At 28.9% G+C, this 72089-nt stretch overlaps 1 protein-coding gene and 1 long non-coding RNA gene across 2 annotated transcripts; one reads left to right on the forward strand and one right to left on the reverse strand.

Annotated features, from left to right (window-relative positions):
- Nucleotides 1–20056: 20056 nt before the first annotated feature.
- On the reverse strand, nucleotides 20057–26012 carry LOC129960547 (uncharacterized). The gene is made up of 2 exons (XR_008783621.1): nucleotides 25942–26012; nucleotides 20057–24927 (listed from the first exon to the last, which is right to left on the reverse strand). It is a non-coding gene; the product is annotated as an uncharacterized LOC129960547 (long non-coding RNA).
- Nucleotides 26013–26368: 356 nt separating this feature from the next.
- On the forward strand, nucleotides 26369–56752 carry LOC129960376 (protein neuralized-like). The gene is made up of 7 exons (XM_056073786.1): nucleotides 26369–26823; nucleotides 37969–38478; nucleotides 40214–40364; nucleotides 41352–41638; nucleotides 44734–44853; nucleotides 49600–49701; nucleotides 55007–56752. The coding sequence occupies exons 1-7, from the start codon at nucleotides 26781–26783 to the stop codon at nucleotides 55186–55188; spliced, it is 1395 nt and encodes a 464-aa protein (XP_055929761.1). The 5' UTR covers nucleotides 26369–26780; the 3' UTR covers nucleotides 55189–56752.
- Nucleotides 56753–72089: the final 15337 nt, after the last annotated feature.

Here is a 72089-nt window from a genome sequence, read left to right on the forward strand (position 1 = left end):
GGATTATTTTTGTTGTTTTTTGCCAATGTTTTTCGCTGACATCTATTGTCATTGGTTCTGCTATTGCGTTTATTGATCACCCAATCAAAAAATGACCAGAAGTCAACACTTCATAATCGTAGAAATTAGGTGAAATTGAAGTTGTTTCGAGTTAAGTATCCATTAAGTATCCCTTGTAATATTATTATTTCAAACTCTTCATATGTGTAGCGTATAACTTCTATCGTTCTTTTTAAAGGATGCTTTATAGACTTAACTCCCCCTCGCACAATATACCAAAGTGAGAGGTCTTGGAATGGATGAAATTAGAATGTATTCTCTCAGAAGTTAAATATGAGGCTAAATTTTTGTCAGGGAAATTAACTAGTTTATACAATTTCTGTTGAGAATTAGCTGTCGCAAAATTAGTTGCATTATCTGTTCATATTTTTGAGCATTTACCATTCAAGCCATGGAACATTTTAAAGCGACAGTCAAAACATTCGAAGTTAAATCTGACAAAATCTCAAGATGAATGACTTTGGTAACAAAATATACACACACTCATACATAAATTTTATTAAACACCCCGTTCCTTTGGTTTTAATAAGTAATCAAAATTGTGAAACGAATCTAATTTGTCTACACTAAATGGAGGCGATTTATTTACTCGTTCATTCGGCAAATTTCTCATTATTTGTGACGGCAAGATGGATTTACATTTGAAGCATGTTCCACGATGATGTGGTACTGCTACGTTCAGTGGTGGCGGGGTGGTCGGCTGTACGCAAGAAGAAGAAGGTGTTTTTCGTGCCAAATCTCTACCATCTAATGGCTAAAAGTTGTTTTTTTTCCTGAATAGTCCCTACATAAAATATTAGTTAAGTAAGGATTGCAACAACGAGCAGGAATTCAGATGCGTTTCGAATCCGAAGAGAATAAGTGTGCATACTCAACAAAAATTTACGATAGTTCGGACATGTACAATATAGAATGCGGAAAAGATACAATGATGTTGTTTCGTAAAAAGGCCGGAGAAAATATTTTGCAAATATATGTACTAACTTACTATTTTATGTAAGATATGAAAAATATTCTTTCGAAAAATGGACGTTAAACGTTTAAAGGCTTAAACGTTAGACCCCTCATGTATTTATTTTTTAATATATAGGCTTAAAAAACCAATGCATTTTATTAAAATCAATTATATCTTAAATATGAATTCTCCTATCTTTGTTTTTAGGCATGCGTTAAGTATTTTTATAATTCGAAGTTATTGCAAGCTAATTTTCTTCCCAAAGTGAATTTTATCCCCTCACTTGCATGCATTGGTTTTTTTTAACCGCTTTGTATACAATGATGAGTCTGACTCGCATATAGAATTATTAAATTTCTTATTTTAAATCTGCAATTAAGTGAAAGCAATAAATAATTTAAAACTCAAAAATCGCTTCAAAACGCATCATTACCTCAAATGCCCTTATATTATTCTAGGGATTATAATAACAATAATTGTCCCAAATAAGATCTGCCATCTAATTAGGAAGTTAAGTAAATTCGTATACAAGGGCTTAATGTGTTATTTATGAATATTCTATGAATGACTATTTTAATCATCTTTTTATCCAGGCATCTTTATTTAAAGTCTATTAAATTTTAAAAGCATCTGAAATTGTATAGTTTTTGCTGCGAATAGTAATTGAATATATATATATATATATATATATATATATATATATATATATATATATATATATATATATATATATATATATATGGAGAGAGAGAAAAAAAAATATATATTTCTAACTTTCCTGTGTGTTTGTCTTTCTTTGTAAAATTTGCGCACGTCGTGAAAAAAATCTTTTTAGCAATGCTCAAAATCATTGGCAGTAAACGAAGCTGTGGCAACATGAGCGATTTCTTCTTTCTACACCATAGAGCTGATTTCAACTCTATGTTCTACACTGCGACACATTTACTAGCTGGACGAATCTTGTAATTTGATAATGCCTCCACATCTGTGAAAAAGGGGGTTAAAGTAGGCTGACCCTCATAAATTTATGCCCGAGAAAAATGCAGTTGTTTTTATATCACTTCTATCCTTTCAACACCCATTGGTCAAAAAGTGGTAAAGAACGAAGACGATTTTTTTCAAAGTAGTTGCGAGACGTTGAAAAATACTGCACAGTTAGAATACTTGTACAGTTAGAACTGCTTTAAAAAAGGAGAGCAAAATTCTTATTTTATTATATTACCATTTGTTATATTAAATGTCTATTTAAAATCTATTATTTTTTTAACTACTTCTAAGAAAGTTCAGCAAATATAAACTATTAATGAATGCTCATGATAAAGTAAAAAGAACATTCGTTCGATTTGATTATCGTGAAATTTATAATAAGAAATAAAATTCAGTTTGAGTTAGATTTCAAAGAAGTTTTCTATTTGTGGCGAGATATGTTATAATAGTTTTGATTGCCAGAAGTAATAGAATATTACTCTTCCCCAAATGACCATTAAAACAATGAATATGGGGTTGGAATAAATCAGCGAAATATTTATTCCTTAATCATATATTTGATACGCATTAACTCTTTCCCTTTCTAATAAAATTCCAGTGAGTCTTTTAAAAATGATTATTTTAGAAAAAAATGTTATTAGTTTAATATCCATAGTATAATAGATTGTCAATAAGGCAGTAATAATCTTAAATTGGCATGAAATGTTACGCTTTTCAATTATATTATTTAAAATTTTGCAAGTGAAAGCTTTGTTAACTTATCTAAAATTTCGAAGTCTGGGAATATTTGCAATTTGCTATAGATATAAATATATCTGAATTATGCGGTATTAAAGCTATAGTCCAAATAACATGTTGATGCTAGTTTTCCTCTGTTAACTATTAGGGTAATCTGTTTTAAATGTTCTATCTAAATTGACGCTGTAGAGTTTGGCATAACCATGTAAGCAGATTAATCAAATTTTTAAATAATAATTTCAGTATTTCTATATTGCTGCAATCATGGATTTTTATAAAAATGCGCACAGTTTTTTTTAATTTGGTTTCATGATTCAGTCTTGATCAGTCTTTAAAAGTGGTCGATATACAGGTAAAGAATAGATTTCTTTTCTATTTCTCATGGGAAAATTCATGATGTAATGAAAAGTGGCAAAACTTGTACCGGTGTATTTATATTACTAGAAAGGCTTGATAATTATGAGATAAAGGCAAATAGGAGGGGGGGGACCATTACGGAGACTGTGGTACGGAAGATCTTGTACGTAGATAAAAGGGAAAACTAAGTGTCATAACCAAACTGTCAGATATGCTCGTGGCGTTTTGAAGCATACAGGGGTGTTTGTGGGACCCCAAAAAATCCCCTGAAACTTTTACGGACTTACTACCGGCATTTTGGAGTTCGAGAAGGGGGGAGGGGAGAAATGAAAAATTACAATTATGAAGTATTGAATGACCTAATTATAAAAGTTCAATGAATTACTTTTTTTGAAAAATTAATAACCATAAACTTTCAAACATATAAACTACTACATTTTATGCAAATATTTTAAATTACATGAATTAATTCTTTTTAAAAAAATTATCTAATTTCTGCTGCTTTTTTTTATTTTCTGATGTTTGTGGGCTTGTCTTTCTTTTGTGGTGAACTTCATAATTGCAGGAAGGTTGACTTTTATTTTCCTCATTTACAGTTGAAGAAATTTCCTCGAGAACTGCACATGCAGAGGTAGAAGCAGTTTGCTTTTCTGCTAATGTAGAAGGTTTTTCGGAGACTTTTATAGGTGACTCATCTGAAATACATGTTTTTAAGTCCTCTTGATATGTTTTCTAACTTCTGTTCATATTCAGTAAGAGATCTTTGCGAATTGGATCAGTCATTGGATTTTTTGAGCCATATTTTTCACATGAGGTTTCTTTAGAAGCCATTAAATCATATTTAATAGTCTGCACTGCATCTAGGGAATCAATCTTAAGAGAGGTTCTATAGTCAGTGACAAGTGTATCCATTAAGTTGAATGCACTTTCCACTAATGGGCCATGGAAGCAGCTAAGGCAGGCTTTGACCAATTTAGCCAATGTAGGATACTTATAATCATTTGTGAAATCATCTTTTAAATTAAAAACTTAAGACCAATATTTATCAATTGTACACTTGACTTGATTTCCACTTTCATCAGATGTGTAGAGCATTTCTTTGGTGATATCAATATCACTCTGGTGTAACCTTATTTCAGCTTCTACTTTTGACTTTTCATTATCACTAAAAATATGGGACATAAAAGATGATAATTTTTCAAAAGCTAATATTGTACTGGTTTTACCTCTTAACTCTGGATCTAATGCTGTAAAACTAATTAGATATGAATTTTTAATTCATATGCTGAATTAAAAATTTTCTGTAATTTCTGTTTCATATGCTGAAATTTCAAAGTGAAATTCTCTTGCGTACATAAATAAAAAAATATTTCAATAAGCGAAACGAAAAATTTACACGTGCATCAATAAATGAAACGAAAATTTTACACAGCGGAGAAAAAAAAGTTGCGAAGCGATCAATGACAAATAGCAAATACGGCGAAAAATCCCCCTTCTCTATTTATTGGCGCCATGCCAGGAGAGATAAGACCTTTGAACCCAGAGTCACGTTATCGCACATCTAGTCGAACGAAGTCTCTCCCTTTTTTTTCTGCCGCGCCTACTTGCCGAAAAGAATCCAGAAGAGAATGTCCGAGAACCGGGGGAATGAGTCATAACGCGCAATAAGGAAAGAACAAAAAAGAAGTTTTTTTCCCCCTTTTCACGCATTATCACTGCCTTTGGAGAAAGAAAGGAAAAGTTTTCACTACACACACTGACCTTGCGTTTTTCTGCTTTCAAAGCAAACAAAATTACCCAGATCAAAATAAATAATTCATTATTATTCCTACTTCCTTTTGAAAGACGATCCCCGGAATTTCCGGGTATCGAAGTTCAAAATCCCCGGAATTCCGGGGTTTCCCCGGAGCACAAACACCCCTGAGCATATGTAAAGTTTATTCAATATTTGGATATTTGGTTAATTTTCCAAAGAGAACGAACATCGAAAAGAAAGAAGCTACTTAAAAATTTAAAGAACATTGTTCATAGAATATCGAATCTGAATTTAGTAATGAAATGGTGTATTTTAAATTCTACATGTCACAACTTCTAGAAATAAACGAAGAAAAATATTACCTGCAAAGAATTCTTATGAACCGATTTATGATAATATGGTACAACCAACTTCCACGAATTTAATGGCTGTGTTGAAAATTTACAAATGCTTAAAGGTCAGAAATGCAAGCAGTTTTAAGAAACTAAAGCTGCTGAAAAACTGTTATAGTTTTTCGATAATTCAAGAATGGCTGAACTTTCTAGCTATCATGGCCAATGAATATGATATGCGACAAAATTTGATTTCCAAGATAGTTTAAAAGAATTTGTATAAAACAAATTGAGGTAAGTTACAACATGAGACTGCACACAGTATAATAATAAAAGATATAAATATAAAATATGATTTGTTTTATAATTCTATCATATAATATTGTTTTTAATTTCAAAAATATCCAATCTTATAAGTAAAGAGTGTTTAATCAAGGGATTCAACACTAACTCTCGGAACATTTTTTAAAATTCCATAATAATTAGTCTTTAATAAATTTATGCTCACTCTTATTTAAATTATAAAAAGTGTTATAAACCATTTCTGAAGTTAAATATTTTTGCTACCTTGAAATCAAATTACATTTCTTTAATTAATCTTAAAGCATTCCATATTCAAAACCATACCAACACTCAAATGAAATTATCAAAAAATGTTATATAACTTTATTAAACAAACATTGCAATTAACAAAAGAATGGAAAAAAATAACATTTTTATCTATAATATAAATTCTATAATGCAAAATTCTATATGAAGTTCTTTCAATCAAGTAAAGAATCTTCTTAAATATAAATAAAAACTTCACATATAAAAGTTGAGATGAAAAAGCTTAATGTTCCCAACTATTAGCAGACGCAAATTCAAGGCAGCTGCAACTGAGTGATTCAGTACCTAAAAAATAAGCATGTTTCGATTAGGTTCAAATTATGCAACGTCGGTTTCTTCTTTATAAAGAGTTCATTCAAAATACCATTGTTTAACTATTCAGAATAAATAGGTCTTTTAAATTATTGTTATTCCGTAACTAATAATTTATAAAAAGTCACTGATAAGCAATTTGCCTTCCTAGTTTAAGATTTGTATTAAAAAAAAAAGAAGCTCAGTTCACCCAGGTTTCTTTAAACGGGCAATGGGTTATAAAAAATTTAATCCCATATTATTTAAGATTTAATCACTTAAATTTTGACATGGTGACAATATTTTGATTAGATGTGTTTGAATTATATCTTTCTAAATACACAAAAGTGAAAAATAAAAAGAATCAATTAAAAAATAAGCTATCAGTATAAATTTGAAATGTTAATGTGGAATAATTGACAAATTTTGATTCTTACGCCCGAAACCTAGTGGCAAATTACTCAGAATTACTTCAGAAGTCTATAATAATTATAAAAAAAATTATGAATAAAAAAATAAATGCATTTATATGAACTTAAAACTCAGCTGGAAGATTTATAAAAATAAAATGCGCATTATCCGAAGACAATAAATTGTAACAAGCAGAAAATAAAAAACTAAAATATGCATTTTTTTTTTCTATTTCCCGTCTTATTGTCGGGAAAAAATATTTGAATATAAATATTTTATCAGAATCATTGAAAATATCAATAGTAAAAATATTTATCCAAATGGTGAAAGTTAAAAATCCCCACAGAAATAAACCTGCGGCCACGATCTGCTACAACTGTTCCAGATGTCAGCACTCAGCCAGAAACTGTCATGTCAAGCCCAGATGCATGAAGTGTGAAGGAAGCCACCCAACAAGAGAATGCCCCATCCAAGAGAAAATCAATAACCCCACCTGTATCAACTGCAACTCTCCTGGACACCTAGCCGAATGGAAAGAATACTAAGCAATTAACCCAACAATTATACCCAACAATTAAATCTCTCCAAGCTCACCAGGATCTCCTACGTGCAAGTTGCAGCACCTCTAAACCCAGTCCAAATTTAAGAGATTCATTTCCGCTCCCTCCAGACCAGCACCTACACCTAATCCATACAAAAAGGAAGTTATACATTTTTTATGTACAAACAAAACACATATTCTAAATTAACTTATTCGAAATTTTTTCCAATTCAAAATATAAATGAATAAAAATTTAATTTTTAAATATATTTGCTTTCATCTTAAAGGAATCCTGATTAAGTATTTTACATTCTTCTTTCGAATAGAAGCAAAATAGCAAATCAAAGGGAAAAGATAATAAGTACACATGAAATAAATTATATTAAAATGCCAAATAGTAAAAAATAAATAATATTATTCTCATCAAATTTTATTTCAAAAGCACAGAGCACAGCAAGAATAATATGTCGAGATGATTTCACTTTATAGTTCTGAAAGCTGCAATTGGAGACACTGCGATCGCTTATCTATTTCTCTGAGGTTTGTCATCGATCTGTAATTGTACTCGACCTCACAAATTTGCATGCTCGGGGACAAAATTTTCAGCTCGATTGTTTAAGTATTGGCTTGAGTAGTGGTTTTCAGCGTAATGCAAGCAACTAACATGTATTGCAGCCCGAAGTGCGATTTGCGTATTTCTTGCTCGAAAAAAGTATGCAACTACTTTTGTCATGTATTTTGTAATACGCAATCACGCTAAAATTTACTTTAAAAAAATATTTTTTCAAAAAACGATCTAAAATATTTATATTTATGAATTTTTGAATAATAATAATAAAAAACTGAAAAAAATCTTTGAAACTAAAGTATCAGTTGAACAATAAAAAATATTGAAAAATTGGAAAAAAGACTTTTTTTATTTAACTTTAGCTTTTAGTTCAGAGATTTATAACTGAAGAAATATATTATCTAGTTCATGAACTAAAAAAATAAGTTGCATTTCTATCCATTCTTTAAATATTTGTATTCGACTGATAAATTGTCTGAAACTTTTAATTCTTCTCGCAGTTTGAAATATTAAAACAACAATAAATCTGTGGATATAGAGGAATACTGAAATATTCAAGGACAAATGAATATTCTGTCAGAATATAATATAAATAGTTGAAAATTCAACAGCAACTGAAGGATAAGAAAAGTATTATATATATTGATGTTAGAATAATTTTTTGAAATTAAAAAAAAAAAAAATTATTCATTTAAATCATCTATGGTAAAAGTTTTGAAATAATTTCAACCCAACATTCTCATGAAGATTCGAATAGCAGGAGCAGAGGATTTCGAAAGTAAAGATTTCCTCCCCATCTTTCATAAAATTTCTATAGTATCAAAAGACAATACATGCAATAGACATGCTGATGTCTACAATTTTCAATCAAAATAAGAACTTGGGAATGTGGTGCAGGAAATCATAAAAATTAAATAACGGACACTGACTACCAACATGTCATCATTAATATTAATTTTCTTTTGGACGGCGGGATGTCCGTACCAAATTCAATTCATCTAGCTCAAAATTTTTTCGAAATATCGTGTTCGCAGATAGACAGACATGATACCAAAAATGCGTTTATCAAATTCGAAAGCTTAGAAACAGGGACGTCATCGAAATCTCAAATTCGCTTAATTTACTTAATTATTTAGTTTTGACGATTATTGTATTTCTTCGTAACATACTTCGTATATGAGAAAGTAATAAGAAGTAATTTTCAAGAAAACAGATAAAATATTATCGAACAGATTACTTTCAGTTTTTAAGTAATTATTTTTCAGTGATTCTTTCATTTGCTAATTCGGAGAACATATTTAGAGAAACGAAAACGAATCATAATTAATATTAAATGAATATTTTTTATAACGGTTTTATAGAGATTTTAATGAAAAATTTAATTGTATAATAGGTTTTTCAAAACAAAATTATATGTGTAAAGTTTTTGATTTCTAATGTCAAACTTGTAATACGCAATTTGAATTTTAAATATAGTAGTCAGTAATTTTTAAGAATAATTTAAAAATTTTCTTTTTTGTAGCAAAAGGCTGGTCAGCTGCGGTTATTGATTCTACGGTTTGTAGGGTGTTTTCTTTTTTTTTGTCATTTTATTTGTTATTTTCCTGTATGCTGTGATAAATCTTAATAATTGAGTTCCGATTGAATATGAGATAAACAACCAGAACTTTTTGTCATGTTGAAATAACGAAGGTTATCTACATGACGCGGAGAGTTGCTACACGAGGCAGCAGAGTATTGCCGTTTTAAAGCGGACTAAGAATTGCCGTGGTTAAGCGGACAAGGACCACCGTCTGAATCAGCCACTGCTAACCAACCTGAAGAAACGATATCAATGCTTTGTATAAATATTAACAAATAGACACTAAATTTTAATAGTGGTATGTAACTCGGGTACAAAATTTTCAGCTCCAATGTTTATGTATTGGCCTGAGTCGTGACTTTCAGCGCAATGCACGCAATGAACATGTATTGCAGCTCGAAGTATGATCTGCAAAGTTCTTGCTGGAAAAAAAGTATGCAACTACTTTTCTCATGCATTTTCTGGCTTTCCCAATCATGAAGTTTATTATTTCTAAATTGTAGATGTTTTTTTCTATTTTAATTAAATGGACTCGAAAAAGTAGTATTAATTTTTTTAGTGTTAAATTGTTTCAGTTTATTAACAGCTGCTACTATGATACCCTTTTTCTTTATTTATTTGGGAACTAAAAATTTTTTCCAATTCAAAATATAAATGAATAAAAATTTAATTTTTAAACATATTTGCTTTTATTTTAAAGGAATCCTGATTTACATAAGTCCAGGTTCTTACAAACCGAGTATTTTACATTCTTCTTTCGACTTAACGGCTCTTCCTTTTTCGTACCAGTTTCACCGTTTGCATCCATGTCGTTGTTTCTGAAAAACTAAACTCAGAAGAGAATAGAAGCAAAATAGCAAATCTAAGGGAAAAGATAATAAGTACATACAAAATAAATTATATTAAAATGCCAAATAGTAAAAAATAAATAATATTATTCTCATCAAATTTTATTTCAAAAGCACGGAGCACAACAAGAATAATATGTCTGAATGATTTCACTTTATAGTTCTGAAAGCTGCAATTGGAGACACTGCGATCGCTTATCTATTTCTCTGAGGTTTGTCATCGATCTGTAATTGTACTCGACCTCACAAATTTGCATGCTCGGGGACAAAATTTTCAGCTCGATTGTTTAAGTATTGGCTTGAGTAGTGGTTTTCAGCGTAATGCAAGCAACTAACATGTATTGCAGCCCGAAGTGCGATTTGCGTATTTCTTGCTCGAAAAAAGTATGCAACTACTTTTGTCATGTATTTTGTAATACGCAATCACGCTAAAATTTACTTTAAAAAAATATTTTTTCAAAAAACGATCTAAAATATTTATATTTATGAATTTTTGAATAATAATAATAAAAAACTGAAAAAAATCTTTGAAACTAAAGTATCAGTTGAACAATAAAAAATATTTAAAAATTGGAAAAAAGACTTTTTTATTTAACTTTAGCTTTTAGTTCAGAGATTTATAACTGAAGAAATATATTACCTAGTTCATGAACTAAAAAAATAAGTTGTATTTCTATCCATGCTTTAAATATTTGGGTTCGACTGATAAATTATGTGAAATTCTTAATTCTTTTCGCAGTTCGAAGCATAACAATAAATCTATCAAAATAGAGGATTACTGAAATATTCAAAGAACAATGAATATTCTGTCAGAATATAACAGAAATATTTGAAGATTCATCAGCAACTGAATAATAAGAAAATTATTATGTATACTAACGTTAGAGTAATTTTTTGAAATAAAAAATATTATTCATTTAAATCATCTGTAATACAAGTTATGAAACAATTTCTACCCAATATTCACGAGAAGATTCGAATAGCAGGATCAGATGATTTCTTGTGTAACGATTTCCTCTCTATCTATCATAAAAATTCTACAGTATCAAAAGACAAAATGAGCTTGAATGCATGCAGTATTCATGCTGATGTCTACAATTTTCCATCGAAATAAGAACTTAGGAATGTGGTGCAGGAAACCATAAAAATTAAATTACGCACACTGACTATCCAACATGTCGTCATTAATATTATTTTTCTTTTGGACGGCGGGATGCACCAAATTCTATTTTAGCTCAAAACGGTTTCGAACTATCGTGTTTGCAGATTGACAGACATGATACCAAAAATGCGTTTATCAGATTCGAAAGCTTAGAAACATGGACATCATCGAAATCCGATATTCGATTTATATACTTAATTATTTAGTTTTGATTATTACTGTACCTCTTTATGTATGTACTTCGTATATGAGAAAGTAATAAGAAGTAATTCTGCAGAAAACCGATAAAATATTTTCCAACAGATTACTTTCAGTTTTTAAGTAATTATTTTTCAGAGATACTTTCATTTACTAATTCAGAGAACATATCTAGAGAAACGAAAACGAATCATAATTAATGGTAAATGAATATGTTTTTTTTAATAATAGTTCTATAGTACATTTTAATGAAAAATTTAATTGAATAATACGTTTTTCAAAATTATATGTGTAAAGTTTTTGATTTCAAACGTCAAACTTATAATAAACAATTCCAATTTAAAATATTATAGAGTCAGTTATTTTCTAAGAATAATTTTTAAATTTTCTTTTTTGTAGCAAAAAGCCGGTCGGCAGCGGCTATTGATTCAGCCGTTTGTAAGGATACCTAGAAATAATTGTCTCACTTGGACTTTTTTTTTTTTTTTTGTCATGTTGAGATATCGGCTTCTGCCGCGAGTAGCAAGCAGAAACTTGTGGACCCCAGTGAACACCCGGGTTATCTCCATGACGCGGAGAGTTGCTACACGAGGCAGCCAAGAAGAATTGCCGTTTTAAAGCGGACATAACCCATGTCTGAATCAGCCGCTGTCAACCAGCCACAAGTATTTCTTTAGCGTTTCGTATAAATATTAACAAATGTACATACAATTTTAAGAGTGGTATTTAATTTGTTTTCTTTTGAAAGCTGATGTTGTTTGCGTCGTAAATTCTTGCAATTGAAAAAACTCATCAATAAAAGCGGCAATGCTCAGGAAAAATTCCGGTTTGTACAGGAAAGATTTTGATTTTCTTTGTATATATATAAAAAAGTTGCCGCTAGCAGATGAGAGAAGGCACTCACGCGTCATGCTGGCACATTATATGTAAATCAAGCAAGCCATAAAACACCTGGCTGGAAATGAATTCGTCATTCAGTGAAGACAACCAATAAACTTCAACCGTTATTAAATCGACTGTTAGGGGTTAAATTTTTCTATTAGAATAGTGAATCCACAACTATTGCATTGTATAAGTTTCGAGCAGAGAAAAAAACTGAAAGCGCAATAAAGCCAATTTCATTGAATGTGTTGTTGAATTAGTAGTAAGATTTGATGAAGCTAACAGTTAGGAGGATCGTCCACGAAATAGTAAACTGTACTTCAGTGCATACTGCATTTGCGGTGCTGTTAAATAAAATAATTATTTAAATAATTAGTAACAGCACCCAAACAACACGTGAAAACACATTACACCGTAGTCAAATGACAGAACTTACAAAAAAAATTTCCATATTAATAGTTTTAACTTGCTTCAGACAATTATGAATTAAGCATAGAAACAAGTTAAATAAAATTACACATAACTAGATAAGATTAATATAGGTTATTTATATGATTAAAAAATTTGATTGCATCCGATGAACATTAATTACCAAATTATACAGAAAAAAAATCTTAGGTTCCTTAATGACTAAATATTAATTATGAAAATCATTTTCTAAATTTCAGTAACATCAAATTTGAGTTTCCACCCTACAAATGTTGCCTCAGTAAAATGTACCTATTTATACAAGAATTTTGTAATACGTAGTCACGCTGAATTTTATTTTTTAAATTCTTTTGAAAAACGATCTGAAATAATTATATTTTTGAATTTTTGTATAAAACAGATTTAGAAAACATCTATGAAACCAAAATATATCAGTACATTTTGGCAATCGCAGCGCCACCTCAACATAATTAAGGTATTCGGATTAGGTAAAAAAGATGACTTTTCCAGAAATTTTTTTTATTATGTGAGAACATGATATTGTTTTTGGTCAGAGAGTTTTGAAGCTCGCGTAGGCAATGAATAATTGAAGCTCGAAATCGCGTTGGCAATGAATAAAGCATAAATAATAATTTTCATCTTCATTTGATACACCTGCTTTTACCAGTATTGCATTATTATTATGTATGCTTCTTTGAAAGCAGATGCGTTTTTAAAAGGCTGACCTGCTATTAGAGACATGGTGTCTTCACCATAGTAATCCTACGGGGCTATAGAAGACTCCCCATGGAGTCATCTATTGCGCATGCGCAAATGGTTTTCGTTATATCTCGTAAACTACGTATGTTAGAGATATTGGGTTTCCACCATAGTAATTCTACGGGGCTATAGAAGATCCCCCATGGAGTCATCTACTGCGCATGCGCAGATGGTTTTCATTATATCTCGTAAACTACATATGTTAGAGATAATGGGTTTTCACCATAGTAATCCTTTTTTTTTTTTTTTTTTTTTTTGTTATCTGAAATTAATGGACAAACTTTGTAGATTCTGAAACCGACTTTATTTTTAATATATGCGAGATAGAATTGTTGATATAGTAGTTTTAATAATACGCAAGAAATAAAAATGAAATCAGAAACATTGGTATTTTTAACAGAAAAATGAGCGATTTATTTTATTTTTACCGTAAAATTCTCCCAAATAATATTGAATATGTTTATATTATATTTCTACCTATTCAACCGTAGTTTGTTTATTTTTGGCATTTCAGCTAAAAAATCATAAAAACATTTGTTTCCAGTGCATTTGGATGAACTAACTTATAAGTACAATATCTAAACTAATTTTCTGAGGAATGGATATTTCACTGTGATTAATTCACAGAAAACATTATATCTCAAAATCAATTCAGTAAAATTTCATGAAATTTGGTATGCATATATCCAAAACCTTTGAGGATGTGATAAACCGCGGATTTTAAGGTAGCTTCATTTAGACATGTTTTACAGACACTTTAAGTTCAAAACATAGACAAATTTTGACAAACATCATTAATGGCAACATCAAATGCTCCTAAAATTTTTATTAAAATAATTTTTATCTTGTGGTCTGTTACATTTTATGTACTTTGAGCTATATATACGTCAAATAAAAATTAAATATTTCCATTAATTTTAACTTACTCTGTTTTTCCTAACATTGAAAATTTTGCTAATTTTTCATTGAATAAACAGTTTTTTTTTTTTTTTTTCAAAAACTAAAGGAAATTAGGGCATTTTTTTTCTAATAGTGACCTTTGAAGTCTGTTTTAGCTATTTGATACAATAAAAAATGTTTATGCATCATTTTTTTAAAATTTGTCTCCGAACCTCGTTTAACAAGTTTTGGCACCTTTTTACTAAATGACATATTTTGGCACCTTTGACAAGTTTTGGCACCTTTATTAAAATAAAATATTTCAATTTATTCTAACATTTTTTTACTTAAAAATTCATAATGAAAAAATTTTGTCAACAATTTTTAAATAATTAATTTAGTTCATTAAATAATTTTAAATTATTATGTTTGATAATAATAAATTTATTAACTTCATTTTAAACTTTAGTATTAGTTAATTAAAGTAAGATAATAATACTAATTTAATAGTTTAAATTTTTTTAGTAAAAATGCATATTAATATACAGATATACAGTTGAATGAAAAATACCATTCAGTTCATGAGACAAAGAACGTTGGTACTGCTTATTCCAGTTCAAATGGAATATAAATAGGAATATTTTCCCTCGGCAGTTCTCGGTTTATAATAAAACTCGTAATAGTTAATGAAAAATAATGGGAATTTATGAACTCAAACCATTTTTTTTAACTGAATAGAATGCTTTTAAAAAAAACCGACCCCCCCCTAAATAAATAAAAATTAAACTGACGTATTTGTCAATAATGATTTTTCAGTTTCAAAATTTGAATGCTTGTAAACTATAATGCCCATCCTAATGTAATGTAAATACGCAAAGACAGAAATAAATCAGTCACGTTGTCATTTTATAATATCAAAAAAATTAGAATAAAAAATAAAGATAAAGGGTAGATGAACTTAAAAGTGCAAATAAGTTTATTCCGCGTTACTTTCTAATCATCATACAATTTACCTAGAAGGGGGCCTCAAAATAATTTAGCGCTTGTGGCCTCAAGTTGTCAAAATCCGCACTATACATCACATATGAACCAGGAACTTTTAAGTATCTTTATTTCCATCAAACAATTTAAACATAGATTAGAAGGACAAGAATTTCAGATATTCGCAGATCATAAGCCCTGCATTTAAACAAATGATAAAACACCCCCCCCCCTCCCAAAATTAAGATATATCCAGGATATTTCTCAATTTTCGCCAAATTTAAAATACTTAATTGGGAAAGATAATATTGTTGTAGATTCAATGTCTAGAATTGTATCAGTTTCGGTCATTGAATATTACAAAACTGCAGATGAACAAATCACTAATGAAGAACTAAAAGAATTATCAAATCATAGCAAAAATTTGGATTAAAAAATATCCACTGGCTTTTAAAAAATATTCTGATGTGATATTCCAATTCCAAATATTTGATCATTCATACCAAAACTATTTAGAATGAATATTTTCTATAAAATCCATGATTTGAGCCATAATTACATGAAATCATCAGTGAAACAAGGGATGTCAAGATCGATTTGGAAGAATATTAAAAAAGGTGTTGGAGAATGGGTTAAACTTCCATTTGTTTGCTAGAAAAATGAAATTGTCGATACATATATTCCAAATTCACCTCTTTTGAAGAGCCTGATGGAAGATTTAGCATAGTCCATTATGATATAATTGAACCATACTCATCATCAAATGGAAATAAATATTATTTAATATGCATTGACCGTTCTTTGTTGGGTGGAAGTTATACCGATATAAATATTACAACAAACAGAATCACAAAAAATATTTTATGCAAATTGGATTTGTCGTTTTCGGAGTGCTTATAATGTAATCATTGACAGAGAAAATAAGTTCAGATCAAAATTTTTCTGAAGTTTTAGTATTATTTGTAGAATTAAAATGTAAACAACTTCATACCATCTACAAAGCAACGGCAAAATTAAAAGATAATACGGAATATTAGCCAGTTAAATGCGTTTATATTATACAGGTCAGGCTAAATCTTCATGTTGGCGAGGCTAACATGTTATTTTTTTTATATAATAAAAACGAAATTGTATTCGATTGATCATGACTTTTTGCAAAATTTACTATGCAAACATTTGTATTGCGTTAGACGTATATATGCAATATCGCTTGCCTTTCAAATGGGATACTTGAGTGACTTTAAAAAATAATATCCGTAGTTAACTTATTGAAAGCAACCGTTAGAAATCACAAATAAGTCAAACTGAGTGAATCTTTACCATCTATATTGCTTAGTACACGTGCAATACCAACTGTTCCATTACAGAAATGATTTATAGTAAATCACAGAAGTTACCAAGAGATTTCTTTCAAAAATTAAAAATCAAATTGAGAACCAGATATCATTACTAGCGAGCTGTGAAATACAAATAGAAAAACTGATATCAGTTAACAGCCGATTTAAAAGAAAACACAGATTGTTTTTCCTTAAAGATTTAAATTCGTTTTCATTAGAGTGGACAATGTGAAGAAAACAATCCCCTTATGAAATAACTTTTTCTGTGATTGTCAGAAATGGTAAATGATAATTATTGGAAAGGGCATCAATATTTCCGTCGATTGATTGAAATAAGCGTTTTTGTTAGTCTCAAATGAAGATGATTCTCGAAACCTAACAAATAAAGGAAAACAAAAAATCCATTAAATGGAAATGGATTAAAAATTTAAAACACTCATTTTCTAGCTTGTTATCAAGATTACGCGAACATGTAATGTTGTATATTAAATTTTGATTTAATGATCGTAAATATTTTAATAAATAGTATTTATAAATTATTATATTATTAATATATTTATTAAATATTTTAATAAATAGTATTTATATATTTTATTGTAATGTAAGTATTTACCTGATATTAACAATTATTTTTCTCCTATTATAGCATTTATGTTGTTTAGAAGGAAAACATTGTCATCTTTTAAAATCATATCTTACAGTGGATATAAGGACCATTTCTCTAATTTAGCTTCAAAACAACGTATAATAATTAATTTTATATGTAATTAAAATCTAGTACATATTAACTAACTCACTATAATTCTTCAGCCTCTTAGTTTTCTTTTTATTTAGATTCTGATGCTAACTTTTGTCTCATTGTTAAAAATTTATAAGGATATTTGTAAGGGCTTAAAAAATTCTTCATATGCTTTTTTTAACAATCAGAAAATTGCCAGTATTTGAGTCTATTATTTATGAGACTCTTGAGAATCAATTGCTTTGAGATCTAATCCTTCTGGCGTCTTTAGAAACACTACAGCACCATATATTATTTTGCTGGCATCACAAAGGACATGAATACTTACTCCTTCTGTGTGAAGCAATTGATATATACATATCTAGCAAGTTTTACATTTGATGATAGTTTGAGCTCAGTAATTAAAGTTTTGAGTCTTCTTTGAATTTCATCTGATAGGATGTCGTCCCAACTTAATATTAGTTTCCGGAGTTTTTGTACCATAAAATTTTAAAAAGATAAACATGTAACTCTAAAACTCTAATGGGTCAAATATCTTTTCAGTTGTTGACAAGATAATTTTTCTAATATGAATTTCAAAATTAAAATCCTTATTTTGAGTATAACAAAAAAGTGCAGCTTCGGGTTTATTCCATAATGTTTCAAGCATCACAGATGGAATGCATAGTCTCACTCTGTCCAGGCTTTATGCTATACTCAGAGCCTCGAAGATCAAAACAAGCTATATCAATTTCTTTGCTTCTTAGACAAATTAAAAAAATAATCTTTTTATTACACATGAAGGTCACATTATTATCGATATAAAAGGAAAGTTGTCCTAAAAAAGTAGAACAAGCTTTTATTTCTTTAAATATTGCACGAAGACACATATTTCCAATTTCAATGTTTCACCAAATAAGCTGAGTATGAAAATACTTTGGTTTCTGTGGTGGTTAATAGTAAAAAGTTTAAAAAATTGAATTTTTATATGTTCCCCATACTATAAAAGTGTCAATTAAAAAAATGTTTCTCTTACATTCATATATGCGAACGTAAACTTTTATTCCTTAAATATTGATCACAGACATATACTGTAAATTACAAAGTTACGTAAAAAAAGATGCAAAATGTTATGAAATCGATTAAAATTTCAGGGGATTAAACTTAAAAAAATATAAAATTTGAATTTTTATACAGACTCCGTACAAAAAAATTCCCAGTGAGCAAAATGTGCCCCATCCTCTAATAAGGTCATGTACATAATTTCAGAATTTTATCATGAAAACTCTCAACGATATGTTAAAACAAAGTTGGTGAAGGGTCAATCACAAATTAAAATGCAAATGTGTACAGCTTCAGTGCAGATGACGCAACGCAGGAATGCATCATAAGGAAATAGAATATGCTTCATATCTTTAGTTTTAAATTCAAATTTAACTTGTCGAATTCAGTAATTTTAAAACGCGTGTAGCATTAATTAAATAAAAAAGGTGGAATTAGATCAGGAAATAAGAGAACATTTTAGAATAAAGCAATGAAAATATGGGCTGAATTAAGATAAAACTTAATTAGGATTAAATTAAATTTTAAACTATCATTACACACACAATGACTTTTATTTATATTAAGATATATAAACTTATGGAAGGCAAAGAAGGATGTGGATGAATATGTTGTAAAGAGCTTACAATAATTTATTAAATAATTATATTTAGTGCATTTATTATTCTAATAAATTCATTAGAAATATGTTAAAAATGTAATATTTCCCACTTCAAGATACACCATTTTTTAAAAGATACAATGAACCTTAATCCTCTTTCTTATGATACAGTAGTATTATAAATTCTTTATTATTTTTAAATATGAAGGCAATCAAATGCATAAACAGCTTTTGTTTTTCAACTCTATGGAAGTCGGTGGACAAATTATTTCTTATTAATATATAGATATATATGTAATATAATTTTACAGATGTGTGATGAAAAAGGAGAAACATTTGAAATAAAATTCAATTTATGCACACCACAGGAAGCCCATTTTATACAAGTGGTGAGCAAAAAGATGTATCTGTTTACATTATGACACAAGAGCAAAGTGACAAATTTTCCCCTTTAGTTACTTCACTAAGATATTCTGATAGAGATTTCTTTGGCATATGGCAATTTAGGAAAGAGAATCAGGTATCTTTGAAAGGAATGTGTAAGTATTAGAGATTTTTATTCCTTCCCTTAGAGTGTGGACAGCTACAATGGTCAGCAATGTTTAGAGTGCGTGTTAAAAAGAATTTTTTTTTAAAAAAAAGTTGGATTTGGCTCTGGAAATAAGAGAAAATTTTGGAGTACAGTAATATGGGCTAATTTAAGATAAAAATTAGGAAACTAATTAGAATTTAACTTGAAAGGCAAATATATAGAATTTTTTTTATAAATAACGTGTGTTAGTACTAAGGTTATTTTGAAAACAGACATGCACAATATATAAACAAAGACTACAGAAAGTCATAAAAGACAAGATTTTGAGCTAATAATAAAATATATTAAACATAGAAAAAAAAAGAGCATAACACACACACATACATACAAAAAGTCATTAAAAGTATTTTGTACTGTATCAGACCATGAATAATGGCTAAAATATAACTAGTAAACAAATTATACAACAAAAAACTGAATATAAATGTGAAAGTCTTTTATTAGATAAACAGATGAAGTAGTAGGAAAAGAAAGTCTGCATATACAGTGAGCCATAAAATTGAGTATACACCTCTAAAACTTTTAGACTTCTTCCAATTACAAATTAAATATTGAATTAAAATAGATAATTTTTTTTATCCTAGATACTTTAACCTTTGCTTTACCATCCTATAATAACAAAATTCTATAGTTAACTTATTTATTACGAAAAAAGTTAAGTGATTCGAAGAAAAGATAGAAAACCATGCCACGAAATTGAGTATACACTTCTTATATTTGTAAATTTTGCCGCCACTGTTTTTTAGTTTCAAATTTTTTTAAAGAGTTTCAGGAGTAGCTGCTGCTTATAACACGTGCTATTGCACTTCAACGCTTTTAAATAGTATTTTTTCTCATTAAAATCGTAAAATGAGCTCTCATAGAGAAACTACTGAATCTGAACGTTTATTGGTTGTAAAATGGTTGAAATAGGGCATATCTCTTCGAGAAATCGCTTCGTTGAGTGGTGTAACTCATGGTTGTGTCCAAAAAATACTACAGAAGTATAAAAAAACTGGATCTGTAGCCAATATTTCTGGAAGAGGACGTAAAGAAATACTGAGTACTACAGTGAAGAGGAAGATCATTCACTCAGTAAAGAAAGATCCGAGGGTGAGTGCCTCTAAACTAACTTTATCGATGTCCTCTACAATCCTGAAAAAGATCTCAGATGAAACAATTCGACGTACCCTTCACTAGTATGGGTTTCATGGCCGTACACCAATATGAAAGACACTCATCAAGTATGTGAATAGACAAAAGAGAGTGATTTTCACCAAAGAACATCGTTTAAAGCCTATATCTTTCTGGAACACTGTAATATTTTCTGATGAAAGTAAGTTTAATCTTTACAGAAGCGATGGATGATTTAAAATATGGAGAGACGCTGGGAAAGCACTGGCACCTAAAAACACTATTAAGACAGTCAGGTTCGGAGGTGGATCTGTCCTCGTTTGGGGTTGTATGTCGGCTGGAGAAGTTGGAGAGCTTTCTTTTATTGATGGTATTATGGACAAACATGTATATTTGGGAATTTTAAATGATAACTTGAAAAAAAGGGCCAGTAAGTTGGGGCTTGGGTCAATATTACAGCAGGACAACGACCCCAAGCATACAGTGAAGATTGTGCAGTTATACTTGCTGTACCATTGCAGGAAGCAATTACACACTCCAGCCCAGTCTCCAGACCTAAACGTCATCGAAAATTTGTGGTCGCAATTAGAGAAAGCTGTACATGAGCACGAAATCATAAGCAAGGAAGTTCTCAAGAAGGTTCTGAGAGAAGAATGGGCTAAAATTTCTGTTGAAACCACTAAAACACTAGTAGAATCTATGCCCAGAAGATTACAAGCTGTAATTCAAACAAAAGGTAATGTAACAAAATATTAATTTGTACGTTAAAAGGAAATTAATAAAGGTGTATACTTATTTTTGTGATGTTGTTTTTCCTCTTGTCTCAGATCTTTTATTTTTTTTCGTAAAAAATAAATAAACGTAACAATTTTATTAGTATAGTACGGTAAAGCATAGACTAAAGTATATAAGGTAAAAATTTCAATTATCTTAAAGCAATATTTAATTTGTAATTACAAAAAGTCTCTAAGTTTCTAAGGTGCAATTTCTAATTCAATTTTGTGGCCCACTGTAGTTATACAATACTAACAATAATAAAACACATTTGTGACATTTTAAAAACTGATCTTTCTCTTAAAGAATAAATAATTTATTATATAGCTTATTTGTTCAGATATATTTCAGATTTTTATTTGATGATGATCTATATTATATATATAATGTGAAAAAAAAAATTGTTTTTCATTATGCAGAAGGGGAAAAAAAAAAAAAAAAATCCCACAGTTTTATTAGCTTTACTAATTCCGATAGAATTCTATTATTTTCCTTAATATTCAGCACAAGTTGTTTTAAAATAATAGATTTTGCTAGGAAAGTTAGAGAATTTTAAAATTAAATATTAATGATCAGATATTACCAGTACATTTTTATATAAATATTTGCTTGAATTTTCATTTATCACATTTTAACAGGTATCAAAATAGATGATCTTTTCATACACAATATTAGTATAATATGTCTTGAGTCACATAATCAAACCACAAAAATTTTTTTAAAAATATGTCACAAATTTTATATAAGAAATACTTCCCCACTTCAGTTGAACTTATGTCATTCTGTACATATCCAATTTCAGTAATATTTTGAATACAACAATATAAAAAATGCTAAAATAGATACAAACTGAAAGTTGTTAAAAATTATAATTACACAAATTTTACTTTTATTAATTTGTAGGCTGTGATAAATACATGGATTTCATTTTCTATAGAAATATTCACTTTGTTGACCCTGACCATCTTTTTTTTAAACATGAGATCTAGAAAATTATAAGAATAAAATCCATGAATGTAAAAACTGCATTGCCCACAAGAGAAAAATTACTGCTCATATATTTGCAATTTTAAATAATTTTCTTTTACTTACCTTATGAGGGAAAAATCAAATTAATATTAAGAAATGCAGCTCCTACTAAATACTATTTGATACAGATTTTAATGCATTCAGGCAAGTTGACTGAAATTTAATACAATCTTCTTTTTCAAACCAAACAAAATTTATTTGGATTTTGTTAATCTTCAACCACCGAAAAGTTGTCAAAAGAATATAAAGATAATATTAGTATATAAAACAACATATAAAAAAAATGAGTACATATTATATATAAGCAGTAAAATAAATGCATAAGGATAAAAATATGCCTTTTTAATTTCCAATATTGGCAGTACTTTTTTCTATACATTCTTAAAAAATTATCTCTTTTAAAACTAAATTTTATCTGTCAATTCCCGCAAAATTTCAACTTTAAATTAAAGGGGAAACATTTAAACTGCCATTGATATAAAAACATTTTTTTACTGAAACCAACCATTTTTTTAAAAAATATGAGTGCTGAAAAGAGAATTGTTATGTGTACTACAGAATTTCCATAATTTATGTAATATCTCAAGAATTATTCAACAAAAAATTCTTAAGATTCATCATAAAATTCAGTTTTACTTTCAAAAGGATTTAAATAACAATATTTTATTTTGTTTTGGTCTATAAATATAATTCAAAAAATTATGAAGCCTAAATTTTATATAGTCCTTTGGTTCTAAGGAATCATATTCTGTGAAATATTCTCGACACTTCAACTTTTAAATAAATAAATGAAGGTTTCTATCTTCTGCTATCAAATTTGATTGAATTATGAAGTTTTGAATAGAATAGTTTAGAATAGAATAGTTTAGAACAATCAATATTTTCATAATCTTGGAAAAATCAGTGTTGAGAAACCCTGAACGCAAATTAGGTTACCATCTTCGAAATGGTCAATGAAGTCATCTAAAATCTCCCATTTTTGTTGAATAGTGATATTCAAATATTCATAATTCAGTCAGTTTTAGTGACTGACTTAGTTGATTCAAATATAACTTTTTATTTAAAATATTAGTGTCTGAAAAATATTTTGTTAAACATGATTCACAGAGTAGAGGAGCTAGACAAAAGCTAAACATTCTTCATTTGTTGTCTCAAGTTACATATAATACAATTATTTATTTCATTTAGACTATTCTAATACATTTATTTCTATTAAAAAAGATTAACAAAACAGCCGTTACAGCCCTTGAATTGAAAGGATATATATTAAACAATGTTTGTCTTAAATAAAGCTGATTTATTAAATTAATAGTATATTTATTGAATTAATAGCAAAAGTCATTGAATTTTTTTTTTGCATTTACTTTTTATAAAATATCCTATTTCATATTTATTTCTTTTCATACAGACACATGCTGAAAATTACATCTTTATATATTTAATTTGTATTAACAATTGATTTATATTTTAATTAGACTTTTTGTCAATATGATGGCAACACTTTGATAAAAGCTAATTCCCCCCCCCCATATGCACGTAACGTGCTTGTGCAAGTTAAATTTTATTTTGTATGAAATAAGCTGTTCAAAAATATGATTTGTTAAAACATAGAAATTTAATTTATAGATTAAAACATTAGTATAATTAAAAAGATAATAAAATTCGAAAAAAACAAAACGAGGTGCACATTCTCGATCTCCAAGGTATACATGTGCCAAATTAGGTAACTGTAGGTCAAACGGTCTGGCCTGTCGAGCGTACACACATTGAGCTTTATTATAAACTAGCCATTACCCGCGACTTCGTTTGTGTGGAAATTTTGATGTGTATGTATAAGAACTGACGGTCTGATCAAAATGTAAAATGTTATCAAACCATATCATTATAGTGTTGTTGAAAGCAAAGTCTGATATGATATAATCAAGAAACTTGTAACTGATTGAGAAAGGTCTATGGGAAAATTTCAACATTAATTTATATTCTAATACCATAATGTATACAACATTAAGCCCTGGTTTGGCGCTGGGATTTGTTGATCGTCATTGTAAAAGCCAATTTTAAAGGATATTGCAACCTCTTGAAAAAAAATGACAAGTTGTTTGGAATAACAGGTATGTGGTTAATTAAAACGTCGCCTCCTTTAGCAGCTCCTGTAATAATGGTAGTTTTTATAATATTGCTTCCAAACTCTGATACGAAGCCTTCCTCCAGCCACGATATCTTCTTACAAAGCGTCCTTGTATGTATCACACAACTGGAGGAGGTTTGACAGTTCACAAGTGCTCACTAAAATTGCAAACAGGTCTTCTAGCTACTTCCATAACCCAAGCTTTATAACTTCTCTTCGAAAGATTAGATTTGCGTTTTCTGGGCATTCTGAAAAAGTATCAAATAATAACAAATAAAAAAAATTAAAACTAACCTAAAAAAACGATGCACTTAAAGCTATAAATAAATTTATTAAAAATATATAATAAAAAAATAGAAAATCAAGTCCGTATTTCTCTAAAATCAAATCAAGTCTATTTAATTTATCGATCGAGTTTGAGATAGCTACAAGAGTATAATACACATAATTTTTAAAGTTTTAATTAAAATGAAAATACAATTGTCAACAATCAGAACACATTGCACATGCGTGAATTTTCAACACCAGTTAGGGTAATGCAGATTAGAAATTTTTTATTTCCTTTATTCTGTTTTATTTTAATTTGAAAGTACTTCAGAATGAATCCGAAAGATTAATTAACAATTTTTAATTTTAAATGCTTCAAACACTAAGAAAGTGAACAGAATCATTTGAAATAATCGATCGAAAATATCTTAAGCCTTGCCTCTTCAGCGTGGGCAAGAAAAACAACTGTAGCAATACTCATTTGGCGGCGGGGATATGAAGACTTTTGGCGGGAAAGTTAGTTTTTAATTAATAAAAAATTAACTACTCAATTAACCGGAACAAATAGTAGCCTATGTCCTATTCCAGACTATAATCTATCTCTGTGCCAAATTTCATCCAATTCCGTTCAGCCGTGATTGACTAACAAACATCCATCCAAATTTTCACATTTATATAGTAGTATAGATATATAGAAGAATGCGCCTTTAAGGGGCGTTTATAAGAAAATAGTTTTCTTGCAAAACTTCACACTCAAAGCGTTTTTTCTTTACAGTATCACTCGTGACTGAAAACACTTCAGAAATCTTTATTTTAACTGCATCCATATACATAGTGATTTTATTTTTTATCAAAGCCCTTTCAGCTATTCAAATGGTGTTGGCTAAATTATTTTCAAACTCAGGGGTAAAAGTGAAATTTTATTTACTCTTTATGAAAAGCGTTATTTATTATTAACCAATGCACACAATTTCTATAGAAAAATATTTTCTTACGTTTTTACAGAATATTTACAAACATTTATTAGTAGCAAAAGAATTTTATATGTAAACAAACAACGTTACAGTTACAGGTAATCGAATAGTGCGGCAAACGATATTTATATACATACAGCTTTTTTCATGGGTGTGACAATTTTTACTTCTGGTCTGTCAGTAGTATTCATCTCTGGTATTTGAAATTTTTTTTAGTGTTTGTAGAATAACGATTCAGCAAGTATTCATCATTCCTAATGATTCAAAAGCTGCAGTAAAAAAAAAAAAAAAAAAAAAAAAAACCTGCCATTAAGTTTATATTATTTATAAAATCCTATCTCTCCTTCAGTAGTATTATTCATCAATGATATGTATAATTTTTTGATATTTCTTACAAAATAAAGGTTCATCAAATATTCGTCATCTCTAGAACGCAGGTGGTCGTTCAGGGAAATTTCCAAAAGAAAGATTAAAAGATTCTACTGCTCGAATCTTCTTCCCATACCGTGTAATTAGACCTATAACTTGAGACAGAAAATAATCAAATAGTTCTTGAGATTTTAGTTTCGTTTTTCAAAGCCTCACATTTTCATGCAGAATTACTTGTACGGAGTCATGGTTTGACTGACGGAACCCTGACATGCTTATTGAAGGATATCAGCATCTGAACACTACAGGGAATTGCGTAATTTCATGCACGCGAGACAATTTCCGTTTGGCTCGTGTTTCTTTGTTTTAATAAAATGAAACTGAAACTGAAGTAAATTTCAAATTAACAAGCCTTCGAATCAACGTATCGAATTCTAAGAAAGCTACTTGATGACGTAATTTTGCTGTTCTCTGTTTCTGTAGAGAGCAACATGGGAGCAGAAAACAGTAGTCTCAGCCAAAAAAATCGCACAGGTATATTGAAGTTCTTACATAAAATATCTTGTTTGTATACATGTGAATTTTGACAATTGTTGAAATAGCTGACCGTATTATAACTATCGTTGTTTTTTCATATCTATTGTAAATATTAAAAAAAAATTCTTTCGTATTTGCCGTTTTTTTTAATTAGTTAGTGGAATTTTAATATTAGATTCATTTAATCTTATGAAGTTCATATGTTTGAGGATTTGAATATCAAGTTCTAAAATACATAATTAGATCTTTTCAGTCAGTATATTATTTCTGTTTTTTGCTTTATGTTATTAAACAGATAAAATAGGGATTTGAATCATTATAAGTTATCATTTATTAATTCCAATTGCTCAGTTAATATTAAAAGGAGTGATATATTTTAGATTCACCAAAGAAATTTTTGGAACATTATTTTGGCTTTATACAAAATATATTAACGTCATGTCTATTTATTATGTACAGTTGTATATATTTCGAGATATGTTTTCATATTTTAGATAGTTCTTACTTTCTTAGTTGTGTAACTGTATTGAATATTTTATTGGTGATTTGTTTTGTATGTTTTCAATTTCAATGTCCCATTTATTTATGTATAAAAGCTTTTTGGTTGTATTTCACGATACTACTGAGAAACCTATAAAATCTTATCCTTTATTGTTATTTATTCACAAAGGCAATAATAAATTTTACTTGCATATTTCTTTGTTTGATTTATAAGTAGCATTACAAGAGGCATTTTATACTTCTGTTCTTTCTTTTGTTTCAAATCTGTTTTATTTTTGTACCTCCTGAGTATCTTAAATTTCTAGTCATTTTTCTACTGGTTCACCATATGTTTTTGTAGAACATCCTTGATCCTGTGATTATTTAAGAACACTTTAATAGTACTCTTATTGACAATAAAACAAGAAAGTATCTATACAATTCATAAGCAACCAGATATATTATAAATTATTTTATTTCAGTTAGTATTTCCAGTAATATCTGCAAGTCAATTTTTCTTGATATTGAAGTGTATACTAAGTGAAACTGTTATATACTTAGTTATATGTCATGATTGCCTGCATAATTTTATGAAGAGAGTGTTTTTAGATCATGAAAGTACTAAATTTTGATTTTAGTTTCTGAATTTCTGTATAAGATGTTAAAACCTGTTTAAATAGATTTTTTTTTCAGTATTATTAGCAATAAGAAATGTTTTAATAAAAATACTACATTTAAAAGAGATTTTTAGTAGTTTTGAAGTTTATCCCTTAGGTATCATGTCATATTTATAAAGTTACAAATTAAACTAAAAGCTGAAAATCATAATTTTCATAAAAATAATTTTTTATTATTTAGGAATAAGAAATATAGTTATATTATTTTATACCATACGAAAGGAAGTAAAAGATGATTAGCTAATAATCATCTTTTCTGAGAAAAAGATAAAATTATATTTCTTTTCAATTTAAATCACTTCCAATACTTAGATGCACTGTATTTCGTAATTTGTATATTTTATTGTTAAGCTGAAAATATGAAATAGAAACTTTTCAACCTTGTTTTTCTACTTGTAAAATATTTTATTTGGTTCTAGGTGTTTCCATCTGAAATCTAGAACAACCTTCAGATGGAAACATCTGCAACAGACATGAGAAACATCTGCTACTAGGAAGAGATTATTCAATAAAATATTTTTGATGTGTTTTTACTAAATAATGCATATATGTATTGCAGATATGAGATTTGCAGCATCCATCATTTGAATAATTTTCATATTATCTCTATAAACAATAAGTTAATCTTTATAATGGTTTGAGTCTGAATTACATTTAAGAACTCCAACAACATAACTTTATTTGAATTATTGTTTTATAATTTTGTAAATTTTACATTTATGAGGATACAAGAATTGGTTGATTTAAGCTAAATGTATTTATAACTTTTATTTTATTTCACAGTGACTAATAAAAAGTCTTAGGAATATGCTGATATAAAATTACAATTATAGACTGATAACAACATACAATTTACAGTGAGATAAAATTTAAACATGGTAAATGAGTTAATAGCTTTATTACCACACTGCCATATAGTGACTCTTCCATGATATGTATATATAAACATTACAAATCTAAAAATTTTTAAGTCATAAAATTTTCATATTTTGTGAGGAATTGAGTTCACTGATTGCTTAGTTAAGTGACTTTTCATGTGAAAGTAGTTGCACTTTGCTAAAATATAAGATGAGCTGCAAGAGAGAACTGTTCAGGAGAGCCATTAAGTTTATTTTCAGACAAATCAGAATTGCCTGATAAAAGATGGTCCTGTTTGAGTTTGTTAGCTGTTGTAATAGGTTTTTTGTTATTTTTGTAAATGACAAAATTCTTCATTCTTGATAAAAGTTTATAAGGTCATTAGTATGATTTAAGAGATAATTTTAGACAGCATCCACATGTAAAAATTTAATTTAAAAAATCATTCACATTTTTATAAATGAAAGTAGTCCTTGAAGTATGAGAATAAATCATAGCTGCTGAATATGATTTTTTAATTTCTTTGTGAAACTATTTTACAAAGCTTATGATTCTTGTTGAATGAAAAATTAAATGGTAAAGATTTTTGCCATAAATCATTTTAGTAGAACAGTATTTGAGTGCTTTTTTGCAGATAGTAAGCAAATCACTGGATATTAAAGATATCGAGTGCATTGATGTATGGTGTATAATAGTAATTTTGTCATTCGTGTGTTGTCGTGTCTATGTGCACCATTATGATAGACCACAGTGTGGAACATATTCTGATGTTAATTTTGTAAAAGAGAAACATACCATTTGTAACTGTGAACTCTATTGAGATCTGAAGAGGAACTCTAAACCATTATATTGTACTTGAGCAAATGTTTTTACTTGGATGTTTACTAATGACATAGCTTCAGATCACCATGAAAATCTTATCAACTTAAAAATTTAGCTTTTGATCCCTTGTAGTTTATAATTTTTTAGATATAGTTTTTGAAAGTAAGATGTTTGTCAAATGTACTTCAAGATGGTATTGTTATTCCTTGGAATATATATATATATATATATATATATATATATATTTGAAAAGTGCATTTGGGAGAAATGTTCTTTTTCCATGAGAAGATTGCTTGGTATTTGCTAATATTTATTTGAATCTTCCATTCAATAAGAAATTTGTCTATTAATGTTAGGTGTTGGGAGTGTTTCGGTGATAAAATTGAAACCTTGATTGCTGCAGAATATGACTATCATCATCAAAAAGATTAATTTTGAGGCCTTGAGATATTGTTGATGCAAATATTAATTTGGATCCCTTTACAACTCTTGTATGGATATTCTTTAGCATGGGTAAAGAATTTTTGACTCTTACATGAACTATTTGTTGGATAGGTAGAAAGAAAGGAGTTTAATAATTCCATTAGAAATTTTCATATCAATAATTTTGTAGATAAGTCCATTTATCCTAGCTCAGACAAATGCTTTGGCATTATCTAAGAAAACAGTACTAGTATCTTGCCAATTGCAAAAATCTTGTGGGATGTCATCTTGAAAAGTTGTTTGACAGTTGATAAGTTTTTCCTGGAAAGGAGAGATCTGAACTTCACTGGGATTATTTTGTCTATTCCAGTCTGGTTAGGATGGAGACTTATTTATTGGTTGATAAGTATCAATTTGATTTGGTTTTTTTCCAGGCTTATTGCATATAGGAAAGACTTTTGCAGTTTTTCATGAATTTGAGAATTGCTTACAGAGTACTAATGATTTCACTAAGGCAGAAAATTTATTTGATAAGTTTTTTAAAAATTGCCTGTAGGTTATTGAAGTAGATGATAAAGAACCTTGACATTTTATTGATAAAAGTGTTAATATATTTGATGCAAGAAACAGCTTAAAATACCTTATTCTATTTCCATTAATATATGTAACATTTACGGTTAATTGAGCAGTGAGGGTAAGATAATTTACTTGCTTTTATAGAGAGCTTTTTTTTTTTTTTTTTTTTTTTTTTTTTTTGTGAAAAAGCATAAATTATGAGTTAATAATAAGTTAAAATAGTAAATTTAGCATCACTGCATTAATAATGAAAGTACCCAATAACTCTCAGTCATATGCACTTTATTTTTTTATGCTGCTGTGCTGGAGAGAAAAGAAACCTTGAAATTTTTCCAAGGATCACCATTATGCTTTTGGATACAAACAACAATTGGTTTATCTGATGTATTGATCATCAAAATTATTGCAGTGTAAGGATCAGGCTATAAATAAGTAGTTTAAAACCATTAATGTGTTTTTTTAAAACTTACTTAAATTCTTTATTTCAGTTAAATGGAGTTTTATCATTTTTTTTGTTGTTGTTTTTCCCTGTCAAAAAAGGTGTTTATTTTAAAAATTGGAAAAAATTTAGCATTCCCAAAGAAATATTTTAGGCTCAGAGAATATTTTAGGGATTGGAAAATTTATAGTAGCATTGATTTTTTTCAGGCAGTGGGATTGTACTATTTTAATCATATTCCTTATGTATTATTAATCATATAACCAAAAAGTGTTAATTGCTCAGCACCAAGAACACATCTTGTATGATTTAAGGCTATACAATAGCATAAAAATGACAAATATATATATTTTTTTCAATGGCCCATGTAGTTTAGGAAATTTACTCCGAAGTTTTAGATCGGATATCTTAATAATTTTAAAGATATTTTATATTTTCTAAGTTTTCTCAGTCTCAAAATTTGATACTTAAGGGTTTGTGGTTAAGTTGTTTTTTTATTTTGAAGCATTTTTCCTTTTTTAAGATTAATTATTTAAAATATTTTTGAATTAATAAATTCCTTGGATTAAATAATTAATTTCAAATTTCACAAATCATATATAATATAATGTTTTGCATTCTTTTTGAGTCCTTATTGCTATCTAAGTAATCTTTTTAAAAATGACTTTTCAAAACCAATATTAGTTTAACAAATTGTTTTTTCATTTTTTTTTTTTTATTTAAAAGTTTTGCTGCATCAAATAATAGTATTGTGGAATATTGAAAACTTAAGCAGTTTGGTTACAAATTTACCGTTCAGCTCTTACTGTAGTGAATCTTTAACATTACCGGGCAATTTCAGAATATAATTTTGGAATTTTAAGAAACATTTCAGGATATTAAGTGCCTTTCAAACCAGTTCCTCATCTAAATATTTAGCTAATTTTACTGATTATGCAAAAACTGAATTGAAAATGAAAGCAAATCAGTGTAATATAAAGTCATACAATAAAAAAAAACATACTAGTTAAATTACACTGACTTAAAATGAAAGAAAAATGGTTAATTCTAATCTGTGTTAACATTAATTTGTATAGATGTGTACAAAATTTTAATGAAAATATTAATGTAGGTTAAGCAATCTGTTATTATCTTAACCAGTGTCATCGATATTGTAGAAAATATTTTTTTAATATAAAAAATGATATTTTAAATATAAAAAGAATATGTTCATCCATATTGAGTTCAAATAGTGCTCTAGCCCATTTTATAGCTTGGAAATACATATTAAAAAATTAGAGCTCTACAAGTATTTTGTCTTTGGAAATTTTAAATGTAATTTTCTGGCTTTCATTTTTGTTGATGTAAGTATTTTGATTCCGAAGGCATTTCCCCCCCCTCCCCCAAAGATGAATCTTGGAAAATTTATATAGATTCTTTCAGGTATATGTATTGTAAGAATTAGTATAGATTCAGAACTAAAAGTCTTAGTTAAAAAAAAAAAATATGTCAATATTTTTAATTTCCATTTTTTTACAAGTTTAATTATAAATATAAAAATTTAACAACAAAGCAGATTCTTAATTTCACACCATTTTTTGTTATAAAAAATCACTTGGGGGAAAAAGGATTAAAATATTAATTATATAAAAATTAATATTAATAATATGAAAATTAATAATATAAAACTTCTAAAAATTTAATTTTTTAAATTTAAAATATTTGCTACTAAATTGTCTTTTATTTATGGGAAGCAATTTAATAATATATTTAGAAAAGGAGTTCTCAATTACTTTAGTATTACTGTATTAAAAAAAAGTTTTTTAAAGTGGTCTGTGTTACTTTAGAACTCAAATTCTTGTAATCATTCAGAATTTTTTTTTTGCATGTTCTAAATACTTTTCCCAATGAAGATGATGTAAGTAGAAGATTAGTGGTGATTCGAAGTGAGCAGTGGACTGTAGTTTTGCTTAAATTTCTTTATTTATACTATATACACACCTTTTGCGGTGAGTAGATCATATAATACATGGTTGATTGCGGTTGGCTTTGTTAAGCCTTACAAACTGAAGTTTACAGCTTCTGCGGGGGCTGGGGAGCCGATGCGGGTCAACGTTCTAATGAACCCCGGAAAGACTCGACCGGAAGGGTGGATAAAGGGGTTGCCGTAATTTTAAGATTGCCAAATTTGGCGTTAAGCTACATTCGCGTGAACAATTAGTATATGGGGAAAAAAAAATGTAAAAATGAATTGCAATAGCCATTAAATGCTGCCTTGTATGAGCAGTATTGCACAAAAATTTATGTGAAATTGAAATAAGCCAAAGGAACAATTAAAGCAGTTTTATGCTTATCTTCCTCATTCAGTGAGACTTGTTGATAAACATGTTTAAAATCGGATGTAATGAAAATAATAGTTTCAGGTATTGTCTGAGCATTTAGAAATCTGTAGTCGCTGCTTGATATCTAAGAATCATTAGTTCGTTTTCCTATGACTAAGAGACTTGCCCAGTAACTAGTAGGACTACAAATTTCACTGTAAATTAAAGTTCGAAATTCCTTTTTAGCTGCACCAAGTTAATGTGGAGCTAAACATCATATTTAGTATCCACAACAGGACCTTTAGTCCTAATTATATGCAAAATATTATGGAATTGAACAATGGGTCAGCATCGCTGTTCATTATTTTCAGAAATATTGTTATGATCATGAATTAAATCATAAAATTCATGAGTGGTTTTAAATAATTTATTGAAGGTGTTGTGTGGATAAATGTTACAATATAATTATATTGTTAGTTCATCTTTAAAATTTAAGTATCATAGTTTTAATTAGTAGTAATTCCTTAATGAGTCACAGAAATGGAGATCTAAAATGGACCAAGGAACATTGGAGGCAATAAATGTCCAAAGAAAAACACAGGGAATTTAAAAATGGACTGAAGAAACAGGGAAATGCAGAGAAATGTGAAAATTTTCATAAAACCCGGGAAAATACAGGGAATTTTCAATTTCTTAATTATTTTTTTTCCCCATCTAAAAAATGCCGATCTCTATAAAGGTTGCAAGAATAAAAGATTGTTGTCATAAACTTTCAAAAACGCGACAATACTACTCGCAATAATGTAATGCGGAAACTCGCCCCCCTTTTTTGTTTCATAGATCAGCCCAGTTTCAATTTGCGAGCCAGTTCATTTTCCATAAGTTTCCCGAATTGCAGCTGAGGAGCACGTGCAAGACTTCTGTAACTGCGTGAAAGAATAGAATACATTTTTCTTGTGGGTTTCAATCGCAGATGCATCGTGGTGGTATTTAGTCTACCGTACTTGAGTTTATTGAATAGTTTTAATATTTGAGAAACTGTAATCTTATTCAGAGTAGATTACAAAATTTTTTTAAACAATGGACTGCTCAATATCGTTATTTAATATGAATTTGTCGGATTTAAAAAAAAGAAAAATCAATCCTGATTTTGCTGAATGGGTTCGAGGAGTTCCGCAAAATCCATTTGTTGCATACTGCTCGCTTTGTAAAAATAAGCTTAAGAAAAATGGAAAAACAAGCATTTACTAGTCTTGACTAAAAAGGAAAACATACATGACTGCCTGTTCAAAAGAGTCATCATTGACGTTGAATTAAAAGGAATACAGGAGAAGATGACGTGTCAAGTCTGTAAACCTCAACTTGAATTTCTGAAAATAAATCGCTTACGAACTTTTTAGTTAAAGTATAGTCATTTAAAGCTGAATTTTTATGGGGATGAAACTTGCTGCATCACATTTATTCTTTAATGCATTCAGTGATGTATCAAAAAATTTTTCGCTAATGTTCACTGAAAGCGAAATAGCTAAAAAATGTACGTTAGGCTGTACAAAAATGTCGTACCTTATTTGTTAAGGATTAGAACTATGAAATTAATGGCTGAAAAATCTTCAAAAATTGATGCCTAAACACATGAATTTGCAAAAATTAATAGATAAATAAAAAGTAATCTTGCTTTGTAATGTTTTATTGTTAAGTAATTATTAAATTATTTGTATCCTGATAACAAAAATGTTTATTTTATTTCACCTGAGTCCTTAATTTTGTGTGGCTTGCAGTTAAAGAGCATGAGAGGTGATATACCCTCCCTCCCCTTAATATATTTTTGTCTTTCGAAATTCTAGATAATAAATAAAGAGAAATTGTTTTTTTTTAAATGTAAATATAAACCTTCTTTAAATATGTTATTATTTCAAATAATGTTAAGTTGCTTCTTCTTCCCACTCCTTAAAATCATATTGCATTATAACTGGCACATGGGTTCTATTTGCGCATTTCCTCTTATCTTGGATATACATACTGGAAAAAAACAGGGCATTTTTTTTTTTTTTTTTTTTTTTTTTAAGAATTGAGTGGCAATCTTGTTAAACATCTTAAGAGATAGCTTTTGCATTCTACATAATAATTTTTGCGTCATTAGCTGCTAACAAATTTAATAAAGATTTTGGTTTGCAGCATTCTGCAGATGAGAGAGGAATAATAAATTCCAATTGCTGTATCTTCTGGAAAGCTCAAGACTTGTTGATTTCACCTGAATAATAAGTCAATTATTTTGGCCATTCTGCTTGTATCTGAATGATATAACTTTTTTTAACATTATGTGAAAATAAAAGTGATATTTGAATAATTGATTATCATGATTTACAGTGCAATCATTAGATTTACTTCTTCAAACCATTATTTTGGCAAAGGTGTGACTTCTAATATATTTTCTGTGAAACTTGAGTGATTTGAAGCTGTTAATTGGAGATGAAGGCACTGGCAATGATAGATTCCAATTGATAAGCTTTTATTTAGTTTTACATGCCTAATTCTGTTGTTATGTCCAACATTTCACCAGTTTTAATAGCAAATGTGTAACCTGTCACTTGAAATATCAAAATTGATTGTATTGGCAAGCATTGTAACCATAATTACAGAAGTTGATTACCAGTACATTTTCCATTAATTCTCGCATCTGATGCAAAAACATAGATAACATTTATTATCTCATTCTATAACTTGTAAAAATTTCTTAAGCCAGTGCTCTTGAGGATCAGTGAAAATATTAATCAAATATTGCTTTTATATATTGTGCTTATCAGTTTTTGGAGAAGAAGTAATGACTTGTGATTGAATTTCGTTTTGTATGAGGCAGGGGTAATATGATAAATAAATCCTGCACAATTCTGCTTGTGATGAGTTGCGATTCAAACTGTAAGAACCATTTTGTTGGATTGTCTTTCCTAAATGGAGGCATTTTCATTGCTGTGTATGACATTTTCAAGTGCCAATTAAACTTAAAGTCTAGTTAATTGCCAGTATTGCTTAGCATGCATTTGCTAAGCATTACTGGCAATCTGACTTGCTCGGCCATGCATTTTTGCAAAATTATGTTTATATTATTATAGTATATATGAATAATAAGGAAAGCCTGTATGGTAATAATTACAGATTATGGTAATAATACAGAATAAATACATAATAATAATTGCAGAATATGGTATTAATCTGTAATTATTACCAACATTATATGAGCCCCCTATTGCCTCTCTTTGAAACTTTTAGGTTAAATATTTTCCATACTCTTCTTTTTTTATTCTTGTAAAATTTTGGTACTTTTAACTTGTTGTATTTATAGCAAAGTGGCAGTAAGGAAGTACAAAAGTAATTTTTTTTAAAGTGCTGGTATTTATAATATTTTTGTTGTTGGTATTTGAAACAAATAAATCTTAATCTATTTGCATCTATTAAAAAAGAAGCATCTCTCCTCTCATGTAGTAATATTTTATAATTGAATTCATCAAATAATTTAAAAATGTGATAATTTGAGTTTTATTATTGTATATTATTATGACTTATTGAGTACTAATTTTATATATCTCTGTATTTATTCTATTTTTTATTTTGTTTATAGTATACCTAAATTTTGCAAAATTTTGGAATGCTGTACGATACTGGTATTTTTTATTTTTAAAAACTGTGTTTAATTGTTTAGTTTTCTTTATATAGTTTATGAAGTGGCTACTGTGTGGTGTTATCTTCTCAAGTCAGAAATATTTGAAAATATGTCATATGTTTAGAAATACTTTTAAGCTTTTGAACATTTTGTTAAAAAGTACTTTGAATTTCTATGAAAAAAAAAGTTGAGAGATATAAGGTCTACTGTGTGTGAACATTCAAAACCAGCTAGCTTTCTGATTGCCAATTTCCAGTTTGGGCAGATTTGGAGAGAAAGCTGCATAGAAAGATCTTTCCAAAAGCGTTTTCTCAGTTTTCACAATATGAACAGTCATTAAAAGTTTTTTTTTTTTTTTTTTTTTTTTTTTTTTTTATATAAGGATATTACATTTTTTAGTCTACAGATAGTCTTTATCTTTAGTAGATATTCAAATGATAGCGAAAAAGAAACAATATTTGTATCTTATCTATCATACATGCACAAACTGCTCCATGATAATAAGTCATTAATTAACCTAAAACGTCACAGATTTTTCAGTGATATCTTAAGATAATTAGTGACTGACATCTGAAGATATAGGTAATTAATGATGAAAGGAATGGGGTAAAGAGAGTCCAATATATTAATTTAAATAAATAACAAAAAACAAAGCAGTGTAAGTATTTATTTAAATGTTTGTCCTGACTTGTACATTATATCAAATGGGGTAAAAGAGTGTGGTTTATAGATTGCTCAATCTTTGTTTTACTTTATAATCAAGGAGAAATAGGAAATGTTTTAGCAAACAGGGAAATATTTATTAAGAATTCATTGCTTTCATGTTTGCCAAATTTAGTGTATATAATTTTGTTAATTTTATTGCTTAATTTGGTTATTAATATGTGCTAAAATTTTCCTTTGTTTCAGTGTCTCTGTATGATGACAGGATGACTGTTACAATAAGAAATAACTATGACCCGCTTCATTTTCATCAAGTGCATGGTGAAAATATTAAGTTATTTAAAAATGGAGTAGTTGCATGTAGGTCCGAAGGATTTTGCAAAGGCATAGCTTTCAGTAGTCGTCCTGTAATGGTTGGTGAGCCTATTTGTATTAAGTTTCTAGAAATATCTACAAACTGGAGTGGAGCTTTAAGAATAGGATTCACAATGAATGATCCCATGACCATGAAATCAAAACTTCCAAGGTATGCATGCCCAGATCTAACTTCTATACAAGGTAACTGGGCCAAAGCTATAGCTGAAAGAATGGCTAAAAAGGATTCAAAACTTTATTACTATGTAGACCCTAATGGTGATGTCCACTATGGCCTTAATGATGTTGAACATGGTGTATTTTTTGGTGGAGTCAATACTTCAGGCAAATTGTGGGCTGTACTTGATATCTATGGAAATACTGTTGCTGTTGAGTTTGCAAGTAAGTAATTTTTGTATATTATAAAGATTAAAAATTGTTTATGGTTCATTTTTGATTCTTGCCATTCTAAGTTGCAGTGTATCTTGAATTAATTACCAGAAACTTTTTAATTTTATCTTTGCATCTTTTAATTGTATCATCACTTTTAGAGCAGAGTACCACTTCAATAATTTAAAAAAGTCTTAAATTCTACCTTCAGTTGCTACCAATGTCAAAACTATACATTTCATATTTTTGTGAGTTCCATTTCAAAAGATAGTTATATTACAAAAATATAAGTGTGATTGAAGTAGGACTTTTAAATATATCTGGATATGAAGGATTCTTGAATTCAGTGTTGCGTAATCTTGGTATTATAAAATGTTAATAGATGAAGAAACCTTTTAAGCATGGTTCTTTCATTCATAATTCTAGAGTATAATATTAAAATCTGAATTACTTCTTATACATTTTGAAAGAAAGATTCTGTAATTATAAATCTTTCTTCTGAATCTATAGTTGTAGAGAAACTGATTATTCTTGAAAGCCTAGTTGAGGGAAGGCGACATGTGAGTTTTTGGTGCTTTGTAGAATAGGGAAGAAAGCCAAGGATGCCTTTCAGATGACTTTTTGTTGATAGACTGAAATCAAAATTTGATATAAAATTGCAATTTTAGAAGATCACAAATCGAATTTCCGGTGTCTAAGTCATTGTTGTATTAAGCTATCATGTGAATGTACAGACATATGGACTGGCAAACCATTGATGTATTTTGTTTGATATTTTATACATATTTATATTTTTGATGCTAAAACTGTGTACCAAATTTTGTTCTTTTAACTATTTCCATTTTGTAGTTATTACATTCACTTGCTCACAGACAAACTTCCTAAGCCTGAATTTTCTTAGAAATTTTATAGACCCCCATAACAAATTTCAACTTTCTATCTGAAAATACAAGTTGTAGTGTTCACAGATATAATTCCCAAAACAGCATTTTGTTGAATCTTTGCTTTTAATCCTCCTTCAGTTTGAAAAACTCAGATTTTTTGTCAATTTCTCTTTGTATAGGAGAAAACAAATGCATGCATTTTTTTTTTTTTGTTCTGTATGAAAATAATGTAACAAAAATTATTATGTTAAAATTGACTTATCATTAAATTATTATTCTAAATGTTTAGAAATAAATGGAAAATCAAAAAAATGTCTTTTGAATTATTTCAAAGTTATAAGCTCTACTGCTAAATAATCAAAGGTGTATGCTCAAAATAACAGTTTAATGGAGCAAATTTTATAATAATTGGCTTAACATTTATCATTTATTATGTGATTTTTTTTAGTAATGTGTATTTGCAAATTATTGTTTAATCAATTTAGATTGACAGAAATTAACTTATTGGTATTAGAATTGTGTTTCAGGCATGTTTAAGGAAACACTATTGTTTCTCTTATCAAAATTTTCTAAATTTGATTTCTTGAAAAATGTTTGTAAATTTTATTCACTAATTAATAATATTTATTAGAACTTGGAAGTTCTGTTTATAAAAACACAAATTGATTATCAGTTTTTATTGTAAGTCATTAGCTTAGGAATGATTATGCCTTATAGTAATTTGCTGTTCATATTTGAATGCTTCAAATGATTTAATAATTACACCATATATTTTCCTTTGTTTTTTAATTATTGATTATAAATGCTAACAGAATAAAAGGGTTCAAAAAATTAGTTTAAATATTTTCTCCCTCTTATTTCAGATCCATTTGCTTTGAAACCAGAATGTGGAATTGATGCTTCACAGAATATGAGCTTAGTACCAAAAAATAAAGATGCCTTGACTATTAGTGAACTGAAGCATTTGTCTTTCCATTATGTTCATGGAAAGAATGTTTCCTTAAAAGTAAATAGGTAATTATTTTTTATTTTACTTTGATTTACATTTTTTTTTCACTGTAAAATGTTAAGGTTATTTCAAATTTCAGTTATCTTAGAGAATGCAAGAATTTTGTTTGCAAAATTTATTTATGCTATAAACAAAAATTATTGACCTGGAGTTGATGAATCTTCAAAAAATTAATATAGCAATTGAGTTTGTTAAAAAAAGAAATTTTGGGAAATGGACTTAAATTTACATATTTAAGAATGATGCCAGAGAAATATTTTTTGTTTTAAAAATTGTTGTGATTAAGGAATGAGCTGGTCAATTATTTTACTGTAATTGTAACTTAATAGGATGCTGCTACTAATTAGATGGACGATAGAGGGTATTGCTGCAAATTAAGTTCCAAGATAATGTTAAAGTTAGAGGAAAAATATTAGAACAATTAACACAATCTATAAAAGCAATTTACATTTTGCTATAATTAGTTCTAAAGTTATTTGCCAGATAATTGTTAGAAGCCAACACATTTTTTCTTACATAAATAAGTAAAAGTAATATTAAAATAAATTCTTGAATTTTTTTTAAAATGTACATAAAATGGCAGTACACCAAAAAATATCTCAAGCTTTCAACAAATAATTCAATACTTCAACATATAATTTATTTTATTCATGACAACAATATATGTGATGTTTCCCGGTTGCCCATAGCATCCATTATATATTAAGAAATTCTGCTGATCCCGTGTGCCTTAGGCACTAGCCACTCTATTCAAACATTGAAAGTTGGAGGTGCTTGCCATCATGTGATTCATTTGTGTGCTATTTAAAAATTAAAACAATTTATATTAGAACTAAGCTGAATTAATTGTTCTTAAAACCCATCGCAGCAATTACTTAAGTGTTATAATATTAAAGTTTTAAGTCTTCTTTATATGCACTGTATGTTAAATTGCTAGAAGTCAAATACTTTTTAATTTTAATTAGTGTTAATATTTTCTTTTATATTTTCAGGACTGTAGCTTCACGTAAATGTGGCGTTAACAGTCTAGCTTATGTGTTTACAGAATGCTCAATGAAATTAGAAGAGAAAATATATATAAAAATATCTCGAACTAACTCCAAATATAATGGGAATTTATTATATGGAATTACTTCTTGTAATCCTTCTTCTTTAAACATTCATGTCCTTCCTGAAAATACCGATGATTTGTTGGATCGACCAGAATACTGGGTTGTAAGAAATGATACTAATTCTTATGAAGCTGGAGATGTCATTGTTTATAGCATTAGTACTGAAGGTAATGCCTCCATATTCATTCATATGAAATTCTTTCATGTGTTTAAACTTTTTATTTTCCTTTTGATTTAATGTCTTCCTTATTTTAATTCTTATTTTCTGTTTCATTAAAATTGCCCAACTATCATGAGTGCTAGATTAGTTCATAATTAAAATTGAGTAATTTTTCATGACAATATTTTTTCACAGGCATTATGTTTTGTTATCTTACTAAGTTAATTTTAAAATCAAGAGACCTAAAAATGTCAAATTTTCGTACTAATATGATCTGTTATTAAATGGTATCTTCTTATTAACATGATCTGTTATGAAATGATGCCTTCTTGTTTCTCTCTCTCTTGAGCACATAATACCTCTATGTCCCTGTGCTTTGATTCTTTGTATCTCTAACAGTGACCTATCTTGCGTCTATATAGTAGAATACATATAAAAAATTATATGAATACTATGTATTTTATCTCCAATGGATTGATTGTAATTAATAATTAATGCCAATTAAAATTCATAACAATATGTGAAAATTATGCATTACATTATATCTGTTTTATTTTAGATATTTTCTTGTTATTTATTTATTTATTTATATGGACCAGGAAATAGAAGACATTGCTTTTGTTCAAGTCACATCTAAACTCTCTGATAATTTTCTATGCAGAGTATTAAATATTAAAATTGTTACTATATTACATTAGTAAAAGAAATATATATACATATATTTTTTTGAAGCTAGTGTGTGATAATTCATGATTACTTGATAATTGTTTAAGTGTTTATTAATGTTATTGGCTTTAAAATAAAATTAGTTCATGCTGTTTCAAATATTTAGCAATTTGAAAACAAAATGCTTGATTTCTATCTATTTATCTGGAATTAAATGTAAATTTGTTGGAACTTGTGGGGGGAGCTTTAAAGTTAATTTTATGTTTTTATTATAATCTTAATTTATTCAGGAAAGGTCAAATCATAACTTCATGTTTTAATTGATATTAAGGTAATAATTTGCATTATTTCTGAAAGGAATTGATATTAAGCAATGTTTGAGGTTTTTTCGCACATTAAAGTAAGATTTATTCCCGTTAAAAATAATTATTGAGTTGTTCAGAAAGTCTCCTCCGATTTTTAATACAAATTAAGAAGGAAAATTTTTATTCTGTAATTCATTTTATTCAATAATATGACTTTTTTATGTAATAATGATTTGCCATTTTTTTTGTGGAAGTTTTGTTTTCCCACTCTTAGAAAATTCTTATTTTATAGTTAAACTTCTCAAAATACTGTCTGTAATCCTCCATTGTGTTGATATATTTTCCATTTAGTGAATTTCATAAAGAATAGTAGAGATGAGGTATGTTAGTATGAAGGTATCTAGTCAGAACTATATGGAGGATGAGGTAAGACATTCTACCAAGTTTCTATAGTTTTCACTGGGTGTTCGAAAGTGCATGAGTCTATGGCTAATGAGTAAAAGACAACGCTTTTATGACTGGCGCCATTTTTGGATGTTGCTGATCAATGTTTTGTTTAAAATTTTTCGTCTGACTGTGGAATTAATATTTTGTTTAGATAAGCAACAGCTCATAATGTATACAATGCCCCCTCCAATCCTACCAGGAACAGAGCATAACTTTCTGTTATGCTCTGTCCTCTGGGCATGGACATAATTGGCATATGTGATGTCTGATGGCAGCTCATTTGATTGACTTCATTAACTGTTCTGACTTATAATTATTGTATATGATTCATTTTGTAACACTCATTATCATACAAATAAAAAACGGATAAGTTTTTCATTGCATATGATGAATAAATGGAAATACTTCCATTATATGTTTTCCTCAAAACTCACTCCAAGCATCAAGGTACCTTACCTGACAACTCCTAGATTTTAAGTTGCAAATGAAACCAAGCTGTATCAAATTTTAATAAATATTAGAATTCTTCACTTTAAGTACTATTTCTGCTATTCTAAATATTTATAGGGATAGTCCACTATTTATAGGGATGGCCAACAGCATAGCTGGTTTTTATTCATATTTCTTTTCTGTCTGTTTGTTCGCTACAAATTTTTCAAACTATTTTAAACTAACTCTCTGATGATCTTAGAGATTTAAAATTTTACACATAGCTCAAAACTGGAGACAATGTAATATCAACTCACTTTCTTGTCTGTTTGATACAAATTTTGTCACCGGGCTGATCGATAAGTTGAAATCGAATCGATTGCAAAATTTCATATACATAAGAATATAAAACAAACAATGAAAACAATTTTTTATTAAAAATATACATTTTTAGAGCAGACTAAAAAGTAGAATTTCTCTTAGCCCCATATTGTCCAGAAAATTTGCGATTGTGAATTTTAAGAATGTTCAATCACAAATTTTCTGGACAATCTGTATGAAGTTGGGAAACTGCAAGAGGTAGGATAAACTTTTTCATACTTTTTAATCCGTTTTAAAAGTATGGTATATGAAAAAATTTTGTAATTAATTAATTATTTAACACTATAATTATAGCAACCTTCATTTTAACTGGAAATAGTATTTAATTGAATTTAACTTATTTATTTTCTTATTAGCATTGAAATTAATTACAATATTTAAACTAGAGAAAGTAGTCAAGGGCATCTGAACAGAACTCGAGAATGATAAAGATATTTCTAAAGTGTTAAAGATGAAAGATATGAAAAAATAGCAAATAATTCAGATTGGATATTTTGGAATATTTTGTCGAGTATTACAAAGAAATGCCCCCAGCCCAACATTTTACGAGAAATAGCTAAACAACCTTTTCATTTAAAGATTAAAATAGTTGATGTCAACTCAAATAGTGCATAGAGATTATTTATCAACGAGGAAATATGTAACATTGAATAGTGCATTGAAATGCGTAAGAAATACCAAATTCCAGGGTGGTGTTTGTCTCACGATGAGTAAGACGCTTTCATATAACTTCTGTATGCTTGTGAGGCTTTGGCTGCAAAACGTCATTACTTTATTATTATTTTTTGAAGCATTACGATGAATTTTCAAAAAATACTTTTTATTATTCTGAATATTATCAGGGTTATTTTCTCATATTTAAAAATTTTTTTAGGTCAAGTCACTGTGATGAAAAATTGTGCTTTTAAATCAGCTATATTTCATGTGGATCCTACTCAACCCCTTTGGTTGTTTTTCAATTTGATTGGGTGTGTCTCGGAAATAAACATACTAGGTGAATATTTTAATTATTTTCATATCTAGAAAATTAATTTGTCATTTAATTTATTATTGTTCAATTTGAATGAACTGAAATTGATTATGTAATTTTTGATATGTATTTATGTGTGAAGGATATTTTGTTTGTTCTGATCTATTAATTCTTCAAGCAGTGGCCGTCCGTCTATTAGGACTTCTGAGCTTATAGCATTTCTAGAAGTCATTTTTTAAAGTTGCGTATTCGTTATATATTTAAATTTTCACTCTGAGAGTTCAATGCTGCGTGCTTCCCTTTTCATTCTGAAGGTTCGATGATGAACGAAAATGGGGATGGGGAGAATGTGAAAATACAATAAATGAATCAGGAAAGAAGAGAAACAGTGGTCGAGGCTAAAACAACCCTTTCTCCTTTGAATTTAGAGGCTTCTTAGTTGGAGTTTGACCCAGAGACGACGATTAAAATTTTCCGATGGAAGCAATTTCTTCAAAATAACATATAATAATTTTACTTTTAATTAAAGGCAGATATTACTTAGCAAAAACGTTTCCTTGATAGAGTAAAAAACCTACAAAATATACGAAAACAGCTAATATCTAAGAATACTCTCGACTCTCTCTCTCTCTCACACACACACACACACACACTAAATCAATCATATATTTATTCTTGTAACTCTATTCCAATTCAAAAAGAAACGAATACCTTTGACATCGGTACTCTGAAGAATGTTAAAAGTTTTCACCATCTTCAGCATTTGATGAAGTAATTTCCTATTTATCTTTGCTTTTTCCTATTCCCACTTCTATGACTGGAGTTAACCTATTTTGTTGTTGTAATTCGGCGTTCTTCTTTCGCAAGTCTTTTAGTGTAATCATTGTCAAATGTGTACTTTTCATAAAACACATTCAACTGTAAACCGATTGTGCCCGGATATTATTTTATGTTCATTGAATGAAATGTATACTATTATAATGAGAGCTATATAAAATAAATGTAGAAGCTAAATTTGAACGGTTTTATATTATAAGCCTTTAAGAAATCAAGAATATTTAATTAAAAAAATAGTATTTTCGCCACAGATTGATTTTTTTTAATGAAGTCACCTACCCAAATAAGGATTGTGACCTACGAACCAGAATTCAAATGTATTTCGGTTCTGATGCAAATGAGCTTTCGTACACGAGCAAAACTTTCGGATTCGAACAATATAGAATAGATAAAGTATACGGATGTTGTTTTTTTTTTTAATGGCTGGAGAAAATGCAAAATTATTATATTATATGTACTAAAATTATTATTTTATAATAACTTAATAAGTTTTAAAAATGCACATGTAAAAAATTAACTATTTAAAAATTAAAATACCTCTTGTACTTTTATTTAAATTATATATTTAAATTAAAAAATAATCGGATCTTAAACTTGAACTCCTAATCTTTATTTCTAGATGTGTTCTCATTAAGTACTTAATCCCCTCTGAACTTGACGAGGTTGAGTACAAACTATTACAAGCTTGAATATTCTTAAAAAATGTGTTTCTTTTTCTCAATTGTATGCAATGGTTTTTTTTCAGTGTGTTGTGTATGAATATTCTATAAGAAACTTTTTTTTAATCATCTTTTCCTTTAAAGACCTTTATCTCGACTCTATTAAATATTCAAAAATATATGGAATTGTTCAGATTTTATTTTGAAGTAATTGGCATAAGAGAAAAAAATTACTTTCTAGTTTCACAGAAATAATGTTGAATGTCAAATCTAAAAAATTTAGGTACTAATATCTTTAAGAAGTGTAGTGCACACTTGGAATAAGCTCCTTTAGTATAACTAAAAAGTTACCATATCACTAATATTAATTTTTTTTTTTTTTTTTTTTTTTTGTCTTCAAACTGCAGTTGGTTAATATGTTTTGAGTTAAGTAATTGAGCATAAAAATTATTTACGAGCAATAGATAAATTATAGTTGAATAAACCTACATCTACATAAATTAATTACTCCCAATGATTTTTATGGATATTCTTCATTAGTCAGGGAATTATCATAAAGAAACAAAGCATAAGTTATGAAACCTTGCAGATTTATTGCTTTGGCATTAACAATTTTATGAATAAAGTGTCACTTCTTACTGAATTATTCAATAAAATCTGGATCAAGGAAAACAATCCTATGACATTATTCATGTATAATATAGGTAGTTTTGAAACTCATGGGCAAAAATTTAAGAGATGATAGAAAACATCTAAACAAACAATTTTCACAATACAATGCATGGACTTAGAGCAAACGGTGAAATGCTAGGAGATATCCTTTACTGTCATGTGATAGAAGGAAGCACCAAAGGAATAGAGGAGGTATAGTCGTCAAAAAAAAAAAAAGTACAAGTCTGTAAGTTTGTTATTTATTACCTCGTCTTCGCAAATTTTGTGTCGATGGAAATGACTCGAGGAGACAGATTTGTTGAGATAGACGAACCGAGTTGATATTTAACATAGTTAATTTACTATTGTCTGGAAATTTTTTCATTACGTAAATCGAGATTTTTTACTCAATCGATTTGTCGTAATGAAATTTTATGGAATTTCAATGATTCGAGAGTTGTATGGTTTTGAAAAATGTCGCTTCCAAAGTTAAACGTGTTTTATGAACTTTTGCCGATATCGCGAAAACTATTGTATATTTCTTTAACATTTTTTCACTCATCTTAACAAATTTTTTATGAAGTCAAGAAATAAATGCATAAATAACAGTTAATATTTTTTAAAGAATTTTTAAAAATTAATGTGGGGAAAAAGTAAATTGTTACATTATGAAATTTTTGCACGGGAACAAAGCTGGCATGCTAAAATGCCGAAAACCAAAAAAATTGGGCGCATACTCCAAATAGTTTTCCGAAATATTCACGAAAATTGTAAAATTCTCATTGTCGATTTTCAACGGTCATTTTTTGAGGGACAGTATATTAAAATTATTTGTATTTATAGATATTACTTTTCGCAAAGCACGAGTTTTAAATGCCATTATAATATCGCAGCTAGTTAAATATTAAATTTATTTTCAGGTCAGACGAATTTAATTGAACAGGAATTTTACTTTCTTTAAAAAAAATAATAAATGCCTCTTTTCCCATGCAGACGATATAATATTTGATTGCTGGAGATAGTGACTGTTGGAATGTTTAATTTTTATTTTTTACCGGAAGTTATCGTATACAAGTAAATTAAGCAGAGATCCAAGTAAACTCGTATAGTTTCTTATCATTTAGCATATTAATTAGCGCTAAAATAAGAAAATTTATTATGACTTATTATTTACTTGATTGATGTTGAGCACTCATTTATAAATTTAATTAGGCTTAGAATATTTTAAAAATATTCGTAAAGAGATTCCATAAGAGTTATGAAATAATTTTCTCTTTGGTATCGCGTTTATGGAAAAATATAGTTTTCGAATACATAGTTTCATAGTAGTAGTATCTAGTAGTTGTAGCATGATAATATGTCTGGCTCGTGTCTGGTTTAATTCATTTGTAATTATTTGTCTTGGTTATATCAGCCATTGCATAATAGAATGAATGTCCGTCGCCTTGTCATTCTTACAGTAACTTAAAGTAGTAAACTCAATAAATCTTCTGTTGAATTAACAATCGTTTCCGCTTGAAAATAAAAGTCTATCATTTTAATGAAAACCAATAATTTTATTGGCTTAAAATATCTTTAGAGTATTCGCATCTCGCCAATCAACGACTTTTTAACGGAGAAAAAAATGGGCTAAACAATTTATTTCATTCGCCATAAAATTTGTTAATTTCTTAGGGCGGGATCAAGAGCCTAAATGAAGAACTGATTTTAAAAGTAACGAAATTGCTTCGGTATTTAAATAAAAAGAAAAAAGTATTTGTATAAGTAGTAAATTATACTCGCATTTTAAAGATAAATCTGAGCCGTGTTGTTGCTCCTCCGAAATTCCTGTAACAAAAACGGGGGAAAAAAGTCTTTATTTTGTTATTAACGAGATGAGATTTACTTAATATACCCGGTGGATTTGGTCTTTCTAGGTTGAGGTTTCTGCAAACAAAAATAAGTATATCTCAAAATAAGTATATCTGTGAATTTCGGAACGAAATTTGATATGCTTACATTAAAAAAAAAACCAAAAAACTGCCGAATCAAATTACTTAAAAAAAATAAATCCCGATTTCCATAATGGAAAAATTTTAAGATAGTAGTGAATCAAGTGTATTAATTTACTCTAATCAGTTTATCGCAACAAACTTGTCTCTTTAATCCATTTTTATCGACGCTAATTTTATAAAGATGCGATAGTAAATAACAAAATTACGAAGGGTTTTTTTTTTTACGACTGTACTAAATAATTTTTCGTTAGCATGTGTAGCAAAATAACATAAACTGCTTAAAAGAGCTGCCATCTGCGGTAGCGAGCGGAACAAATTTTTAAACGCAACCGACATTTCTCGGGCGGCGCAGGCAGCAACAAAAATCCTAGCAATTAGGCCCTTGTCGGAGTTGGCAACGCTTTCATAGACAAGACGTTTCAAATGGCCCCACAAGAGAAAGCCCAGACAGGAGAGATCGGGTGCCCAGGTGTGGCCCACCCTGGCCAATTCATCGCCTTGGGAATTTAGCGTCTCCGCTTGTCCAAGCAGAAATAGAGTAGTGCTTTGTTGTGCTGGAACCGCATACGTGCTTGTATGGTGTTTAAGAGGTTTTCTCAGTATATTTTAGAGATATGTTTATTATTTAGGCTCATCAGCTCCTGATTCTTCTCTTTCTGATGTGGATGAGGTTTTGAGTGTACCCCTTCCTTCAAAGGCAGAAAAAGCTAATGGCATGCCTGGAACCTCAGGTTTGTAGACTTTCTTCTTCATTATGAAAATCACTATTTTCATAATGATGACATTAATAATTTACTATTTTTATGCTCTATACTATTGCACCTTGAATGAAAGTGTATTTAATATTGCAAGTAATAAAAATGAGCGTGTTTCTCGTTTTTAAGTATATATTGTCATACTTGTGAGATCTATATATCATTTTAAATATTTCATTCTAAAATTGAACTAGTCATTTATGATATGCTTGAGAATTTTTGAGTATTGGTGATATACAAAGCATTATTAATAAAATAATCGTGTATTAATTTCTTTAAAAGTTAATTGAATTTTTTTTTTTTTTTTTTTTTGGCACAGGTAACTTGAAAAATTAATCGCACTTCTTTTTGTCATTATTATATTTTTAACTACTGTAGATGTTCATATCTGTATTTTGTCAGTCAATCATAATAACATTTTCAAAAACATAGCAACAATTTATTTATTGAGTCAAAATAAGCTCTAATTCTTATAGGAAGTATTTTGATTTAAATTGTAGAATTTAGTGCCTCAGATTTATAAAAATTTTATTTACATGTTTTCAGTTTAAAAAAATAATTCATAGGAGGATTATGTTAAAAGAAAACAATTATTTAAGTTTTCTTGTTTTAATTTGTTTTTGGCAACAGGTCTCTTAATGCTGTATTTTTAATTGAGTTAGTTTTTATTTCCCTGATGTTAGAATCAAATTATGATTTTACAATATTAAAGGAATTTTAATTTAAATCAGAGCTTTTGTTTTTGCTGTATTCAAGTGAAATTAAAATATAAATCTCATTATTCAGAAGGCTTTATTTTTTTGGTTCTAATTTCCATCAAAATTAATGTAGGTTATATAAATTTATTAGAAAATTAGGTACAGTTATTGTGAACTTTAAAATTTGTTTAAATCATTTTACTAAAATAATTCCTCTTTAATCTTTTTGTATTTTTGATAAATTTAGTTCTCACCTCCATTTCCAAACCTTTGTTGTAGCTAGTTCAAAGGCTCGCTCGGTATTTGCAAATATTGATTATTGCAAATTTTAGTACTTTTAATATCAGCACCAGTGAAAGAAAGAAATGACAACAATTAAAATGACGAAAAATCCGGCCTGAATACCGTCAAAATTAACCTCCAAGCAGGGAATTTTTTCTATGAGGAACCAGACTTATGTGTAAAAATGTGAACTATCGTATAACTGAAAATCCCATAAAATTGAAGACCATGGGAAAATTAATAAGTGTGTCTGCCAAGTTTAATACATATTATGAAGTAGCAAATCACTTCCAAAATACTCAAATGAAGGTCTGTCTAGTAAAACCTGCCTAAATTGAAGTTACCATTTAAACAAACATAGTGAAACAAAACCTTCTGATTACAATAGAAACTTTACTACTGTGCAATTCCTTCTGAAAATTCTGATGCCATCTATTAATTCAAAGAAAAATAAAAGAATTAAGTATTCCCACCAGAAGGTAGAGAAAATTCCGAGAGCACATACTCTGAGAAAAGAAATACTCTTAAAAATTTACAAGATGCACTGTCATAAACCCCTCATTGTTGTAACAGTTTTTCAACAGTGAACTGTAGTTTGAAATGTAGTTTCTTATCTGTTGTGTCCTCACAAAAATCCCTGTTATTGTTTAGTTTTGAGTGAAAATAACAATTTATTGATTTTAAAATCTACTTCCTTCCTTTAATCATAAATTCTTATCAAAATGACCCCATTCAATTTTATTCTAGTGTCGGAGTAATTTTCTTTCCATTGGCTTTGATTAGTCTTAAATTTCATTTTTTGTGTCACAACAAATAATAAAATTATTATCGACGTTTAATAACTTGTAAATATGAATTTATATATTTATTTCTAGATCTACACTACTTGACATTTGCTAAGGAACAAGTGATTTATGCTAAATTGCGTTTCAAACAGCTGACTAATATAAGTAAATTCAAGTTGAGAGGGCGTGGTAGACCAGGATTCGTTATCTCTATAAAAAACATTGCATGCAAGCTCATGATTCATACGACCCAAAGTAGTGCAGGTTGTTATAAAAGTTTTTTTCACTGAAATTCTGTTTGGTTCTTGCAATAATTAAGAGCAAAATGTCAGCAAGACGTCATTTGAGTCCTTGTATTTGGATGACTGCAACGACTGGAGGCAGGTCAGAGTGTCACCACTGTAGCTGCTGCAATTCGGTGTATGAAAGAGTGTCATCTCGCGATTAGAAAAGGTCGCTGAAGGTGGAAATGCTTTGCAAGAGCATACGGGGGTTTCGTAGTAGGAACACCACACCTTTAGAGAATCACTATGTAGCCCTCGTGGCAAAAAGGAACGGAAATTTAACTCCTGGACAGATAGCTGCAAACCTTACAACTGCTACCGGTACGCATGTTTCTGCAAGAAACATCTCATGGGGATTAAATCAAGTTGGTTTGTATGCATGGAAGCCTGTTCGTTGCATCCCGTTTCAAGCACGTATCGTCGTGAGAGATTACGCAGGTGTAAGGAACATGTTGGTTGGGATATCCAAAATTGGTTTAGAGTGATGTTCTCAGACGAATTTCGTTTCAGTGTGACAAGTGATTCTGGCCACTAGTTACTGTGGAGAGAGCGTGGAACACGTTATGCACAACAGTTTGTTAGTGAACATGATCGGTACGGCCCAGGCGTGATAGTGTGGGCAGGCATCATGCACAATGGCAGAATACCGCTTCACATCTTTGAGCGAGGAAACGTATCATCGCAACGGTATTGCAGAGAGGTTATTCTGGATCATGTTCGTCTTTTTAGGGGTGCTGTAGGTCCAGACTTTTTGTTTATGGACGATAATGCGCTACCACACAGAAGCGTTGAAGTGTCGGACACATTGCACAGTGAAAATATTGTCCTTATGCAATGACCTGCTTATTTTCCCGACCTAAATCCCATTGAACATACCTGGGATGCTCTTGGCAGAAGTATTTCACAAAGCAACATCCCTCCCTGAACAGTGTAAGAGCTCAAAATCGCCCTGAGAAACGATTGGGACAATATCCCCAAGAACTCCTCGATAGTTTACTGGAGAGCATGGAGAACAGATGCAAAATGTGCATTAGTGTCCGTGGTCATCACACATCTTATTAAGGTACTCATGTCTGCATCATTCTGACCTGAAGATCAATTTTTGTGGGACTGTTTGGAAATCATCCAAAGAGCATCTTTTTTTATTTTTAAGTTTTTAATTCTTCGATATGTCGATATCTTCACCATTTTGCACTATAATAAATGCACATCCTCCTTAGTAAATATGTACTTAGTTTCATTTCTTCAATCATTGTCTATGCTTAATTATTCCGAAAAACGTAACTGTTCCTTAGCAATTGTCAAGCAGTGTATTTATTTCTCCATTTAACTTAATCTATACTTATATAAAGCTCAATGTGTGTGTGTGTGTTGGCGGTCTACAGAAGAGACCATTTGACCTATAGCTACCAAATTTGGTACGTGTATACCTTGGAGGTCGGGAATGTGCACCTGGGGTCCCTTTTTTTGAAATTTTTATTCGAATTTTATTTATTAATTAAAAACTTTCCCGCCAAAAAAAATCATTTCTTTCCCCACCGCCAAATGAGTAAGGCTTCAGCTTTTTTCCCCAACAGTAATGAGGCTTAGGCTTAACATTTTTCGGCCGATTATTTTAAACGATTCTGTTTATTTTCTTAGTGTTTGATGCATTTAAAATTAAACATTGTTAATTAATAGACCTGCTCATGATGAATCTGAAAAAATTTTGTTGACAAATTCTTGAGATATTACATAAATTAAGAAAGATATTCTTTAGTGCCCATAAGATTTAAATGCCCAGTGACTCTGTTTTCAGTAATCATATTACAAAAAAATAATGCTTTGTTTCAGTAAAAAATATTATTATATTAATTGCAGATTAATCATTTACACTTTAATTTAAAGCATAAATTCTACGAGGGGTAACAGAAAATTAGAGAGATACAGATTACGTTATGACTGAAGGCCTTTATAATATTATGAATGAATTGAAATTTGAAGTTTTAAAATATTTTAATGAAGAAGCTATTAAAGTAGGAATTACATAAAATATTTAATAATTAAAATTTTAACGAGCATTAAGATTGGTGAACCGGCTGGTCGCCAAAGGTGGCTACTATATAAATAAAGGTCTTGAATTTCTTGGGATTTTCCGGTCAAGAAGGGTCCTCTGTTTTTTAGAGGTGAGTCAGACCTCCCACAAGGGGGGAAAAAAATCTCCGTTTTAGAATTCATGATTGGAGGTGATCTTTGACAAAGTCCCCAGGGCGACTTTATAATTTTTGTTTGTCATTTATTTCATATATTGGTGTTTATTATTGACATCATTGATGTTTTGCGCACTTCAAACACAATGGCTCTTCAGCTAATTATAGATTTAATTTTTTGATTATTTTAACTGTCCATCTTTTTTTAGAAATATCTTGTAGTATTAATTTTTACTTGCTTGCTCTTTCTGCATTTAATATTTTTGAGTAATCTTATGTGTGTTTCCCTTATTCCATGTAATATTCAAAAGTGGCATTTTATTTGCAGAAATATGAAGTCAAATGAGTGGAATTTTTGTTGAATAAGATATATCAATTCATAAAATATGCAAATGTTATTTTCAGTACTCAGTATGTGAAAACTGCTGTGCGAATAATGCGTATTTGTTTTAATCCTTCAATGCATACTGTATTAAAAAATTATATGTTTCATATTTTTCATGTTAATGATAAATATAATTTTCTGAAGAATTTTTTAAAGTTTTTGTTTCTTTGTATTTTTAAAATAGAAATTTAAGATAGGTTTTAGAATAAAAGGAAAAATTTTTAGAATATATTTTTCAAAATAGAATATTAAATTTTTTGAATGGAATTTTTTTGGGTAGTACTCTGTTGTTATATGTGAACTTACATTACAAATACATTTTTTATTTTGGAATTTAAGAAATCTTACATTGAAGGGTTAAATCCATTTTTATATTCAAGCTTTATTTTTTTTTATTGTAATGTTTGTGCAAACTTTCTGTTTTTTAATTGCTGCCTCACAGCATGCAAATTGGAGGGGGGGGGGGTATAACCATGTTTTGGAAAATGGGATGTATTTTGGAAAATTATTCATCTTTAATTTGAAATTATAAAATGTAACTCGAGGTCGAATTTCCTAGTTTGAATTATCCTGTCCTTATTTCAAAATGATTTTTTGTGTTACAAGTTATTCCCATTTAAAGTCATATTACAGTTTTTGAAATATTTTATGTTTACAGGTCAACAACAAACATGTAATGAATGTGTCATTTGTTTCGGAGAACAAGTTGATTGTGCTGTTTATCGATGTGGTCATATGTGTATGTGCTATTCTTGCGCTTCAAAACTGAAAAATAGCGCCAATGATCAATGTCCTATATGCAGAGAAGTTATTCAAGATGTCATAAGAATATATAGATGAAAATATTTTGTACTCAAGTGGTACTAAAACTGAATTATTTCTAATTTTTAAAGATTGTGACATTCGAATATTTTTTTAAAATACTGTAAATAGAGAATATTTAAATAATCGTTTTCTGTTCATTTTTCTTCATTTATCTTTTTAATGTAAAAATGTTTCATTTAATTTTTATACTACCTTTAATGCCTTTCAAAACCGTTATTCTTTCAACTAGAAAATGTTTATTGAATTTTCTTGGTGATATCTTAAGCTTTATTTTGACCGTGCATTATTATTTTAATAATTTCTTTATTTTGACCGTGCATTATTATTTTAATAATTTCAATAATTACTTTGTTCATTCAAAATGAATATAAAATTAACGTTGTAATGTTCAGATATATATCTAAGTGTCTATTTGGTATCGTGTGTACTTGATATAGTTAGCAAGCTCGATTCATTTGTTTTTGTAATGAATAAAATGAAATATGAGTCATAAAATGTTTGGATACCTGAATTTATTAAAATCGTGTGTATTGAGTTTTTATGTATTTTAAATTTAGAAGAAATATTTAAAGTTTTACTGCTTTATTTAAGAGCAATTCCAGCAAAAATAATTTAACCACATAAGTAATTTTATCATCATGTTATTAAGAAATTTATGAGTTATTAGAATTACTGCCCATTTGTATGATTTTTTTTCCACATACAAGTTTGTAATATTTTATAATTATGCTTGCTTAAATGCATTTTCAGTGTTGGGTCTTGTTCATCCACATAAGTTTTTATCTGTTATGCCTATCAAAGCATGTTTACTGAGAGAATGAAAAATGTACTATCTACTTTAAAGCAAATTTAGGATAAACTTTATTTATCTGATCTGAATTAGTAAGTTCTATTTTAACCCTGTAATTAGAAAATATCTAATTCTTGTTTCAATTTATGATAAAATTACCTCGCATTACATTTAGAAATCAAATGTTGTTTTTATTAGAATCAACTTAATCTTGTTTGAATATTTTTAATGGGGTTTATGTTAATGTCACTGTATTTAGTTGGCGAATTAAACATTTGAATGCTTAACTATATCATTGAAACATGATGTGAAACAGAAATTTTGTCATGTTTGTTTATGTTATCCTTGATTCCTTTAATAACGTCTTTCAAAATAATAAGTTAAATGTAAAATTTTGAATTTTCTTAATTCAAAGTAAATTAAAACAGAGTGAGTTGAAATGACATTCTTGTTGTTGAAATCCAGTATTATTTGTAGGTTAGAAATTTTAAAATGTGTGTGTATTCTCTATTTTATCCTTATATTTTACAGAATCATTGAATTTTTATAATCATTTGTATTGGAGTAAAGAATTGTAAAGAAATGCTCACTTTGTAATTCATGTGTTTTTAAGAGTATTTTGAAAATACAATAATTTTATAGCATTGTAAATTTTGAATTTAATGACTAAAAATATCTCAAATTTAGGAATAAAAAGGTTATAAAGAGTTATTTTATTTTTAGTGACTATTTTCAATTTCTAATGAGCTTCATGTTTATGCATTCAAATTTGGATTATGATTTATTTATTTATGTATAGTTTACCTTACACTACTTGGAGTTTAATTGATAGATGCATTCTGATGAATATGTAATTTCGTATCAGTAACTTGTTATTAGTGGTGAAATAAAAAAAAAAATCTTGTAAAATTAAATGCTTTGTGTTTTGAAGACAGACAACATATATCCAAAGAATTATTTAGCCGCCACATAAATCGGCATATAGAATTATTATATGATCATAAGTTTTAGATTTTTTTTTTTTTTTTTTTTTTTTTTGTAACTTTGAGTTGAGCATAATTTTGATGCAAGAATCAAGAAAATTGGCTACATTTGCCTGGCATTTCTCAGGAAATAGATCTTGGATAAATTATAACTATTTACTTCAAGCATATCTAGGTGCTTCTTCTTTTAAGAATGTATTTATTTATTAATTTTTTCAACAGATTGCATAGCATTTTTAAAAGTGCTTATTTTTTTCTTTCTGAGGATTTAAAATAACACCAAACAATAAAATATTTCCTACATTATATCTGCTGAATTATATAAATGTACAGAGGGTATTTACACAATTTTAGAACGATTTAGATAAAGAATTTTAAAAAAAGCATTTATTTTAGAACAAATTTCTGGAAAAAAAAAGCTTATTATATGAAATGAGAAATACATTTCCTGCTTTTAAATTTATTCTACTTTCAAAATGTCGCATGTAAATAAAATGTTAATTGGAGTATATGCTTTTGCGTTTCACAAGGAGAAATATCAATATTCCATAATTAAAAAAATGTGAAATGCAAGATTTTAAAATTTTTAAATGCAAAATGAACAACATTATTTGTAAGGGATAAACCATCAATGATTATTTCTACATTGAAAGAGGATTGATTTCAAACCAATACGTGTAAAAAGTATGTAACGTTTCTAATATTTCTAAAGTGAAATCGCGTGTAATTAGAGAAAATCCGTCGGAGCAGGAATCAGTTTAAGAAAAGTTTTTAAATACTTCTATAGCGACGATACATAAAAAATAAACCCCAAAACTTAAGCTTAAAACTAAAAGGCATGATGCTCACCAACTTTGGTCGAGTCATATGGCTGAGGGCTAAAAGAAAAGGTTTGCAGAACCCTATATGAAAACTAATTTAAGATAGAAATAAATACATTGTGATCTGAGATTTGAAGTGCGGGTTTAGATAAATGACTGCAACAAACAAATATATTTACTATTGAAAAGTAAGAAGGAATAATAACATATAGACGAGTAGGATAAAGAAATGGAGATTCTTCTGTAAATATCGAATGTAAAACTATCTCTCGATATTACGTTGAGTTGATTTTAACATTTTTTGCCCCTATTTTCCTTATTTCTAATTTCCTATTGGAAGAGAACCCTGCAACAACTTTATTGAAACTGTCTTTTTATTGACATAAATAGATTTGTGCATTTGTTTTCCTCGTTGAGTAAAACGTCATCAAGTTAATGCAATTATTAATCATATTTCAAAATGTACCACAGTTTTCCTGGGAAAAAAATTAAGACTGCTGCAGGTATAACAAATACAAGGTGTCCTCAAAAAAAAAAAAAAAAAAAAAAAGACAAGACAAGCTTTTATTTCGTTAATTATTTCAATAAGACGTTTACTTTCAGTTGCAAAGATTCCAAATATATGAAAATATTTTGACTTCTATAAAAGGAGGTAATAAAACGTTAGGAAAATAAAATTTTTATACGGCCTGCAATAGTGAAAAAATGTCAATGAGTAAAATGTTTTTCTTCCACTCTTCTATAAGGACACAAAGCTTTTAAGTTTCTATCTGTAAAATTTGCTGATATATTAAAAAATTTATATATTTACTTCGATAATTTTTCCATGCTTCTGGCTGAGGTGTAGGCGAGATTTTCAGGGATAATATAAATATTACATAATATTAAAATAGCAAATAATACATACATACAGAAAATAATAATACATTCCTTGACACCTACAAAATGTTACATTCTTTTAACAGTACTTGTGGATATGCAATCGGGCTCACCACTTATGACTAGAAGAAAACCTTTTTCGAATTCGTTGGCAAAGCTATACACAGCGTGTACTGCCAAAAATAATTCATCCCTCAGTTCAGACATAATGCCAATCAAAACTAAATATATCAGCCGCAATGCAGCATTCTGTTTTACAAAATGGAACAACCATAGAATTTCTAAAAGTGCCACATTACGTATTTATAGAAAATTGCCATTGATGATGAACATCATGTTGGAGGAATAGTTTTTTATTTTCCCGAAGTGATAGTCCTGAAGATTAATATTTATTTCTGAACAGGGACATTCTTTTGTCCAAATAACATTTCTCTGAAAAGGATATGATTTTACCTGAGGTAGGTCCCAACTGTAAAATTCTAGATGTCGATCATCTAGTTGTCAATGTAACAACTTACAACAATAAATGGATTCCACGATTGCTGTATGGATGCCAATTATTAAGTAGTCTTACATTGTCTTTTTTGGCATGTTGAGTACTGAGCTGAATGTTCGTATGAGGGTAACTTGAAAAATAAGCCGAAATATCAATTTTTGCATGATATGCTTAATACCTCATACTCCTCATTCTTCTCCGGAAGAGTAAGGACAGAGGTGACGTTAATATGGGGAGCAAATGCCCCATCCTGTTAATAAACGCCTCCCTCCCCCCGCCCCGATCGGTGAGAAAATGGGTTTCGTCGGCAAGACTTCACCGCTTCGGAACGGGTGTTGAGAGCTAGGTTTTAATGAATACGATAATTTAAAAACCATCTTTCATATATTGTAAACAATATATATATTCAAATAATTGCTTAAATCGGCAGAACAGTCGACAGAGTGACAAATTAATAAGATGTCGGATTTTATCAATAATCTTTATTCGGTAACTTACGAAATCAATGCGATTATTAACGACGACGTTCAGTCTGCCGATTTTCAGATATCTGATTCAAATGTCGTTCATTCATCTTATAATTCGCACCATTTTTTGTAGAATAAGATGCCTTTATTTTTACCTAGTGTTCTTTGTTTTTGTGCTAAAATATCATGATTCATGAAATTTTTTTTTTATTTTCATCCATTAATTTGATCAACTGTCAATGGAATTATTAGGAAAATCGGAATTATCCATGAATAGGGTGGTACGGTTGTTTTCCTTGATTCAGAGTTCACTGAATAGTTCGGAAAAGAATCGTAATTTTATTCATCCAGTTGTTACTTAATCGACGAGGAGTTTGGGCGTTTTTATAATCTATTATGCTTATTTCATTACAATAATTCTCTGACTAAAATCTGGTTAATTATTGAAATAAATGTAACAAAATATGGGCACTATTGTCGACCATCTTTTGCATTGCGCATACAAAAAAGAGTTGTTCTGTTGTGGCCACTTTAAGTGAATTCTCTATAAATCACTGGGATAAGAAAATGCGAGTAAATAATTTTATTTTCTTACTCGACATTTCAGTATTTCTCTGAGCTATCTTAACTCTTAAGTTTCTGTTTTTTCTTTATATAGTCGATGTTGCAACTTTTGTCATCAATCAAAGTGAATAACATTATTCGTTATTAGACAATTTCTTTGAAATCATGTTGATGTCCATTAGACAAATATTTGTATATTTCTGAAATAAACGTTTTCATCTAAATTTGTGATTAATCTCTTTAAATTTAAAAATAAGTATATCTCTACAAAAACTTATTGATGGACATATGAAACTTTGTGAATATATGGATGAATGCAAGAGAAACCATTTACTAATGGATATTTTTATATTATGAGAGATGTATAAAAATTCAATTTTTTAACTTTATACTATCAACTTCCACAGAAGCCGAAGTATTTTTATTCAATTGCCCACCTTATCTAACGAAACTTCATGAATGGAAGTGTATGTCTAGGTGCAATAACTAGGAAAACAAAATCCTGTTCCACTTTTTGGAACATCCTGTATATCTTTTCAACATATTGCGAAGTTCTATGACATTTCTCCTATGGATTATTGTGCTTTTGGTTTGTTGATAAGAACTCTTTCTAAGTGTAAATCCACCATGATTGATGGATCTGGAAAATAGTTGAAGAGGAATGAAAATTAAAACCCTGGAAAATTTTCGAAAAATTCATTCTAACAAGGAAATCATGGAGCAAAACTATAGTTTAGGAGAAAAAAAAAGCTATCTGGTTGAATATTTAAAATAACAGTCTTTATATTTTAAGAATTAATTTAATGCTCCCGAAATCAATCTAAAAATGTGTAAAAAAAAAAAAAAAAAAAAAAAACTTCTTCAATTTCTTACACGATACTGATTTTTCAGCTCTAGCGGAATGCTAATGAACCCGGAGATACGTCTAAAACATTTACTGATAAAATAAAACTCATTTACTTGAATCTTCTTTCACCTCCTTTTATTTTAATGTAACTTTAATTCGTTGTTGCTTTTCAGCAAGTGCTACTTCTTTATAGAGTACTTATTTATTACATTTCAGTATTATTAATAGTGAATTATTTAAATATTTTTACCGCAAATAATTTCTGTGCAAAGTTTTAGATTTTTTTTTAAAGTCTGCTGAAAAATTGTGAATTTACTTCACTATTGACTTTCGAAAGTGAATACATTGAATTGCTGAAGGCTTGAAAAATAAACAAAATTAATGCAGTAAACATCACTGAAGAACCAAGATTATCAACAGCATCATCTTGTTTAAAGGAATCTATTTTTTTTTTGGAGGAACAGAGAGCTTAAGAAATTGCTGCCAATATCAAAAGAAAAGAAAGAGTCTGATTTCTTGATCTCTTTACAGAAAAAGACATCGCAACAAACCAATCTTTTCTTTCCTAAAAAATTCTAATGCATTGCGAAAAACCGTTAGTTAGAAAAGTGATTTATTGATTGAAATTAAATAGCAAAGTTTCTTTAGAAACTTTCTTTCCATATTTAACAAAATTTGCAGATTTTTATATCCTGGATTTCCTTATTTCTGCTCTTGGCCGTTTTTTCTTTCAATGCATTGAAATGCTAAGGAAGTGGCGAGATAATTTTTTTTTTGCTTAATACAACTAACTGTAGGGTAATTAAAGTATTTTTAAATATGGATAAAAGTGTTTTAATATGATTCTCAAAAAAAACTTGTAGAAAAAATATTTCTGATAACTCTTCTTCAATGCTTGTAAGAAATGTTGATCAGTTACTGGTGGCATTCTATGTTTATGTTAGTATAAAATTGCATACCTTCCTGCCAACTTAGTGAATTTCATTGAAATTCTTAGTTCTATCATCAAAGCTACTACATTAATATTGGTTTTCATATTTTCTCTAAGGTTTGATGAAGTGCTTATTTTTTAAGATAAAAAATAAATTTTAATTATTTACATCCTTGTCCTAGAATTTAGGCTGTGGAATTATATTATATTTACTTATTTTTAGCAAGCGAAATATTTTGCTGTTGAATTAAATTTGGTTTTATATCAGAGTTAAATATTTTTTTTTTATCATTAAAGCAATCGAATGGTTTTAAAAGAGAATAATTTTCTTTTCTAGTATATAGGTTTATATGTGATATATACGTTGCTATACAATATGAGAATATATGTGTAAATTATACATAATAGCTATAAACCGTTACAGCATTTATTCCTATATTGGACATCATCAAAGCTTTTTAAAAGTTTTAGTATTCAGATTCTTTTACTGAAATCAGTGGTAATTCATAAGCTTTTCTTTATTTAAGCTTTAATATTTTCGGACTATATTATCGTGATGCGTCTTGTTCGAGATAATCCTGGGTCACCTCTATCAGTCGGGATCCGACAAGTTGTGAGATTTCCAACGTATGCTTTCGTAGCCTCGAATAAACCACCCAGGGATGAGACATGTGAAATATTAAAAATGCCGACTTAAAAAAATTATTTTCATAGTATTTAATCTAAAAACTTGTTCGTTATGCATAGAATAATATAATTTTTGATTGACTTTACTTTTAATTGAAGGTGCATCATATAGGATCAAAGTTCAATAGTAAAGAGTGAGAAGAGAAACGAAAAGCTTGAAGATATTAAAAAATTTACATTGTAAAAAAATATCAAGATACAAATTATTTTTATGAATAATAACTGATTTTATAGAGTTTCACTTTGAAATAAAATTTATCTTATAGCCATACTTTAAGGGACTTTGAGACCATTTGTTTACAACATCGGGAATGTCCAATTTGTCATTATGATTTTTTTTAAATGGACCACGTTATTTCATTCATGCATTCTCCTCTAAAATTCGTTCGAATGTGGTTGAAAACAAATTTCAATCATCTAAATGTATCATGTCTCTTGCACATGATTCTGAAGATAGGGTAATGTTAGAATGATGCGAATGATTTTGAAAGTTGAAGGTAGAAAATTTTGTAATTTATATGTTATTTTTGAAATATCTACAAAATTTAAGATTTTTTTTCTTATTGAATTTAGAAGTATAACTAATCATATTATTTCAAGGGATTCAGGGTATAGAGGAAATAAATAATTTCGGACTATATTATAGTGCATAATGTTTCCGTAGAGCATGAAAAATCCTACCTCTTTCTCTAATGCAGTACAATTAAAAAAATTAGGAAATAGCATGAAGTTTTCAACGATTCAATTCAACTATTAAGACAGATATTTAAGAATAATCACTATAAAGGAAGTGTAATCAATTGCTAAGTCAATAGCCAGAAAAAACTACGACTCTCTTTAAAAAGGAAAATTAATGTAACATAAAAAAATGCACTGTAAGTCACTAATGCAATTTCAAGTGACAATTTGTGTTGATACATACTATGATTACGAAATTGTAAAGACGTCTGATATTTTTAAATATGCGACGTAATGTGAAAGCTCAGCTCAAACGTAAAGAAGTTTTTTTTTTTTTTTTTTTTTTTTCATAATTTTTTTGTATTCTAAAGAAAAAGCCATCAGTCAGAAGTTCTTGAGTCGAAAGTCATGCTTACATTTTAAATTATATATTGTGTGTAATTCATTAAAAATTCGATTTTGAAATAACTCTGTAAGAAGTTTTCTTATTAATATATTGAAAACGTAAATAAAAATTTCAAATTATGTCAAAAGCAACCTATATTTTATTCATTAATATAGTATTTTCTTCCTACCTTGAAATATTTTTGGCATTCATTTTTTTGTTACTTTTTATTTTATCATATTCTGCATATATTTTTGCTTACTTATATTCTTCATTAAATTGTAGTGAAGCAAATGCATTATGTTTTATTCTCGGGTTAATAGTTGGTTTCTCTTCTCTTTTCGACTGGATTTATCAGTCTGGCATGATTTTATCCTAATATGAAAGCCTGTTTTTCTATCTGGAAATAAAATAATATTTCAATAAAAATTATAATTATATAAAATTTTGGCTAGAAAATTGAGGGGATTTTTTTCCAGCAACATAATTAAGCTTATAAATGGTTTTTTAATAATTTTGTATAAATCAATCCTACTCAGAATGCATTGAAATACGAATTATTATTATGAAATGAATCAATCACATACATACACGATTATCCTAAAAACGGAACAAACGTTTATTTCCTTTTGACGATTACAATTAGATATATACTTCCAATTACAAAAGTTCATCAAATAAGGTACACAAATTATGAAAATACTTCGTTTTTGTAGAGGGGAATAGTAGAAAAAATAAATTTTTATTCAGGCCCCAGAGAGAAAAAGTGTCAATGTGTGAAATGTGTTACTTATACTCATTTATAACGGCGCAAAGTTTTAGCTTATCTATAAAACTTGCTGAGATATTAAAAGACAAGTTTATTGACTTAGACCTTTTTTCTATACTTCTGACCAATGTTTGTGCGAGATTTTCTTTATAAATTTCAGGAATAATATACAAATTATGAAAGATTATTAAAAGTGGCGACTCAGAAAATAATAATGCATTTATTAACTGCCAATATTTGTTTTAAAAATGTTCAAATGATGCATTAATTGAAGTACTTAAAAACTTGTTCAATGTGAAGACCTTCGACACCTATACAAACTTACATTCTTTGCGCATATGAAATCGAGTTCATCACATGTGACTTAAAGAAAGCCTTTTTGAATTCTTCGGGAAAGGTCTACATAGCCTGTACTGTACAACCAAAGTCAATAAATCAGTTTCTTCCTACACAATGCCAATCAGAACTAATTGAATATATCGTTCACATTTCTGCATACCGTTATACAAACTGGAACAAACCAAAGAGTTTCAAAAAGATGTCACAGCACGTATGTACAGAAAATTACCATTGAGAATGACCTTTTGAATGAAGAATGATTTTTTTTTTTGCCGCTTTAAAAGTGATAGTTTTGAAGAATAATGTTTCTATCTCGATTAAAACAGCATTCATTTGTCACAATTGCATTTCTCAGAAAATAAGATTTGAGGTAGGGCCAAATTGTAAAATTCTAGACGTCGATAGTGTAGTTGTCCATGTAACTCTTATGCCAGCCCTTAGGTTCTACGAATACTGCATGGATACCAAGTGTGCGTTTAAATATTCTCTACACTATGAGTTTTGGAGTGATTGTCCGTACACTAGCATGAGAATAACTTGAAAATAAGCCAAAGTATCAATATCTGCATCAGCCTCTCCGTTCCTGTAGCACATATGGTGAAAGTAAGGATCCTGCAATTTGTAATCTCTGAAATGTTCTGTAAACACTCTTTCTTCCTAGAAGATGCTAGGAATTCGGAATATGGCATTTGTATTTTTCTACAACCAAACCGGCATAACGATTATATAGAGCATAAATCGTCCGAATATCTAAATGCTTCTTACTAAAATATGCCAATTTTCTTAGAAAGCACACGAGAGTGAGGAAAAAATTTTATTTTCTTGCTCGGAATTTTATTTCTTACTTGAGATATCTTAAAAGTTCAGTTTCCCATCCCTTCTTTATGAAGTCGATTTTGCAATTATCGACAAATGAAAGTGATCAACATTATGCTTGATTAACAAATTTCTTTGAAGTCATGATGATCGAATGATGTGTTGAGGGATAAATATTTACATAAGACAATTATCTGCAATGAATAATGTTGCATTAATGAAATAAACATTATCATATCAATTTGTGATACGTAGATAGAAATGTGAAATTTTGAGCGTGCGTATATGAATGTAAGCAAAATATTTTAATAATTAATGATTTACACTATGGGGAATGTATAAAAATTTATTTTTTTGAAATTTTTACTTTCAGCCTCCAAAGAAGAGAAAATGTTTTTCACACTATTGGCCACCTTATTTAACGAAACTTTGTAATTGGAAGTATATGTATAAGTACAATATTTAGGATTTTTTTATTTAGGTAAAGAAAAATTTGTTCCGTTTTTTTGGGACACTTTGTAATTATACAAGGTGGTCATAAAAGATATTCCAGATATGTAATTTCCTAGCGGTTTATTAGTTTAACCAATTGGAAGGAAATTTCAAATATTGTTATTTGAAGATATGCACTCGAGATTGTAATGATCTGACACGACAGAGTTTTCATGGCTACGGTCATAGTGAAAAAAAATTTCGAATAGCAACACCCACATTTTTTCCTGCGCGAATAGAATCCGCGCATTTAAAAACCACAAATGGTGTTGAAACGATACACATATGACGAAAACTGGAGGTGTAAAACATTTGATAAGGAGAACATTTTAAAGGACTAATGACAACACAAGAGAGGAGACAAAAAAAAAAAAAAACTTTTATTGGAATTACAAGTTTTTAACGTGACCATATTCACAAACGATTACGCATTGCATTACGGGAGATTGTTGACAACAATGACGAATGTAACATTGGAGGAGAAATCTGTATAACTTCATGCTTTATGCCAACTTTGAGTTGTGGCAAATCTAGTGGATTTGAGAGGCAAATCTAGTGGATTGTGGCAAATCTAGTGGATTTATACTTTAAATTTCAGATAACCATAAAACCAGAAATCCATTGGAGTGAAATGTGGTAATCGCGATAGCCATGAAACTGCAAATTCATGGAAGATGACTTTTTCACCAAAGCGCTGTTGGGAAATTTATGCGCACACGCACGCACGCACGCACACACACACGCACACACACACACACACACACACACACACACACACACACACACACACACACACACACACACACACACACACACACACACACACACACACAATACGTGCGTGGGTAAAATGCTTTTTGATTTAAGGAGAAGCAGAAATGGAGTTCTTTAAGAACATATTGTATTCTTAATGCATTTTCAGAGTTCAGATATTTGTTTCTAAATTGCTTTATTAACATAATAATGCATTATTTTTGTTCTTCATTTTCTATGTCAAGCTTGTTGCCATCTTTCATGAGTGCCACTCCACGTTCTGTTACATCATTTACCACTTTTAACAACCCAATTATTGCTTTACATTTTTTTGTAGGATTTGTCTTCGTTCCATTCTGTCTTGTCTTTTTACAGAAAATCTGATGACACATAAGATTTTAGAAAATCTTGTATGTGTCATCAGATCTCACCGTATTAGTTGACTCAAAATCATGCAGACCCATTTTAAGGACTACATATGGATCAACTCGGGCCCGTTTCGATAATTTATTACTTCCTTTCGTTTTAAAAACATTAACTATTTCGATTTGCGTTCATTGAAAAACATATTGTCAAAAAACGCAAGGGCAACGAATTCCTGTAACAGGTCCACAAATGTCCAAGTAACTTGTTCATTGTATACATCCAAATTTTGTAATTTATACATTCATAGTCTTTTAAGTTTTTCAAGAAGTGCAAATTTTTTCTTGAGGCAAAACAAGAAAATGCTATTTGAAACCAGCTGTTGACATAACAATTCTCAACAAAGGAACCAATGTAAGGAGATCCATATTCTTCTTGTTCGGAATAATTTAAATTCATTTCTGAATAGATACATTTTGAACGAATAAATTTTTTTCATATCCTTCGGCCACGATGCAATTCTTCTGGAGTTCTAAAGTGTATTTCTCTTTTGAGAATATTTGTAAGAAATGTGATGGTGAGCTTTAAAAGTCCTTTATAATCATCTTGAGACTGGAAATCTTGAAACTGATTTTTAACAGACTCAATGAAATTTGAGACACTGTTGTTCACTTTTCCATGAATTGAAACACCAAATGAGACGGTATGAAATTCACTTTGATCGACTGAACTTCAAGAATTCTTAAATCATTTGAATGTGCGTATGTCAGGTCCTGTTGAAATCTCATTTGATTTAAAGTGTCTGCTTCAAGCATGATCCCGTGAATATGATGCTGGCAGAGCATTAAAAGCGTTTCTTTGTTCATATTTTGCTCTATAAGTATACACGCTCTTTTTCATAACTTTGTGTTATTTGAAGTTGTATCAAAACTCAGACATTTTATTTGATTGATAATTTCCCAGGTTTCTAATGTTTTGAGAATAGCAGTAGTTATTGCTTCTCCTGTTCCCGATGGAAGTTTTAGCATTGAAAGTAATTGATCAATGCCTTTTCCTGAAACAATGACTAGTAGACGATCAACAGTTGTACTTCCTACGATATATTCTAAAAGTTTTCCCCCATTTTTTATAACGTACAGTCAAAGCAAAATCAATTGAGAATTAGTTTTTAAAATCTTCTTTATTTTCTCTTTAAAGTGTTCTTTATTCTTTCATTCTCCGATGTCAAAGAGACGATTTGTTGGTATTGTATTTCGAAGGATTAAATCCTATACTATACTTTTAAGTGTATATCAAAGCAATATTTGTTTTTCAATCACTTATCTTTGCTGCTCCAAAACTTGCAGTAATATTATTGTCTAGAATATTCTTCCTTCTTTTCGGGTAATTTAAGAGCTTTGCTATTCTTTAAAGTTCATTGCTATTAGTATAACAATTGTCATATTCAGACGAGATACTTTTCTTTTCATATTAATACAAAGGAAGAAATTCTTTGTCTTCATATTCTTCCATTTTTTTTCAAAATGAACACTTTTTTCAAGCCTTCTGAAAGTTTGGATTTATTTCTTTAACCTTTTTTTAGTTTTTGTCAGTCTTTAAAATGTCTTTTAATATTATCTATTACGTGCTTTTTTAATCTTGGAGAAATCATAGCTGTTTCCTAAAAAGAACAAGTCACTAGTAGTGCAGTGAGTGGTATTTTAAATATTTAACTGTGATCAATTTTTATAATGGAAAAAATTGCTGAGAATTTCTTTTTTGGATGAAAACTTTGCTTGGCCCAGTTATGTATGCATTTGATTGAAAAGTCGAATTTCTGTAGATTTTCTTGTTAAAATAGGCGGTTTACTATTTTAGGAAATTAGTAAAAATGTAATGAGGTAAAATATTAATGTAACTTTTATAATTCTATTTCACTATAATGATACTTAAATGACTTCTGATTAGGCCAACTAGAACTTACGAAATTATTTACTTGAGTCAGATTCCTGCTGGGAGTATGTCAGTGATGCACACCAGCATCTTTGGGCATGAACATTCCTGTTTCAGCATGAAATTGCCTGTCAGTGGAACTCGAACTAAACAGGGAAGAGAAACGAGAACAAGAAGACATGTATTGTCCTATATTTACCAATTTTTTTATTGATCATTTTTAAGTATTTACTAGTTTGATGTGAAGATAAATCAATTTTTGGAAAATTTTTTCGTGTTTTCAAAAGTTAATGCTTGGTAGCGACCACTAAAACATATTTTTCAGTTCTGAAATTTTTAAGGAAATACTTTTTTTAGATCATGGAACAAAATGGGAATGGTGCCTCATTAAGATTTCAGAAACTTATCTTTAAGGATCCTCTCCTTCCTTTATATATGTATCCATGACAGAAAACAAGAAGGAAAGTGACAGAATTTTTCCCTTTAGTGGTTTTATTACGAGATTTCGATAGGGATTTATTTAACACGGGTCGAATTAGAAAAGGGAATCTTAGGTACTTTTGAAACACCTGTGTAAGCGCCAGGGATTTTTATCCCTTGGCTTGAGAAACATAGAAAAAGGAAATTTTAGAGCACGTGTTGGCAATAATTAAATAAAAAAAAAGTGGGTTTTGGATCAGGAAATAAGAGAAAATGTTAAAATAAAGTAGCATGAGCTAATTTAAGTTAAAATCAAAAAAATAATTAGGATTTAAATTAAATTTCAGAGGTGTTATTATAATTTCCCCTCATCGCAAGAAGTGGAAGTGCATCGGGGCTATTCGATGCCCTACTTAACAGAGCTACCCAAGTAAGGAATTAGAAATTAAATTCACATTAAAAGTGATCCTTTAAGGTGACCTCCTAAAGTAAAAGTAAAGTTTCCTAAAAGTAAAGTTTCCTTTACCTTAACTTTACCTTTACTTTAATATAAAAATCGAATTCATTCAGGAAATTAGAGATATAAAAATATAGTAAAAAGTTATACTTGTGAAAATATTATGTAAATTTAAATAATCACTAATACTACAGGAATAGTAATAAAATGTGTAATGTAAAAATGATATTTTCGGCAGAAACTCAACTGAATGTTTTTACTTGGTGAGGATCGTCTTTGGGGTATGTTTTCATACGGAATCTTCTAATAGAAAAAGCTTGACTCTCCAATATTATCAATTTAGGAATAAAATAGTGGAATAATAAATTGAACTAGTTCAATAATAAGATATCAGCCTAATTATGATTTTATATAAAACATTTGGATATGAAAATAATAAACATTAGATTAAAAAAACTCTTATAATAAACATAATATAACATGATAAATGGTATAAAATTGTAAATTGCTTGTGTAAGTTTGAAAAGAAAAGCATTTGTCCTACTAGACAGCTAACTAGCATTTTTAGTGGGTGATACTCAGTGGCTTAAAAATTAGGACATCATGAAGGGAAATGTAATTCTTGATCTCTTTCTACTCCCATTCAGGAATATTCGATTCCAAAGAGGAGAACAGAATGTCCAGGATAAAAATAGAAAGGGATAGAAATTAATCGGGAGGTTAACCTTATACTCAAGCCTTAATATGACTGCTATGTTTTGGCTATGTGATGGCACCTATCACAACAACATCATCATCATGAATTAAAAAAAACAAAAAACGAACTCTTATGAGTGGAGACAAAGGGTCAACATAAGTGAAATTTTATGTAAAAAAAAGAGAAAAAGAATGGGAAATAAAAGAATTTATTTATTTAATTTTTTAATTATTATTATTCATAACTCAATTAAAATTTTTCTGAGGGTAAAAAGTTCTTAATATTAATGCATGGACAATATCAGTATTTTTCTTTGTTTATGCATTTGGTATAGTTATTTCATAATTTATATCTGTAAGTTTAATTACTATTTCATAAGGACCTGAAAAAACTAGAGAATATTTTCTACGATTTGGATAATTAAATTTCTCATATATTGTCACACAATGTCATCAGGGTTGAATGGGAAATCTATGAATCTAGCATCAGATTTTATTTCTATCATGATATTTTATGGTATTGTCTTTTGCTAATTTTCTAGCTTCTTCTACTGGAGGATAGAATTGTTAGCGGAGGAGAATAAAGTAAAGTGTCAAACAATAAATATTCAGTTGGAAATTTTGTAACAAAATGGGGTGTTAAATTATAATCATTGATTACTTTTTCTAAAAGTCTAGTCGAAGGAATTTTAGTAGAAGAAAAATAGACCTTATTTTTATTATCATTATCAAAAATAGACCTTATTTATCATTTTTTGAGTGTCTGTATGCCCAAATTGTTCATGAGCATTTTGTAAAACTTTTCTCTTTAGTGAAAAAAGTACAACTATTATAAACAGATTTTTCAAGTACAAGTACATAATTAATATTTTTATATTTAGTGTTATCCAAATTGTTTAAATTTTGATTGCGTTTTATCTCATCCAATATCAATAATTGTATAGAATGATGTAGATACTGAGCAGTAGGATGCCTTGATAACATATAACCTTCAGCATTAGCTATTCCCTTTAAAAATTTAACTTTATAATTGAACATGATTAGTTTTAAAAACCAACGAAATAATCTCCCGCTTAAATTTTTAGCATTTATAATCCAAACAAGGGCATCATCATCATCAGTATGAATTATGAATTTTTCCCATGTAATTAGCAATAAAATTTATCCAAAGCATCTACTACTGCTAAATATTCCAACACAGCTATACAATAATTTTTTTTCATAAAGGTGTAAAGTTCTTAAATGATAAGTTACAGGATGTAATTTACCAGAACAGTCAGGCTGTTTCAGAACAGTCCCAATGGCTATCTGAGATGCTTCACAGAAAACATGAAGAGGCAAATGAGGATTA

Source organism: Argiope bruennichi, chromosome X2, assembly GCF_947563725.1.
Source record: "Argiope bruennichi chromosome X2, qqArgBrue1.1, whole genome shotgun sequence".
Taxonomy (NCBI): Eukaryota; Metazoa; Arthropoda; class Arachnida; order Araneae; family Araneidae; genus Argiope; species Argiope bruennichi.

Bases quoted from the DNA above. Each gene is read 5' to 3' on its own strand.
- LOC129960376 (XM_056073786.1), top strand. From the start codon at position 26,781: ATGGGAGCAGAAAACAGTAGTCTCAGCCAAAAAAATCGCACAG. The intron at 41,639-44,733 runs GTAATGCCTCCA...AAATTTTTTTAG, and splicing joins TTATAGCATTAGTACTGAAG to GTCAAGTCACTGTGATGAAA. The intron at 44,854-49,599 runs GTGAATATTTTA...TTTATTATTTAG, and splicing joins CTCGGAAATAAACATACTAG to GCTCATCAGCTCCTGATTCT.